The sequence below is a fragment of the Triticum urartu genome, chromosome 6 (assembly GCF_003073215.2).
Source record: "Triticum urartu cultivar G1812 chromosome 6, Tu2.1, whole genome shotgun sequence".
NCBI classification, from domain to species: domain Eukaryota; kingdom Viridiplantae; phylum Streptophyta; class Magnoliopsida; order Poales; family Poaceae; genus Triticum; species Triticum urartu.
Window position 1 is genome coordinate 516,043,123 of NC_053027.1, and position 66,319 is coordinate 516,109,441.

A 66,319-nucleotide genomic window follows, 5' to 3' on the forward strand; every position below is an offset into this window, starting at 1 on the left:
AAGGAACGCAAAATTCGGGAACATAACACCGATATGACGGAAACTAGGGTGGCAAGAGTGGAACAAAACACTAGGCAAAAGGTCGAGCCTCCCACCCTTTACCAAGTATATAGGTGCATTAAGATAAACAAGATAATATTGTGATATCCCAACAATAAACATGTTCCAACAAGGAACAATCTCCATGTTCCAACAAGGAACAAACTTCATCTTCACCTGCAACTAACAACGCTATAAGAAGGGCTGAGCAAAGCGGTAACATAGCCAAACAACGATTTGCTAGGACAAGGTGGGTTAGAGGCTGAACATGGCAATAAGGGAGGCATGATAAGTAGGTGCTAGGTATCGTAGCATAGGCATAGCAAAAGAGCGAGCATCTAGCAAGCAAAGATAGAAGTGATTTCGAGGGTATGGTCATCTTGCCTGAGATCCCGCAAGGAAGAAGAACGAGTCCATGAAGAAGATAAACGGACGTAGCCGAACGGATCCTCACAAACGTGAGGTTATCGAAACCAACCCGAAGAAGCAACACCGGAAAGAAGCACACAACATAGTAAACAACCAACACAAGAACAAGGCATGATATGCGGGATGTGATATGCAATGCATATGCATGACTTGGAAAGGAAAGATTGAACCTGGCTCTGATACCTTGAATGTAATGACTTATTCATGTATTTGTGTGACATGGCGAGTGTAAGCCAACTATATACCTTTCCCCTTTATTTATTTACATGGGTTGTTGCGAAGATTACCTCACTTGCGACATTGCTTTCAATGCAGTTATGCCTCTAAGTCGTGCTTCGACACGTAGGAGATATAGCCGCATCGAGGGTGTTACAAGTTGGTATCAGAGCCGACCCTCGCGGTTACAAGGATGGTTGCGGACAGGTGCGTGGTCATGTTGTTCATGACGTTTGTGACCCGTCGTGGCACACGACATGGCACATGTACTGGACTGGAAGCACAGACGTATGTGCCAAGAGGGAACGTTCCTGTGGCCCGACGAGGACGTCGGTTCCTCTGAGTGGGGGTGTATGTGATGGCCTGGCTTATTAGGGATGATATACTACTCATATCAATAAGGAATTCCTTCTTTTCCGGTAGCCCATTCGGACAGAACTCCAAAGTTAAGCGTGCTCAGCTTGGAGTAGTGTCAGGATGGGTGACCGATCGGGAAGTTGCTCCCGAGTGCGCATGAGTGAGGACAAAGTGCACAGAAAAGACTAGTATTGATCTGTGGGGCCAGTCTAGATCCCGCCAGGAGTAACGACCACCGGCGGGTGTGTCCGGGGCGTTACAGCTCTGTGTTTCCATTGACTATGATGACCCCCCGAGGTCCTGGCATCTTGAGCTTGAGTTATGCATAATGCGGTACCGCATTGAATCTCGCAAATGCGGTTCACCCGAGCAGTGCGTGATAGCCACTGCGGAACGGGACTATATCGAAGATTAACTCCTTGCTTCGGAAATTATCTGGGGATCCGAAGACCACTTCCAGTGTGACTGAGCCTATGCAATGGGCCTCTACACCTGGTATGACGCCTTTGAAGGTTGTTTTTGTGGGTTTGATCCTTGAGGGGTCTATACCCATTTTGCGCACTGTGTCTTGATAAAGCAGGTTCAGGCTGCTATCGCCGTCCATAAGGACTCGAGTGAGGTGAAATCCGTCGATGATTGGGTCTAGGACCAGTGCGGCGAATCCGCCATGACGGATACTAGTGGGGTGGTCCTTGCGATCGAAGGTGATCGGACAGGAGGACCATGGGTTGAACTTTGGGGCGACTGGCTCCAACGCATATACGCCCCTTAGCGCACGCTTTCGCTCCCTCTTGGGGATGTGGGTTGCGTATATCATGTTCACCGTCCGCACTTGTGGGGGGAACCTTTTCTGTCCTTCGGTGTTCGGCGTCCGGGGCTCCTCCTCGTCATCGCTATGTAACCCTTTATCTTTGTTTTCGGCATTTAACTTGCCGGCCTGCTTGAACACCCAACATTCCCTGTTGGTGTGGTTGGCTGGCTTGTCGGGGGTGCCATGTATTTGACACGAGCAATCGAGTATACGATCCAAACTGGACGGGCCCGGAGTGCTTCTTTTGAATGGCTTTTTCCGCTGACCGGGTTTAGAGCCTCTGAATCCGGCATTGACTGCCGTATCCTCGGTATTGTCGCTGTTGATGCGGTGCTTGTGTTTGTTGCGACGTGACCTGCCACTGCTATCCTTGGTATCCGAAGTACCATGGTTCTTTGATATGTTATTGCTTTGAGCCAGCCAGATGTCCTCTCCCGTGCAAAAGCGGGTCATGAGTGTCGTCAGGGCTGCCATAGATTTCGGCTTTTCCTGGCCAAGGTGCCGGGCGAGCCACTCGTCGCGGATGTTGTGCTTAAAAGCTGCTAGGGCCTTTGCATCCGGATAGTCGGCGATTTGATTTTTCTTTGTCAGGAACCGTGTCCAGAATTGCCTGGCCGATTCCTCTGGCTTCTGAATTATGTGGCTCAAGTCATCGGCATCTGGTGGTCGCACATAAGTGCCCTGGAAGTTGTCGAGGAATGCGGCTTCCAGATCTTCCCAACAGCCAATGGATTATGTTGGCAGGCTGTTGAGCCAATGTCGAGCTGGTCCTTTGAGTTTGAGTGGGAGGTATTTGATGGCGTGTAGATCATCACCGCGGGCCATGTGGATGTGCAGGAGGAAGTCCTCGATCCATACCGCGGGATCTGTTGTACCGTCGTATGATTCGATATTTACGGGTTTGAAACCCTCTGGGATTTGGTGATCCATTACTTCGTCTGTGAAGCATAGGGGGTGTGCGGCGCCTCTGTACTGGGCTATATCACGACGCAGCTCAAATGAGTCTTGTCCGCTGTGTTCAGCCTGGTCAGATTTATTTTTACTATATCCGGCGTGACGGTTATCGTCTCGCACAGTGGCGCGTCCTCGTGATCCGTAGATCGATCTTGCGTGTTTTGCTTTGTCCTCCAATACGTCTCGCGGGTCTAGCGTGTTTCCCCGTACCTTGACATTTTTATTTGAGTGGCATCGGGGTGCGGGCTGAGCTTTTGGCTGAAATGCCTCTCTATCGCGGCCACGAGGTGGCCGATCAGCCGCGTCATACGCTGGAGATGTAGGTTTTGATGCTTCCTCCTCCAGTTGAGGTAGCAACCTGCACCTTGGGTAACTCTTGGGGGGGCGTTCAAGTTCATATTCCTCGGCCGCAAGGACTTCAGTCCGTCTGTCAGCTAGCAAATCTTGATCAGCTCAAAGCTGTTGTTGCTTTTTCTTAAGGCTATTTTCCGTGGCTATAAGCCGGCGCTTGAAGCGCTCTTGCTCAACGGGATGCTCAGGCATGACAAATTCGTCATCGTCGAGGCTTGCCTCGTCTTCGGAGGGAGGCATGTAATTATCATCCTTCGCCTCTCCATCTGCCGCTCTCTCGGGAGGGCTGGCTTCTCCATCCTCCTGCTCTAAATCTTGCTGGAGGGGATTGTCGTCATCTTCGGCACTGTCCGGAGTGCTATTATCTCTTGTGCCGGTATCACCGCTTTTGCCTTGGCGAGACTTAGAGCGGCGCCGCTGACGTCGGCGCTTGGGTTGCTTCTTGGAGGGGTCATCCTCCGATGTCCCGTCGCCATTGCCTTCTTTGGGTGTGTCCACCATATATATATCATATGATGAGGTGGCTATCCAGTGCCCTGTGGGCAGTGGTTCTTGTTCGTCTCCTGCATCGTCGTCCATACCGTTGATGTCTTCGGAGTCGAAGTTGAGCATGTTGGTCAAATTGTCGACAGTGGCTACTAAGTGGGTGGTGGGTGGGCGGCGAATTTCTTCGTCATCCGCATCCCAATCCTGCCGGAGATAGTTCAGCCAGGACTCTCCTGACAAGGAGAGAGATCTTAATGAGTTCAGTATGTCGCCGAAGGGCGAGTGCTGAAAGATATCCGCGGAGGTGAACTCCATGATCGGCTCCCAGTCGGATTCGATAGGCACGGGCGCATGCGGTTCGGAGTCCGTGGCCGGGGAAGAATCCGGTAGTTTGGCGTCACGGCTCTCGTGAAGGGTAAGGTCGATACTCGGCTCGATCGCCGCTGAGAATGCGGCCTTCGTGGCGGGGTCTATCCACCCGTCCATGGATGGCGCAATTGGCTCCGAATTGAGGGTCGGAGCAGTTGCCGGTGCGGTCTCCTGAACACTGTCCGATGGTAGAGCTAAATCATGCTCATCGTGACCGTGCGACGCACTTGGCAGGGGCTCGAATCCGTCGAAGATCAAGTCTCCGCGGATGTCGACCGTGTAGTTTAAGCTTCCAAACCTAACCTGGTGGCCAGGGGCGTAACTCTCGATCTGCTCCAGATGGCCAAGCGAGTTGGCCCGTAGTGCGAAGCCGCCGAATACAAAGATCTGTCTGGGGGGAAAAGTCTCACCCTGGAATGCATCGCTATCGATGATTGAAGGATCCATCAAGCCTAACGATGACGACACAGAGGAACTCTCAATGAAAGCACCAATGTCAGTGTCAAAACCGGCGGATCTCGGGTAGGGGGTCCCGAACTGTGTGTCTAGGCGGATGGTAACAGGAGACGGGGGACACGATGTTTTTACCCAGGTTCGGGCCTCTCGATGGAGGTAAAACCCTACTCCTGCTTGATTGATCTTGATGATATGAGTATTACAAGAGTTGATCTACCACGAGATCGAAGAGGCTAAACCCTAGAAGCTAGCCTATGGTATGATTGTTGTTCTTGGTCCTACGGGCTAAACCCTCCGGTTTATATAGACACCGAGGGGGCTAGGGTTACACAGAGTCGGTTACAAGGAAAGAGATCTACATATCTGTATTGCCAAGCTTGCCTTCCACGCCAAGGAGAGTCCCATCCGGACACGGGACGAATTCTTAAATCTTGTATCTTCATAGTCCAACAGTCCGGCCAAAGGATATAATCCGGCTGTCCGGATACCCCCTAATCCAGGACTCCCTCAATGATCATATCATATAACAATTTATATCCCATCACGTCTAAACCATATCACATCACAACATGCCCTGAAAAAACAAGTTAGACGTCCTCTACTTTGTTGTTACAAGTTTTACGTGGCTGCTATGGGCTTAGCAAGAACAATTCTTACCTGCGCATCAAAACCACAATGATTTTTCGTCAAGTGTGATGTTTTAACCTTCAACAAGGACCGTGCGTGGTCACACTCAATTCAACTAAAGTTGGAGAAACAGACACCCACTAGCCACCTGTGTGCGAAGCATGACGGTAGAACCAGTCTCATGAATGCAGTCATGTAATGTTGCTCTGGGCGGCTTCATCCAACAATACCACCGAATCAAAGTATGACATGCTGGTAAGTAGTATGACTATTATCGCCCACAACTCTTTGTGTTCTACTCGTGCATATAACATCTACGCATAGACCTGGCTCGGATGCCACTGTTGGGGAACATAGTATTTCAAATATTTCCTATGATCACGCAAGATCTATCTAGGAGAAGCATAGCAACAAGCTGGGAGAGTGTGTCCACGTACCCTCGTAGACCGAAAGCGGAAGCGTTTAAGTAACGTGGTTGATGTAGTCGAATGTCTTCGCGATCCAACCAATCAAGTACCGTACGCACGACACCTCCGTGATCTGCACACGTTCAGCTCGGTGATGTCCCACGAACTCTAGATCCAGCTGAGGTGGAGGGAGAGTTCCGTGAGCACGACGGCATGGTGACGATGGTGATGAAGTTAACGGCGAGGGCTTCGCCTAAGCACTATGATGATATGACCGAGGTGTAAAACTGTGGAGGGGGGCACCGCACACGGCTAAAGATCAACTTGTGTGGTTTTGGGGCGCAAGCATAGGCAACACAAGACTGATGACGGGGTGGGGCGCGCAGTGAACTGGTTTTCTAAAAAGATTGGAAGATCCGGCCAAAGAAGGTGATAGCCCTGTTCATTTGTTCCCATGGTTCGATCCTTCCCAGTAAAACGCGGCGTGACCGAGTTCACCGACTGAGACTACTTGAAAAGAATTTTCGACCAACCGATCTGAAAAGCTAGTATGCTCGCGGAAATCGTCTAAAGGAAACTACTCGCTAACTCGCTAACAAGACGGACTTCTTCCTCTGGCTCTGCCAGGCTATGCTGCTCGCCTAAATCGGTATCAATAACAGGTATCCATCTTAGCAAATAGAGATACCGAGGCCCACCAACCTACTACTTGTTGGTTTGGTGGGGAAAGAGGAGTGCGTATGAGGGCTCAAGCTCCTTGATGAGATTATTATCGATCCGAACGATCCATAGAATGCCTCTTCCTCGGCCATTCAAGAAAGGGATTTGCTTCTTCTTATAGGTCCTTAAGAAAAAGAAGAAAGATAGGAAAGGAATTAGGGACTCGAATCCACTGACTTCATGCACGGGGACTCGACCATCAATCCTTTCTTGTGACGAGCTGTGACTGGGTGCTCTGAGGGGATTTCAACTAATCCTTTCCGGAGAATTAGACGGCCTACCTGAACAGGCTTTTTATTTGGTGGGTAACATCGATGAAGCTAGCACGAAAGCCCTCATAGCCTTTTTTATTCGCGTCCTCCCCCTGGATCTATTCCTGCCGCGTCACAGTCTTTCATGCAAGAGTTTCATTTTTGGCCGCTACTACGTTCGTCGAAAACTTCTTGATGGCACCATCATCTCATTACCTTATTTTTTCCCTTCGACTTCGGCTATGACCAATGCCCCACCTAGCTAAATAGCCGTAACAAAGCTACCTGAAAAGGCAAGGTAAAACGAAAGAAGAAAGAGAGTGGGATGGGATGAAAGTAAACGCAAAGAGCTGATTCGATCAAAGAACCTCGCAGCTGCAGGAGTCCAAAGTGCATCTTCCAACTCCCTAACTGCGTCTTCCATGAAGTTCGGGAGACCCCTCATGTGCCGCTGCCCATGAGACTCGCCTTTGTACACTTTGCGCACCGCCCGCAACTGTACTTACGGCTGTACTTGTGAAAAGAGATAGAGCCGTCTCGCTATGACTCAAAGATGGTCAAAAAGCTAATAGATGGGCCACAAAAGGTAGAGATCCGCAGGCAAAAATCTTGAAGGAAGGACTGACTGAAGGAAGGAACAGACCGTAGCAAAAGCCGAAGAAGAGGGGCGCTCCCGCTTAGGCATTAGGCATTAGGCACGAGAAAGGACATCGTTCTCGGCCGTCCCTTCCTTCCCGGAAAAAGGCTCTCTTGCATCTTTTGCTTCCCCACGTACGTTTCGGCGCTCTCTGATTTCGCAGAGCGAAATCGAATTCAAGCTCAAAAAGCGGGCTATGTGGCTATGCACGATTTGTCATTCTCGTGGTTGAGGGGGGTCAGAATGACCGTAATCACTGTACGTAAAAGACTTACAGGTAAAAGGGGGGGTCTGATTTTCAGACAGATGTTTGGGCTCAGTACCTTCGGGGGTATATAGTGATCATGGATTCTTTTTTTGTAAGGACTTAGGTTCTTGAAACACCTACTCTTAAGAGGTGCCCCCCTCCCCGTATATAAAGGAGGGGAGGAGGAGGCCGGCCAGCCACAAGGGGCGCACCAAGGGCGGAGGAATCCTACTCCTAGTAGGAGTAGGTTTCCTCCTTCCCTAGTCCAAGTAGGAGATGGGGGGAAGGAGGAGATAAGGAAGGAGGGGGGCGCCGCCCCCTCCCCTTGTCCAATTCGGATTGGGGCAAGGGGGCACGCGCCACCTCCTGGCCAGCCCTCTCTCTTCTCCACTAAGGCCCATGAGGCCCAATAGCTTCCCGGGGGTTCGGGTAACCCCCGGTACTCTGAAACTTATCCGAAATGACCCGAACAATTCCAGTGTCCGAATGCAGCCTTCCAATATATGAATCTTTATGTCTCGACCATTTCGAGACTCCTAGTCATGTATGTGATCTCATCCGGGACTCCAAACAACCTTTGGTACATCAAATCACATAAACTCAAAATACCAATCGTCATCGAACGTTAAGCGTGCGGACCCTACGGGTTCGAGAACTATGTAGACATGACCGGGACACCTCTCCGGTCAATAACCAATAGCGGAACCTGGATGCTCATATTGGTTCCTACACATTCTATGAAGATCTTTATCGACCAAACCGCATAACAACATACGTTGTTCCCTTTGTCTGGTATGTTACTTGCCCGAGATTCCATCGTCGGTATCACTATACCTAGTTCAATCTCATTACTGGCAAGTCTCTTTACTCGTTCTGTAATGCATAATCCCACAACTGACTCATTAGTCACATTTCTTGCAAGGCTTATAGTGATGTGCATTACCGAGAGGGCCCAGAGATACCTCTCTGACAATCAGAGTGACAAATCTGAATCTCGATATATGCCAACTCAACAAACACCATCGGAGACACCTGTAGAGCATCTTTATAATCACCCAGTTACGTTGTGACATTTGATAGCACACTAAGTGTTCCTTCGGTATTCGGGAGTTGCATAATCTCATAGTCAGAGGAACATGTATAAGTCATGATGAAAGCAATAGCAACAAACTACACGATCATAGTGCGAAGCTAACGGATGGGTCTTGTCCATCACATCATTCTCTAATGATGTCATCCCATTTATCAAATGACAACACATGTCTATGGCTAGGAAACATAACCATCTTTGATAAACAAGCTAGTCAAGTAGAGGCATGCTAGGGACACTCTATTTGTCTATCTATTCACACATGTACTAAGTTTCCGGTTAATACAATTCTAGCATGAATAATAAACATTTATCATGATATAAGGAAATATAAATAACAACTTTATTATTGCCTCTAGGGCATATTTCCTTCAGAGAAGTCACATGTCTTTAAGAGCGGAAAGACATGTTAGTTTGTGTTATGTTTGTGCTCTGATTTTCTTTTCCCTATATTCTCCCACTATCCAATATAAGATTCAGGGGGAGAAAGACATCCTAGGGAAGGAAATCTTTGAATTCATTGCATATATTTTACCTTTGGGGACATGTATATATCCAATAGAGTACCTAGTACTCACTCTCTACATTTCATCCCAATCTTGGTACTCTTGTGGTTTCCTCTCTTGCTCTATTTGGTAGTTGTTTCTATGTTATCTAACCTTGTTTACTCAGGTTCATCTCTTCCAAAGCTAGCTCAAGACCACAAGGTAAGTATATGCATCACATTCATGTGCATGATGAACTCTTGCTGATGTACATATTATTTGCAAGAAGGACTCATGAACATGAAGGTACAATTCCTATATTCATATCATTTTCTCTGATGCATATAGCCAACATACATGTAACTCATTGCTTGCTCTGTCATGCTTATGTAGTCACATACTCTTACATTCCACACTTACATGATTGTATACGTGTAGGGGAGCCTATGCATGTTACATGTCTTTCCAAAGCTTTGATGTATGTTGTCATCAATTACCAAAAAGGGTGAGACTGAAAGCACAAGTGCTCCCTCGGTGATTTTGGTAATTAATGTCAATATATCTCTTGTTGGACTAATACTTTTATCTAGTATATTTCAGATGAGTTCAATAGTGGAGTGGCATGGACGAGAGGATGTGGAACCCCTTCAAGATGCTAAGGACAGAAGATTAGCAAAAGCTCAAGACTCTACATTTTCATTTTAGTGATCCAAGATCACATTGAGTCCATAGGAAAGCCAATACTATTAAAAGGGGATGAGGTGTTGCTTAATGGCTTGCTTGCTCAAAGTGCTTAGTGATATGCTCTGAAGCCCTCAACCACTTTATCATATCCACATATGTCCCAAACCAAAAGTCAAACTCAGCCTTACCGATTTGATCTATCCGGCGCCACCGAGTTCATTTGACATAGCCACTGCCAGAAACCCTAGTCACTTCGGTCTCATCGAGATGGGCTTGCAAACTCTCTGTTGACTGCTGCAATTATTTGGGTTCCACCGAGATAGGCATGATGTCTACTGCACAACCTTCTTCTTGTAGACGTTGTTGGACCTCCAAGTGCAGAGGTTTGTAGGATAGTAACAAATTTCCCTCAAGTGGATGACCTAAGATTTATCAATCCGTGGGAGGCATAGGATGAAGATGGTCTCTCTCAAACAACCCTGCAACCAAATAACAAAGAGTCTCTTGTGTCCCCAACACACCCAATACAATGGTAAATTGAATAGGTGCACTAGTTTGGCGAAGAGATGGTGATAAGTGCAATATGGATGGTAGATATAGGTTTTTGTAATCTGAAAATATAAAAACATCAAGGTAACTAATGATAAAAGTGAGTGAAAACGGTATTGCAATGTGTTGAAACAAGGCCTAGGGTTCATACTTTCACTAGTGCAAGTTCTCTCAACAATAATGACATAATTGGATCATATAACTATCCTTCAACATGCAACAAAGAGTCACTCCAAAGTAACTAATAGCAGAGAACAAACGAAGAGATTATGGTAGGGTACGAAACCACCTCAAAGTTATTCTTTCTGATCAATCTATTCAAGAGTTCGTACTAGAATAACACCTTAAGACACAAATAAACCAAAACCCTAATGTCACCTAGATACTCCAATGTCACCTCAAGTATCAGTGGGTATGATTATACGATATGTATCACACAATCTCAGATTCATCTATTCAATCAACATAAAGAACTTCAAAGAGTGCCCCAAAGTTTCTACCGGAGAGTCAAGACGAAAACGTGTGCCAACCCCTATGCATAAGTTCACAAGGTCACGGAACTCGCAAATTGATCACCAAAACATACATCAAGTGGATCACGTGATATCCCATTATCACCATAGATAAGTACATGCAAGACATACATCAAGTGTTCTCAAATCCTTAAAGACTCAATCCGATAAGATAACTTCAAAGGGAAAACTCAAACCATTACAAGAGAGTAGAGGGGGAGAAACATCATAAGATCCAACTATAATAGCAAAGCTCGCTATACATCAAGATCGTGCCAAATCAAGAACACGAGAGAGAGAGAGAGAGATCAAACACATAGCTACTGGTACATACCCTCAACCCTGAGGGTGGACTACTCCCTCCTCGTCATGGAGAGCACCGGGATGATGAAGATGGCCACCGGAGAGGGATTCCCCCCTCCAGCAGGGTGCCGGAACGGGTCTAGATTGATTTTCCGTGGCTACGGAGGCTTCTGGCGGCGGAACTCCCGATCTATTCTGCTCCTCGATGTTTTTAGGGTATATGGACATATATAGGCGAAAGAAGTCGGCCAGGGGAGCCACGAGGGGCCCACGAGAGTGGGGGCGCGCCTCCCTGCCTCGTGGCTTCCTCGAAGCTTCCCTGATGTCTACTCCAAGTCTCCTGGGTTTCTTCCGTTCCAAAAATAACTCTCCTGAAGGTTTCATTCCGTTTGGACTCCATTTGATATTCCTTTTCTTCGAAACACTGAAATAGGCAATAAAACAACATTTTGGGTTGGGCCTCCGGTTAATAGGTTAGTCCCAGAAATAATATAAAAGTGTATAATAAAGCCCATAAACATCCAAAACGGGTAATATAATAGCATGGAACAATAAAAAAATTATAGATACGTTGGAGATGTATCAAGGCAATCGGTCCCATCGAGTTTGCTTGACCAACTCTCTGGTTAGCTTATTACCAAAATCAGTCTCACTGAGTTTGTGTAATCAGTCAAACCGAGATGAGGTTTTACCCTAACCCTAGTACATAGGTCCCACCGAGTTGATCATATCGGTCCCACTGAAAATCCTAACGTTCACATTTTGAACTAAATCGGTCTGACCGAGTTTCATGATTCGGTCCCACCGAGTTTGGTAAATTGTGTGTAATGGTTAGATTTTGTGTGGAGGCTATATATACCCCTCCAGCCACTGTTCATTCGTGGAGAGAGCCATCAGAACGTGCCTACACTTCCAGCATACATTTTCTGAGAGAGAACCACCTACTCATGTGTTGAGACCAAGATATTCCATTCCAACCACAAGAATCTTGATCTCTAGCCTTCCCCAAGTTGCTTTCCACTCAAATCATCTTTCCACCAAATCCAAATCTGTCACTTGGTGTGACCCGAGGAAACGAGGGAGGGGGAGAGGGAGACGAGGGAGGGGGAGAGGGAGACGAGGGAGGGGGAGAGGAAACTAGGGTTCGTCGCGTACGGGTTCGACCCGACCCAGCTACTTGGTGCGACCGAGCCGGGCTGGATCGAGTGACCGAGCGGGTGCGCGCGGGTAGGTGATACGTCCATTTTGCATCATGCTTTTATATTGATATTTATTGCATTATGGGTTGTTATTACACATTATGTCACAATACTTATGCCTATTCTCTCTTATTTTACAAGGTTTACATAAAGAGGGAGAATGCCGGCAGCTGGGATTCTAGGCTGGAAAAGGAGCAAATATTAGAGACCTATTCTGCATAGCTCCAAAAGTCCTGAAACTTCACGGAAGTCAATTTCAGAATATATAAAAAATACTGAGCGCAAGAAGTTCACCAGGGGGGCCACACCCTGCCCATGAGGGTGGGGGCGCGCCCCCCTACCTTGTGGGCCCCCTGGTGGCCCTCCGATGGCCATCTTCTGCTATATGAAGTCTTTCGATGAGAAAAATATCATAAGCCATCTTCTCAGACGAAACTCCGCCGCCACGAGGCGGAACCTTGGCGGAACCAATCTAGGGCTCTGGCGGAGCTGTTCTATCGGGAAAACTTCCCTCCGGGAGGGGGAAATCATCACCATCGTCATCACCAACGCTCCTCTCATCAGGAGAGGGCAATCTCCATCAACATCTTCACCAGCACCATCTCCTCTCAAAACCCTAGTTCATCTCTTGTATCCAATTCTTGTCTCCAAGTCCGGGATTGGTACCTGTGGGTTGCTAGTAGTGTTAATTACTCCTTGTAGTTGATGCTAGTTGGTTTATTTGGTGGAAGATCATATGTTCAGATCCTATATGCATATTAATACCCTTATGATTATGAACATGAATATGCTTTGTGAGTAGTTACGTTTGTTCCTGAGGACATGGGAGAAGTCTTGCTATTAGTAGTCATGTGAATTTGGTATTCGTTCGATATTTTGATGAGATGTATGTTGTCTCTCCTCTAGTGGTGTTATGTGAACGTCAACTACATAACACTTCACCATTATTTGGGCCTAGAGGAAGGCATTGGGAAGTAATAAGTAGATGACGGGTTGCTAGAGTGACAGAAGCTTAAACCCTAGTTTATGTGTTGCTTCGTAAGGGGCTGATTTGGATCCATATGTTTCATGCTATGGTTAGGTTTACCTTAATACTTTTGTTGTAGTTGCGGATTCTTGCAATAGAGGTTAATCATAAGTGGGATGCTTGTCCAAGTAAGGACAGCACCCAAGCACCGGTCCACCCACATATCAGATTATCAAAGTACCGAACACGAATCATATGAACGTGATGAAAACTAGCTTGACGATATTCCCATGTGTCCTCGGGAGTGCTTTTCTCTATATAAGAGTTTGTCCAGGCTTGTCCTTTGCTACAAAAAGGATTGGGCCACCTTGCCGCACTTTATTTACTTTTGTTACTTGTTGCTCGTTACAAATTATCCTATCACAAAACTATCTATTACCACTTATTTCAGTACTTGCAGAGAATACCTTGCTGGAAACCGCTTATCATTTCCTTCTGCTCCTCGTTGGGTTCGACACTCTTACTTATCGAAAGGACTACAATAGATCCCCTATACTTGTGGGTCATCAAGACTCTTTTCTGGCGCCGTTGCCGGGGAGTGAAGTGCCTTTGGTAGGTGGAATTTTCTGTCACTTGTTACTATGGAAAGTAATCCTCTGAGGGGCTTGTTTGGGGTATCTTCACCCCGACCAGTAGAGCAAAGAGTTGCTCCTCAACCTACTGAACCTACTGAAAATGAAAATGAAAATGTCTACTTTGAGATTCCTTCGGGTATGATAGAAAAACTGCTAGCTAATTCTTTTGTAGGAGATGGAACAATGCATCCTGATGAGCACCTAATATATATTGATGAAGTTTGTGGATTATTTAAGCTTGCAGGTGTACCCGGAGATGTTTTTAAGAAGGTCTTCCCTTTATATTTGAAGGGAGATGCATCGACATGGTATAGGCTATGTGATGGTACGGGGTCATGGAACTACAAATGATTGAAATTGGAATTTCATCAGAAGTTTTATCCTATGCATCTTGTTCATCGTGATCGCAATTATATATATAATTTTTGGCCTCGCGAAGGAGAAAGCATCGCTCAAGCTTGGGGGAGGCTTAAATCAATGTTATATTCATGCCCCAATCATGAGCTCTCAAGAGAAATGATTATTCAAAATTCATATGCTCAGCTTTCTGATAACAATCGTACCATGCTCGATACTTCTTGTGTTGGCTCTTTTATGATGAAGACTATTGAATTCAAATGGGATTTATTGGAAAGAATTAAATGAAACTCTGAAGATTGGGACCTCGACGAAGGTAAGGAGTCAGGTATGACACCTAAGTTTGATTGTGTTAAATCTTCTATGGATACTAATATTTTCCGTAAATTTAGCACTAAATATGGACTTGACTCTAAGATAGTAGCTTCTTTCTGTGAATCTTTTGCTACTTATGTTGATCTCCCCAAGGAGAAGTGGTTTAAATATCATCCTCCCATAGAAGTAAAAGTAGTTGCACCTATTAAATTTGAAGAAAAGATTATCACTTATAATGATCTTGTTGTTCCTACTTCTTATGTTGAGAAACCACCTTTCCCTGTTAGGATAAAGGATCGTGCTAAAGCTTCAAATGTGGTTCGTAAAAGCAATATTAGAACATATACACCTCCTGAGCAAGTTAAAGTTGAACCTAATATTGCTATTGTTAAAGATCTCTTGTCTGATAATATTGATGGGCATGTTATTTATTTCTATGATGAAACTGCTAGAATTGCTAAACCTTGTGCTAAAGATAAACCTAGACATGTGGTAGGCATGCCTATTATTTCTGTTAAAATAGGAGATCATTATTATCATGGCTTATGTGATATGGGTGCCAGTGCTAGTGCAATACCTATTAGCCTATATAGAGAAATTATGCATGATATTGCACCTGTTGAGTTAAAAGATATTGATGCCACAATTAAACTTGCCAATAGAGATACTATTTCACCAATGGGAATTGTTAGAGATGTTGAAGTCTTGTGTGGGAAAACTAAATATCCTACTGATTTTCTTGTTCTTGGTTCCCCACAAGATAGCTTTTGTCCCATTATATTTGGTAGACCCTTCTTAAACACTGTTAATGCTAAGATAGATTGCAAAAAGGATGTTGTTACTATCGGTTTAGAATTAGATGATATGTCTCATGAATTTAATTTCTCTAAATTTAATAGACAACACCGTGAAGAAGAATTGCCTAGTAAGGATGAAATTATTGGTCTTGCTTCTATTACCGTACCTCCTAGTGATCCTTTAGAACAATATTTGCTAGACCATGAAAATGATATGTTTATGAATGAAAGAAGGGAAATAGATGAAGTATTCTTTAAATAGGAACCTATTCTGAAACACAATTTGCCTGTTGAAATCCTAGGGGATCCTCCTCCACCCAAGGGTGATCCCGTGTTTGAGCTTAAACCGTTGCCTGATACTCTTAAATATGCTTATCTTGATGAGAAAAAGATATATCCTGTTATTATTAGTGCTAACCTTTCAGAGCATGAGGAACAGAGATTATTGAAAACTCTGAAGAAGCACTGTGCTGCTATTGGGTATACTCTTGATGATCTTATGGGCATTAGTCCCACTCTATGTCAACAGAAAATAAATTTGGAAGAAGATGCTAAACCAGTTTGTGATCATTAACGACGGCTGAATCCTAAAATGAAAGAAGTGGTAAGAAAAGAAATACTAAAGCTCCTTGAGGCAGGTATAATCTATCCCGTTGCTGATAGTCAGTGGGTAAGTCCTGTCCATTGTGTCCCTAAGAAGGGAGGTATTACTATCGTTCCTAATGATAAAGATGAATTGATTCCTCAAAGAATTATTACAGGTTATAGGATGGTAATTGATTTCCGCAAATTAACTAAGGCCAATAAAAAGGATCATCGCCCCTTACCTTTTATCGATCAAATGCTAGAAAGATTATCCAAACATACACATTTTTGCTCTCTAGATGGTTATTCTGGTTTCTCTCAAATACCTGTGTCAGCCAAGGATCAATCAAAGACTACTTTTACTTGCCCTTTTGGTACTTTTGCTTATAGACATATGCCTTTTGGTTTATGTAATGCACCTGCTACCTTTCAAAGATGCTTGATGGCTATATTCTCAGACTTTTGTGAAAAGATTTGTGAGGTTTTCATGGACGATTTCTCCGTCTATGGATCTTCTTTTGATGATTGCTTGAGCAACCTTGATCGAGTTTTGCAGAGATGTGAAGAAACTAATCTTGTCTTGAATTGGGAAAAGTGCCACTTTATGGTTAATGAAGGTATTGTCTTGGGGCATAAAGTTTTTGAAAGAGGTATTGAGGTTGATAAAGCCAAGGTTGATGCTATTGAAAAGATGCCATGTCCCAAGGACATCAAAGGTACAAGAAGTTTCCTTGGTCACGCCGGATTTTATAGGAGGTTCATTAAGGACTTCTCAAAAATTTCTCGGCCTCTGGCTAATTTATTACAAAAAGATATACCATTTGTCTTTGATGATGATTGTGTAGAAGCATTTGAAATACTCAAGAAAGCATTGATCTCTGCACCTATTATTCAGCCACCTGATTGGAATTTACCCTTTGAAATTATGTGTGATGCTAGTGATTATGCTGTAGGTGTTGTTCTAGGGCAAAGAGTTGATAAGAAATTAAATGTTATTCAATATGCTAGTAAAACCCTAGACAATGCTCAAAGAAATTATGCTACTACTGAAAAAGAATTCTTAGCAGTTGTATTTGCTTGTGATAAGTTTAGACCTTATATTGTTGATTCTAAAGTAAATATTCACACTGATCATGCTGCTATTAAATATCTTATGGAAAATAAAGATGCTAAACCTAGACTTATTAGATGCATTCTCTTGCTACAAGAATTTGACTTACATATTGTTGATAGAAAGGGAGCTGAGAACCCCGTTGCAGACAACTTGTCTAGGTTAGAAAATGTGCTTGATGACCCACTACCTATTGATGATAGCTTTCCTGATGAGCAATTAAATTTCATAAATGCTTCTCATACTGCTCCATGGTATGCTGATTATGCTAATTACATTGTTGCTAAATTCATACCACCTAGTTTCACATACCAGAAAAAGAAAAAGTTCTTCTATGATTTGAGGCATTACTTTTGGGATGACCCACATCTTTATAAAGAAGGAGTAGATGGTGTTATTAGATGTTTTGTACCTGAGCATGAACAGGAACAGATCCTACGCAAGTGTCACTCTGAAGCTTATGGAGGACACCATGCTGGAGATAGAACTGCACATAAGGTATTGCAATCTGGTTTTCATTGGCCTACTCTCTTCAAAGATGCCCGATAGTTTGTCTTATCTTGTGATGAATGTCAAAGAATTGGTAATATTAGTAGACGTCAAGAAATGCCTATGAACTATTCACTCGTTATTGAACCATTTGATGTTTGGGGCTTTGACTATATGGGACCTTTTCCTGCCTCTAATGGATATACACATATTTTAGTTGTTGTTGATTACGTTACTAAGTGGGTAGAAGCTATTCCAACTAGTAGTGTTGATCATAACACTTCTATTAAAATGCTTAAAGAAGTTATTTTTCCAAGATTTGGAGTCCCTAGATATTTAATGACTGATGGTGGTTCACATTTTATTCATGGTGCTTTTCGTAAAATGCTTGCTAAATATGATGTTAATCATAGAATTGCATCTCCTTATCACCCTCAGTCTAGTGGTCAATCTGAATTGAGTAATAGAGAGCTCAAATTAATTTTACAAAAGACTGTCAATAGGTCTAGAAAGAATTGGTCCAAGAAACTTGATGATGCATTATGGGCCTATAGAACTGCATATAAAAATCCTATGGGTATGTCTCCGTATAAAATGGTTTATGGAAAAGCATGTCACTTACCTCGAAAACTAGAACACAAGGCATATTGGGCTATTAAAGAGCTCAATTATGATTTTAAACTGGCCGGTGAGAAGAGGTTATTTGATATTAGCTCACTCGGTGAATGGAGAACCCTAGCCTACAAAAATGCCAAGCTGTTTAAAGAAAAATTTAAAAGATGGCATAACAAAAGGATACAAAAGCGTGAGTTCAATGTAGGTGATTATGTATTGCTATACAACTCTCGTTTATGATTTTTTGCAGGAAAACTTCTCTCTAAATGGGAAGGTCCTTACGCTATCGAGGAGGTCTATCGTTTCGGTGCCATAGAAATCAACAATTTCGAAGGCACAAATTCGAAGGTGGTGAACGGTCAAAGAATTAAACATTATATCTCAGGTAATCCTATAAATGTTGAAACCGATGTTATTGAAACCGTAACCCCAGAGGAAGACATAAGGGACACTTTCCGGAACGTTTCAGACTCCGAAAAGGAATAGGTATGTGGTAAGGTAAGTAAACCGACTCCAAAGCAGTTTTTAAGGGAATATTTCTCCGTTTTGGAATATTTAGAAAAATAGAAACATAAGTAGCAGTCCGGGAAGGACACGAGGCCTCCACGAGGGTGGAGGGCGCGCCCTACCCCCTGGGCGCGCCCCCCTACCTCGTGGGCACCTCGTGCGCTTTCCAGACTCCGTTTTCTTACACGACACGTATTTTGGTCGGTAAAAATTCATTATATAATCTCCCGGAGGTTTTGACTCCCGTATCACGCAAATATCTCCTGTCTTTGTTTCGAGTTGTCCTGCTGCAGATTTGAGCAACATGTCATCCCAGGATTCGGAAAGAGAGAGCTATGTGGAGCAGGAGATCGAGGACCTAAGGGGCCAAAATTCTGTCCTCAAGCGCAAATTAAGGAAGAAGCCTACGCCATCAACAAAACCATCACCTTCTCCACCAACAAAGAAGAATTGAGTATCTGGTATGGGCACTCCCCTTGGCAACTGCCAAGCTTGGGGGAGTGCCCCGGTATCGTATCACCATCACTTTTATCTTTACCGTTTTTCTTAGGTCGATCCTTTTGGTAATATCTTGATCTAGTATAATAAAAGTTCTTAGTATGATCTAGTTGTGAGTTTTGCTTTATGATCCCTCTATGTAATCGAGTCCGTGAGCTATATATAATAAAGATTAGTGTTGAGTCAAGGGCTTGATTCTTTTGCCATGATCCTAAGTGAATAAAAGAAAAGAGAAAGAAATAAAAAGAAACAAAGAGATCATAAGGATCCTATGGAGAGTAATGAGCTCACATAGAAAGAGTATGATGAGTAAAAGTTGTTGAGAGTTGACAAACATAGTTTTGGTCATCGTTGCAATTAATAGGAAGTAATAAAGAAAGAGAGGTCTTCACATATAAATATACTATCTTGGACATCTTTTATGATTGTGAGCACTCATTAAACAATGACATGCTGAAGAGTTGATGTTGGACAAGGAAGACAACGTAATGGGTTATTTTTTCTTACATCTGAGATAAATTATATTGTCATGGATCATCCAACATGGTTGAGCTTGCCTTTCCCTCTCATGCTAGCCAAATTCATCGCACCAAGTAGAGATACTACTTGTGCTTCCCAATACCCTTAAACCAGTTTTGCCATGAGAGTCCACCATACCTACCTATGGATTGAGTAAGATCCTCCAAGTAAGTTGTCATCGGTGCAAAGCAATAAAAATTGCTCTTTAAATATGTATGACTTATTAGTGTGGGAGAAAATAAACTTTATACGATCGTGTGATATGGAAGAAATAAAAGCGATAGACTGCATAATAAAGGTCCATATCACAAGTGGCAATATAAAGTGACGTTCTTTCGCATTAAGATTTTGTGCATCCAACCATAAAAGCGCATGACAACATCTGCTTCCCTCTGCGAAGGGCCTATCTTTTACTTTTATCTCCTACCTTGCATAAGAGCCATGGTGATCTTCACCCTTCCTTTTTACATTTTATCCTTTGACAAGCACAGTATGTTGGAAAGATCCTGGTATATATGGCTAATTGGATGTGAGTTTTCATGAACTATTATTGTTGACATTACCCTTGAGGTAAAACATTGGGAGGCAAAACTATGAGCCCTTATCTTTCTCTATGTCCGATTAAAACTCCATACCCATAAGTATTGCGTGAGTGTCAGCAATTGTGAAAGACTATATGATAGTTGAGTATGTGGATTTGCTGAAAAGCTCTTATATTGACTCTTTCCTATGTTATGATAAATTGCAATTGCTCCAATGACTGAGATTATAATTTGTTAGTTTTCAATGAAGTTTATGATTCATACTTGAAATTGTGATTGAATTGTTACTCTAGCAAGAGATCATATGACAAGAATTATATAAGTTGTTGTTCTAAGAATGATCATGATGCCCTCATGTTCGTATTTTACTTTTATCGACACCTCTATCTCTAAACATGTGGACATATTTTTTGATTTCGGCTTTCGCTTGAGGACAAGCGAGGTCTAAGCTTAGGGGAGTTGATACATCCATTTTGCATCATGCTTTTATATCGATATTTATTGCATTATGGGCTGTTATTACACATTATGTCACAATACTTATGCCTATTCTCTCTTATTTTACAAGGTTTACATAAAGAGGAAGAATGCCGGCAGCTGGGATTCTGGGCTGGAAAAGGAGCAAATATTAGAGACCTATTCTGCACAGCTCCAAAAGTCCTGAAACTTCACGGAAGTCAATTTCAGAATATATAAAAAATACTGAGCGCAAGAAGTTCACCAGGGGGCCACACCCTGCCCACGAGGGTGGGGGGCGCACCCCCTACCTCATGGGCCCCCTGGTGGCCCTTCGATGGCCATCTTATGCTATATGAAGTCTTTCCATGAGAAAAAAATCATAAGCCATCTTCTCGGACGAAACTCCGCCTCCACAAGGCGGAACCAATCTAGGGCTCTGGCGGAGCTGTTCTATCGGGGAAACTTCCCTCCTGGAGGGGGAAATCATCGCCATCGTCATCACCAATTGTAACATCCCAAAATTCTAAATTTTGGAATGTTATAATAAATAGATAGATTTGACTGATTGTTTGATTGATTGTCTGAAAGTGAGTGAATTCGAAACTTTTGGAAGTTAAATGAGAGGGAATAAAAGGACTTTCCCAAACTTTCATATTTGCTTTTTGATCTCCGTGAATTCAAATTCTTTTCAAATACAAAACCCTTGAGTGAAGATGATATGACTTCTTCCATTTAAAAATGAAAAAGGTGTTTGAAAAATATTTCAATTCCATTGGGAAATAATTTCAATTCAGAAACTTTAAGCAACTCAATGATTTTCACGAGAGGAGATAAAATGACTTCTTCAAATTATGAAATATGAGTTGGGAGTTTCAAAGAATTTAATTCAAAGTCCTTTTGGAATTAATTTTCAATTTGGATTTATTTGAGTTTTATTCAAATTATTTTTCTCCAAAAATTAAATAAATGGAAATTAGGGTAACATGATTCCCTACATTAGAAAATTGGAGAAAAATTAATTTGAAATCATTTTGGTATTTTTAAAATGATTTTTGTTGGATTTTAATAGACCAGTAGCACTCTTTGATTTATCTGAATTTGTGTGGATTTTATTTGAAGTTATAAAAATGTTCATGTCGTAGAAAATCTTTTTCTGAAAATTTTGATATATTATATGCCTATATAATATTTTTTCGTTATTTTTGCTTTTATTCTTTTGGAACAAAAATGTTTTAAAAAAAACTCTTCGAACAGTGCCAGGCCGAAGCCCAGCACTGCTCTCTCTCTCTCTCTCTCCGCGCCAGGCCAGCCGGCCCAACAGGCCGTGGCCCAGCCCGCGTTGCCCGTCCCCGAGCTCCCGCAGGAGTTCGTCTCCCGCACGCCGCCGCGCCGCCATGGGAGGCCGTGCCGCCTCCGGCCTCCTCCTCTGCCCCTCCTCCAAGCCACCTCCTCGCCCTCCTCAAAAGCCGCCGCCCCGGGGCCCCTGGACCCCAGTCCGCCGCCACCGGATCCGCAGCCCGCCGCCACACCTTGCGTCGCCGCCGCACCTGCTGCCGGCGCCGTCGCCCGAACCGCGCCGCTGGCGCTCGCCGCCGCTGCCTCTCCTCCGTCTGCGCCGCGCCCCTCCGCCGCCTCGCCGCGCCCTGCTCTCCTGCGCCGCTGCCGCCGCTGCGCCGGAGCGTGCTGCACTCGCCCGAGCCGCGACACCCTCGCCTAAGTCCGTCGCTAACTGCCGCCGGCGGTTTTCGATGGAAAACCGCCCCGAACCGGTAATCACCTTGGTTTATTCTCGGTTTAGTCCGGTTCTTAAAAAAACCTAGATCGTTTTTTTAATAAAACCGATTTCCTTTCAAAGGGATCTATGTAGAGAACGTTCACTGGTTAGGTATAGAAAACGAACGTTCGCCTTTTAGCCTTTTTCTTTTTCTGTTATTTTCGGCCAGGGACCTAGATGTGAATACTTTATTTACAGAATAGTCCCTGTACTTCAAATGACTAACTTTTTGCTCGTTAGTCCAAATTCAACGAAACCAACGCTCACGTCTTCGTTATGATCTCCTCTATCCGGATAAGAAACTCAAACATGTTTTTGAAAAGTTTAAAATTTGAATTAGATCAGATTTGAATTCAAACTTCGTTTGATCATAACTTGAGTTTCGTAACTCCGTTTGAGTTGATTCTTTTTGCAAATCGAAGCTCTTGACCTAAACTTTCTGATAAGGCCAAATTCACATAATTTTGGTACTGTTAGAAATAGTTTTATGTTGCAAGAGTTATTTGCTTGGTTTGGATGTTTTCCGAATTGTTTTCTTTGTTCTTTCTGATCTTTTGAGTGATTGCTTATGTGTGGTTACTATTGCTTGCTTACGATAGATTTACCGGAGTGTGACGAGTAGATCTATCAAGAGTTTTGAGTGCGAATCATCTTCATCAACATTGCAGGCAAGTTCACACTTTGATCATACCTTTTCTACAACCCAGTTTTATTGCATTAGATCAATCCTCAAACATTGCATGATTAGGATCTAATTAAATTGTGGGATGGGAAGTAGATGAGGTAGTACCTATCACCTGTATTATTATGAAACCTTTGGGAGTTACTTCTACGTTTGCTTATTATGCCATGCTATGCCAGTAGACGTGGATTGGGTGAGTGATATCCATGACAGATGTGAGATTGATAATTTAATGGTTTACTTAAGGTGGCAACTTAAACACACATCTGGGTGGATTGAGGCACCTGATGTCTATCAGGACTTGCCTGTTTTTATTTCGGACCGCCACTCAGGCTCAAAGGGATCATGAGATTATTCATACTAGAAACTTCCGTGTGCAGCCACAAGCCATTATGGGCTCTGGCATAGTTGACTAAGTCGTGCGAACTCTTACGGGTAGACTAGCAGATGTAGGGGAAATTAGGTGTACCGGTCTACCCACATGTAAGGTGCTAGCGCTTCTGAAAGACTATGTCTCGGTCATCCGTCTTCTCAAACACCATGTAGTGCGAGAAACCAAACGGAGGCGATCGAGTCTTGTGGGGAAAAGTGCGCAAACCTCTGCAGAGTGTACAAACTAATCATGGTTAGCCGTGTCCCCGGTTATGGACATCTTGAGTATCTAGTACCTGGATTATCCTGTTGATCTCATCACGTTACTTTAAATGAATATTGTTGGGTTTAATGATGTTATTTAATTGGAATTGGGAATGCTGTCAACCATTCTCAATGTTCAACAACCACCATGATAGTTAAATAAATTTATTCCTTTGTGGTAGGAAAAAATTGGCTTTACGCAAAAACCTTATAACCATAGAGCTTTTCCACCAGCCAAATATGCATGTAGTGATAGCCATTGTTCATCATTCTCTATGGTGTGAATTTGCCAGTACATTCAATGTACTGACCCGTTTCAGGCTGCAACGTCTCATGTTGCAGGTTTCTTACGACGAGTAAGTGATACGTTAGGGTTATGGTTTCTACACTCAACTTTGCCATTTGTGTTGATGGGAATCCACAACCTTGTTGCTTCCGCTATATGGATTGAGGTAATAGTATTTACGTTACTTTATACATGTGATTTACCTCTGTTATAAATCCTTCGAGTACTGTGTGTGTCAGCATACCGATCCAGGGATGACACTTAAGCACAGAGACTTGATCCATTCGGGTCAGGTCGCTACAAGATGGTATCAGAGCACATGTTGACTGTAGGACGTGACCCTAGAAACTGGCAAGCCCATAGCAAAGATTTTTCTCTACAACTTTCCCTTTCAAAAATACCTTTTACCTCTCTTCTCTTCTGAGCTTATTCAAAATTCCCTTTAGTGAGACCATACCCCTTTCCCCTTTTGACCACACGAAGATTCGACTGATGAGACCACTCCAAGAAGTACATGATATTAGACCAGTAAGACCATTCGGAATGAAGAGGATTTTACCATACATTATGATAATGGAAACTACAGCTGTTGAAGACTCTGAAGACTAGGAGAATTGGAGGCTCTGAAGAATCCCCAGATTTGTATGACCTAGGAAGGCTACCCTTATGGAACTTGGCAGACTATGGAAGTTGTCAATACCCGAGATCAAGGTGTATCGGAGGAAGACTGAAACAAGGAGTATGAGAACTCGAAGTTTTGTCAAAGAAGACCCTAAGGCAGGAGATATCAACTATGGAATGATAGCTCACGGGAGTGACAAGAGCAGAAACACGGCTATCCGTGATGTCATCGCCCGCTGATGCTATTGTCACCGTGCTGAGTTAAGGATGCATTTCTTCAGAATGGATTTGATGGAACAAGGCTGATGGAGCACCTATTAGTAAGATGAAGTTTTAGCCCTAGCCGGTGTATCACCAGGATCTGGAGTAGTACATCAAGAATTTTAAAATGGAGCTACAAGAAGCCGTATTTTGACAAGGAGCATTTTGTGAAGAACTTAGGTCCAAGAAGCGAAAGTAGCCAAGCTGGAGGAGCTACAACCTCGAGATACCGGAGAATTGTCAAGAACTAAAGGACAGTATGACCATGGTTCATGTGAAGGATGTTGAAACCAGAAGTTTGAAATGCAACTCCGGAATATTAAAGGATGTCACGAGAGATTTCACGTCAACAGAGATTGATCTGGCAAAAGAACTTGAGAAAGACAAGCATGATCGGAAGAAGCCATTGGAGGCATGAACAAGGCTTGAAGAGTTTGGGGACGTTGAAGATTTATTGACCTTAGAAGACCAAACCCCTATGATATACCTACGTTAGATGCGACGTTTGTGAGCTGTCATTTGTTTGATGTTTTTCGACAGCCACAACAAAAATCTGTCTTTTCAAAACTTTTGTTCATATTGTGTGCATCCCTCTTGATCTCTCTTATCTCACCCCAAACCCATGGACCCAATAGAGGATGAATGGAGATGAGCTTGCATTTTCGGGACCGATGAGTCAATTGGAGACGGACCGATGGGTTCAGAACATGGAGGATCACATGGAGAATAACCCTATAGTTGGACATGATATGACCCAGCATGCTCTTCAGTGCTTTGAAAGAGGTGCTGCTACTTGGTGGAGGATGTACCAAACCATCAATGGATGGCAAGGAGTAACCACTTGGAAAGAATTTAAGTTGACTCTGCCAAAGTCTCGGCTTGTGTCCGAGAATTTGAAGCCTTATGGAAATGATATGAAGAAAGCTTGCGTCTGCAAGACTTGTGGAGAAATAGGACACACCCATAAAGAACACAAGGATGAATGCCCTAATTGTGAAGGAAGTCACCCAGCTGAAGAATGCCCAACTAGGCAGATCACTTGTTTCTTGTGTGAAGGGACTACCCACTACCCTGCTCAGTGTCACATTTACCCCTTGGTACAAAGAACCATCCAGCAGAAGGAAGAAGCAATGAAAGGAGCACTTATGGAAAGTTTAGAAGAACCTGTGATGAAGGAAGAGGTGGAGGACACACCCAAAGAGGAACCAATTAAACCCTACACCAAGTCTTGCTATTCATGTGGAGAAGGACACATCTCCCAGAATTGTATGAATGGGAATCTAGTAGAATTCCCGACGGAGGAAGTAGAATATGACCCACAGGAAATAGAAGCTCTGATTGGAATGGAAAAGTCCAGAAAGAGAAGTAGATTGGATTCCAGGAAGGATCTGAGTCATGTCACCTGTTACAAGTGCAAGGAGTTAGGACACTACCCCAACAGTTGCCCAAAAAGGAAACCTCGATACTTGTCAGAAGTAATATGCTTCCGTTGTAATGAAGCAGGGCACTTTGCCAGAGTTTGTCCGAAGGAGAAGGAGACTTGTGAAAAATAGTTGAGTTTGTAACAGAAGAAATATAGTAGTAGTAGTGAGAACATTTTCCTTTATATTGAGGTGTTGAGTTGAGGCATGTAATGGAAAAACAGGAGATTGTAATAATTGGAGAATAAAATAAAGTAGCATCGTTGGTACTGATATGGATTTTATGAGTTGTTACTCTATGAAGAAGGATTTTGACCATTTCTGAGGATATGAGAAATATGGTCTATGGAAGGTTTGTGCATTTTAAGGGTGGTAGTACCCTGTAATGGATTTTGGACAAAATGGATATGAGTTTTGTCTCGATATGTGTGATGCCCCAAGAGTATGTGGGATGAAGTTGGAGACCGACAGTTGTTTGGACCAAATGTGATCAAGGAGTCAGAAGAGAATGTTAAGTTGATTCGAGATGGACTGAAGGTAGCTCAGTCCAGACAGAAGAGTTATGCAGACTTAAGAACGCAAGGAGGTAGTCTATGAAATTGGAGATAGAGCATGTCTTCGTGTGACCCCTCTGCGAGGAGTTAAACGATTTGGAGTTAAGGGACAGTTAGCCCCGAGATTTGTAGGACCATACCAAGTTTTGGAGCGTATGAGAGAAGTGGCCTACAAGTTGGAGTTACCCGAAGGACTGTCAGGAGTTCATGATGTGTTTCACATTTCCCAGTTGAAGAAGTGCCATGCAGAGATGGCCAATATTCCCCTGTAAGGACGCTTGACCCTGGAAAGGATAATGATGTTCCACGAAGTGGAATATGGACTTCATAAGTATAAGTTTTTATCTCGGTATGAGGGATACCCCACGCGGATGAAGAGATGAGTTACCATTGGATATAAAGGAGGTATGATGTTGGAAATATGGATCAATGGAAATTCCATGATGAGTCTGAGTAATCATGTCCTAGTTTGGTGCCAATAGAAGGAAGGAAGACAGTACAATTGGATGGATTTAAGAATACTAGGAAGTTGGAAGTTGGAATAATGATCAGTTGCCCGATGATAAGTTCAAGGACTACAAGTGATGAGATGTGCCATAACCCACAGGCCCAGGACCTGCCAAGAAGCAAGCACATTCTTGTTGAAGGAAAAACCCTGAAAGAAGTTACGATTTTATCGATAGACGATCTTAGAGGAGTAACGCAAAACCTGAGAGTTCTGAAGGAACGATAGATGTTTGTTTGGCTTGCAGAATCAATGGATTTATCCGAACCCAGTTCGTCGACGAGAGAAATTCCGCAATGCTTGTGAGGATGACCGAGTGTTAGAATGCGAGATTCGCTAAACTGTATACAAGGTAATGATTTGGGTGCGGGATGGATTGATCACCATACCGACTTACTCTTATTATTCGCCTTGCTATATGGGATGGTAAATCTGAGTGACTTGCCTATAGTAGAGAGACGACGATATTAAACCTTGTTTAAGCCTTAAGAATGGTATAAGTATTTTTCCCTTGTACACGGCAGCTTTTTGCCAACCGTAGGTTATACGGTGAGGATCAACCCAGACCCATTTCTTGCAGGGGAAACCACAAATTGTTGACCACCATGAGATATCGATAGTTGTTTAGTCTTGGCGCCAGACCCGTCAGCTAAGAAGACCCAATCTCGGAAGAACCTTACCAAGATGAAAGGATAGAAAAATTGTGGTAAGGTTATGCCACTACCGGAAGAGCTCAGAGAAGGAATTTTCTCGAGGATCTGAGAAGACCGACACTGTCAAGAATAAGGATGGAGTATATGAGTTTTGATGGAACAGTAACCATGCTTCTAAGGGTGGTAGCACCCCAGACCCCTATGAAGATCGATGGATTTTGAGGAGACCCCGAACCTAACCTATTTCTCTCTAGCCTCTCCGAATCTCGAGGATGAGATTCCTTTTAAGGGTGGTAGGTTTGTAACATCCCAAAATTCTAAATTTTGGAATGTTATAATAAATAGATATATTTGACTGATTGTTTGATTGATTGTCTGAAAGTGAGTGAATTCGAAACTTTTGAAAGTTAAATGAGAGGGAATAAAAGGACTTTCCCAAACTTTCATATTTGCTTTTTGATCTCCGTGAATTCAAATTCTTTTCAAATACAAAACCCTTGAGTGAAGATGATATGACTTCTTCCATTTAAAAATGAAAAAGGTGTTTGAAAAATATTTGAATTCCATTGGGAAATAATTTCAATTCAGAAACTTTAAGCAACTCAATGATTTTCACGAGAGGAGATAAAATGACTTCTTCAAATTATGAAATATGAGTTGGGAGTTTCAAAGAATTTAATTCAAAGTCCTTTTGGAATTAATTTTCAATTTGGATTTATTTGAGTTTTATTCAAATTATTTTTTCTCCAAAAATTAAATAAATGGAAATTAGGGTAACATGATTCCCTACATTAGAAAATTGGAGAAAAATTAATTTGAAATCATTTTGGTATTTTTAAAATGATTTTTGTTGGATTTTAATAGACCAGTAGCACTCTTTGATTTATCTGAATTTGTGTGGATTTTATTTGAAGTTATAAAAATGTTCATGTCGTAGAAAATCTTTTTCTGAAAATTTTGATATATTATATGCCTATATAATATTTTTTCGTTATTTTTGCTTTTATTCTTTTGGAACAAAAATGTTTTAAAAAAAACTCTTCGAACAGTGCCAGGCCGAAGCCCAGCACTGCTCTCTCTCTCTCTCTCTCCGCGCCAGGCCAGCCGGCCCAACAGGCCGTGGCCCAGCCCGCGTTGCCCGTCCCCGAGCTCCCGCAGGAGTTCGTCTCCCGCACGCCGCCGCGCCGCCATAGGAGGCCGTGCCGCCTCCGGCCTCCTCCTCTGCCCCTCCTCCAAGCCACCTCCTCGCCCTCCTCAAAAGCCGCCGCCCCGGGGCCCCTGGACCCCAGTCCGCCGCCACCGGATCCGCAGCCCGCCGCCACACCTTGCGTCGCCGCCGCACCTGCTGCCGGCGCCGTCGCCCGAACCGCGCCGCTGGCGCTCGCCGCCGCTGCCTCTCCTCCGTCTGCGCCGCGCCCCTCCGCCGCCTCGCCGCGCCCTGCTCTCCTGCGCCGCTGCCGCCGCTGCACCGGAGCGCGCCGCACTCGCCAGAGCCGCGACACCCTCGCCTGAGTCCGTCGCTAACTGCCGCCGGCGGTTTTTGATGGAAAACCGCCCCGAACCGGTAATCACCTCGGTTTATTCTCGGTTTAGTCCGGTTCTTAAAAAAACCTAGATCGTTTTTTTTTAATAAAACCGATTTCCTTTCAAAGGGATCTATGTAGAGAACACGTTCGCTGGTTAGGTATAGAAACAAACGTTCGCCCTTTTTAGTCTTTTTCTTTTTCTGTATTTTTGGCCAGGGACTAGATGTGGAATTACTTTATTTACAGAATAGTCCTGTACCTTCAATGACTATAACTTTTATCGTTAGTCCAAATTCAACGAAACCAACGCTCACGTCTTCGTTATGATCTCCTCTATCCGGATAAACAACTCAAACATGTTTTTGAAAAGTTTAAAATTTGAATTAGATCAGATTTGAATTCAAACTTCGTTTGATCATAACTTGAGTTTCGTACTCCGTTTGAGTTGATTCTTTTTGCAAATCGAAGCTCTTGACCTAAACTTTCTGATAAGGCCAAATTCACATAATTTTGGTACTGTTAGAAATAGTTTTATGTTGCAAGAGTTATTTGCTTGGTTTGATGTTTTCCGAATTGTTTTCTTTGATCTTTCTGATCTTTTGAGTGATTGCTTATGTGTGGTTACTATTGCTTGCTTACGATAGATTGACCGGAGTGTGACGAGTAGATCTATCAAGAGTTTTGAGTGCGAATCATCTTCATCAACATTGCAGGCAAGTTCACACTTTGATCATACCTTTTCTACAACCCAGTTTTATTGCATTAGATCAATCCTCACACATTGCATGATTAGGATCTAATTAAATTGTGGGATGGGAAGTAGATGTGGTAGTACCTATCACCTGTATTATTATGAAACCTTTGGGAGTTACTTCTACGTTTGCTTATTATGCCATGCTATGCTAGTAGACGTGGATTGGGTGAGTGATATCCATGACAGATGTGAGATTGATAATTTAATGGTTTACCTAAGGTGGCAACTTAAACACACATCTGCGTGGATTGAGGCACCTGATGTCTATCAGGACTTGCCTGTTTTTATTTCGGACCGCCACCTAGGCTCAAAGAGATCATGAGATTTTTCATACTATAAACTTCCGTGTGCAGCCACAAGCCATTATGGGCTCTGGCATAGTTGAGTAAGTTGTGCGAACTCTTACGGGTAGACTAGCAGATGTAGGGGAAAGTAGGTGTACCGGTCTACCCACATGTAAGGTGCTAGCGCTTCTGAAAGACTATGTCTCGGTCATCCGTCTTCTCAAACACCATGTAGTGCGAGAAACCAAACGGAGGCGATCGAGTCTTGTGGGGAAAAGTGCGCAAACCTCTGCAGAGTGTACAAACTAATCATGGTTAGCCGTGTCCCCGGTTATGGACATCTTGAGTATCTAGTACCTGGATTATCCTGTTGATCTCATCACGTTACTTTAAATGAATATTGTTGGGTTTAATGATGTTATTTAATTGGGATTGAGAATGATGTCAACCATTCTCAATGTTCAACAACCACCATGATAGTTAAATAAATTTATTCCTTTGTGGTAGGGAAAAATTGGCTTTACGCAAAAACCTTATAACCATAGAGCTTTTCCACCAGCCAAATATGCATGTAGTGATAGCCATTGTTCATCATTCTCTATGGTGTGAATTTGCCAGTACATTCAATGTACTGACCCGTTTCGGGCTGCAACGTCTCATGTTGCAGGTTTCTTACGACGAGTAAGTGATACGTTAGGGTTACGGTTTCTACACTCAACTTTGCCGTTGGTGTTGATGGGAATCCACAACCTTGTTGCTTCCGCTATATGGATTGAGGTAATAGTATTTACGTTACTTTATACATGTGATTTACCTCTGTTATAAATCCTTCGAGTACAGTGTGTATCAGCATACCGATCCAGGGATGACACTTAAGCACAGAGACTTGATCCATTCGGGTCAGGTCGCTACACCAATGCTCCTCTCATCGGGAGAGGGCAATCTCCATCAACATCTTCACCAATACCATCTCCTCTCAAAACCCTAGTTCATCTCTTGTATCCAATTCTTGTCTCCAAGTTCGGGATTGGTACCTGTGGGTTGCTAGTAGTGTTAATTACTCCTCGTAGTTGATGCTAGTTGGTTTATTTGGTGGAAGATCATATGTTCAGATCCTATATGCATATTAATACCCCTCTGATTATGAACATGAATATGCTTTGTGAGTAGTTACGTTTGTTCCTGAGGACATGGGAGAAGTCTTGCTATTAGTAGCCATGTGAATTTGGTATTCGTTTGATATTTTGATGAGATGTATGTTGTCTCTCCTCTAGTGGTGTTATGTGAACATCGACTACATAACACTTCACCATTATTTGGGCCTAGAGTAAGGCATTGGGAAGTAATAAGTAGATGATGGGTTGCTAGAGTGACAGAAGCTTAAACCCTAGTTTATGCGTTGCTTCGTAAGGGGCTGATTTGGATCCATATGTTTCATGGTATGGTTAGGTTTACCTTAATACTTTTGTTGTAGTTGCGGATGCTTGCAATAGAGGTTAATCATAAGTGGGATGCTTGTCCAAGTAAGGACAGCACCCAAGCACCGGTCCACCCACATATCAGATTATCAAAGTACCGAGCGCGAATCATATGAACGTGATGAAAACTAGCTTGACAATATTCCCATGTGTCCTCGGGAGCGCTTTTCTCTATATAAGAGTTTGTCCAGGCTTGTCCTTTGCTACAAAAAGGATTGGGCCACCTTGCTGCACTTTATTTAGTTTTGTTACTTGTTGCTCGTTACAAATTATCCTAGCACAAAACTATCTGTTACCACTTATTTCAGTACTTGCAGAGAATACCTTGCTGGAAACCGCTTATCATTTCCTTCTGCTCCTCGTTGGGTTCGACACTCTTACTTATCGAAAGGACTACGATAGATCCCCTATACTTGTGGGTCATCAGTAGGCCATCGTGGCACCTAACAAATGGGCCCGGTCGGTCAGATACGTGGTCAATACAAGCTTATACAGTTGTCAGACCGTTTTGCAACACTTAGGCTTAGAGTTGGCACTGCATGGCAAAAAAATTGACTAGTGATACTGATTCGTCACGACATACCGAAGTGTGGTAGTTCCTTGCAATTAACTCCGATGTTGGAGAGCGTGTGCGCGGGCGTGCCGATGGCCTGCTAGCCCTTCTTCGCCGAGCAGCCGACCAACTGCCGGTATGCGTGCGCCTGGTGGGGCATCGGGATGGAGATCGACGGTGACGTGGTCTGGGAGGAGGTGGCGCGGCTGGTGCGGGAGGCGATGGACAGCGAGAGGGGCAAGGCAATGAGAGCGAGCGCGACGGCGTGGAAGGAGAGCGCTGATAACCCACAAGTATGGGGATCGCAACAGTTTTCGATAAGTAAGAGTGTCGAACCCAACGAGGAGCTAAAGGCAGAACAAATATTCCCTCAAGTTCTATCGACCACCGATACAACTCTACGTACGCTTGACGTTCACTTTACCTACAACAAGTATGAAACTAGAAGTACTTTTATAGGTGTTGTTGGATAGGTTTGCAAGATAATAAAGAGCAAGTAAATAAAAGGTAGGGGTTGTTGTAAGTAAAGAAGCAATAAAGTAAATATAGCGAGTGTGGAAAAGTGATGGTAGGAGTTGTGAAATCGTCCCTAAGCAATTGACTACTTTACTAGACTGATAGCAAGTATTATGTGGGAGAGGCCACTGCTAGCATGTCATCCCTGACTTGGAATTCTATGCACTTATGATTGGAACTATTAGCAAGTGTCCGCAACTACTATCGTTCATTAAGGTAAAACCCAACCATAGCATTAAGATATATTGGTCCCCCTTCAATCATGTATGCATCAATTTCTATGCTAGGTTGAAGCTTCTGTCACTCTTGCCCTCCAATACATAGTCCTATCAACATACAACTAACCCTATGGTGTGATCCACGCGCGCGCTCATATGATGAGCACCAAAGGACAGCAACATAACCACAAGAAAATTAAATCAATCATAGCAATTCATCAACCACTGATAGGACAACGAAAATCTACTCAGACATCATAGGATGGCAACACATCATTGGATAATAATATGCAGCATAAAGCACCATGTTCAAGTAGAGGGTATAGCGGGTTGCGGGAGAGTGTACCGCTGTAGATAGAGGGGGGAAGGTGATGGAGATGTTGGTGAAGATGGCGGAGGTGTTGGAGTAGATCGCGGTGATGATGATGATGGCCACGGCAGCGTTCCGGCGCCACCGGAAGAGAAGGGGAGAGGGGGCCTCTTCATCTTCTTCTTCCTTGACCTCCTCCCTAGATGGGAGAAGGGTTTACCCTTTGATCCTTGGCCTCCATGGCATGGGAGGGGCGAGAGCCCCTCCAAGATTGGATCTGTCTCTCTATTTCTGCGTTCTGTTCTGCTGCCCTTTCACCGTTTCGTATATATATATATGGCGATCCGTAACTCCGATTGGACCGAAACCTTCGCCGTGATTTTTTACCAAAAAATAGCTTTCTTGCGGCCGAAAAAGGGCATCGACCGCCTTACGGGTGGCCCACGAGGGTCAGGGGTGCGCCCCCCTGCCTCGTGGCCACCTCGGGCACCGTCTCGCGTGGATTTTTCTTCCGGAATTCTCCATGTATTCCAAAAATAAGCTCCGTCCGTTTTTATCCCGTTTGGGTTCTGATTGATATGGATATTCTGCGAAACATAAAACATGCAACAGATAAGAGCTGGCATTGGGCACTGGATCAATATGTTAGTCCCAAAAATAATATAAAAAGTTGCCAAAAGTATATGAAAGTTGTAGAATATTGGCATGGAACAATCAAAAATTATAGATACGACGGAGACGTATCAGCATCCCCAAGCTTAATTCCTGCTCGTCCTTGAGTAGGTAAATGATAAAAAGATAATTTTTGATGTGGAATGCTACCTAGCATAATCTTGATCACATATCTAATCATGGCATGAATATTAAGATACGAGTGATTCAAAGCAATAGTCTATCATTTGACATAAAAACAATAATACTTCAAGCCCACTAATAAAGCAATCATGTCTTTTCAAAATAACAAGGCCAAAGAAAGCTATCCCTACAAAATCATATAGTCTGGCTATGCTCCATCTTCACCACACAAAATATTCACATCATGCACAACCCCGATGACAAGCCGAGCAATTGGTTCATAATTTTAACGCGCTTCAACATTTTCAACCCTCACGTGATACATGAGCGTGATCCATGGATATAGCACTATAGGTGGAATAGAATGGTGATTGTGGAGAAGACAAAAAAGGAGAAGATAGTCTCACATCAACTAGGCGTATCAACGGGCTATGGAGATGCCCATCAATAGATATCAATGTGAGTGAGTAGGGATTGCCATGCAACGGATGCACCAAAGCTATAAGTATATGAAAGCTCAAACTGAAACTAAGTGGGTGTGCATCCAACTTGCTTGCTCATGAAGACCTAGGGCATTTGAGGAAACCCATCGTTGGAATATACAAGCCAAGTTTTATAATGAAAATTCCCACTAGTATATGAAAGTGATAACTCAAGAGACTCTCTATATGAAGAACATGGTGCTACTTTGAAGCACAAGTGTGGTAAAAGGATAGTAACATTGCCCCCTTTTCTCTCCTTTTTTTGAATGTGCTTCTTTGCCCCCCCCCTTTGGGGGGGCAATGCTCTAATAATGATGATCATCACACTTTTATTTACTTACAACTCAATATTACAACTCGATATCTAGAACAAAGATATGACTCTATATGAATGCCTCCGGCAGTGTACCGGGATGTGCAATGATCTAGCGTAGCAATGACATCAAAAAACGGAAAAGCCATGAAAACATCATGCTAGCTATCTTACGATCATGCAAAGCAATATGACAATGAATGCTCAAGTCATGTATATGATGATGATGGAAGTTGCATGGCAATATATCTCAGAATGGCTATGGAAGTGCCATAATAGGTAGGTATGGTGGCTGTTTTGAGGAAGGTATATGGTGGGTTTATGGTACCGGCGAAAGTTGCGCGATACTAGAAAGGCTAGCAATGATGGAAGGGTGAGAGTGTGTATAATCCATGGACTCAATATTAGTCATAAAGAACTCACATACTTATTGCAAAAGTTTATTATCCCTCGAAACAAAGTACTACTATGCATGCCCCAAGGGGGATAGATTGGTAGGAAAAGACCATCGCTCGTCCCCGACCGCCACTCATAAGGAAGGCAATCAATAAATACCTCATGCTCCGACTTCGTTACATAACGGTTCACCATACGTGCATGCTACGGGAATCACAAACCTCAACACAAGTATTTCTACTAATCCACAACTACCCACTAGCATGACTCTAATATCACCATCTTTATATCGCAAAACTATTGCAAGGAATCAAACATATCATATTCAGTGATCTACAAGTTTTATGTAGGATTTTATGACTAACCATGTGAATGACAAATTCCTGTCATCTCTCTAAATAGATATAAGTGAAGCAAGAGAGTTTAATTCTTTCTACAAAATATGTGCCCACGCTCTAACAAATATAAGTGAAGCAAAAGAGCATTCTACAAATGGCGGTTGTCTATGTAAAGGGAAACAGGCAATCCAAACTTCAAATGATATAAGTGAAGCACATGAAGCATTCTATAAATCCATACTCAAAAGATATAAGTGAAGTGCATAGAGCATTCTATAAATAAACCAAGGACTATCTCATACCAGCATGGTGCATAAAAGAAAGATGAAAACTAAATGCAAAAGACGCTCCAAGATTGCACATATCGCATGAACGAAACGAATCCGAAAACATACCGATACTTGTTGAAGAAAGAGGGGATGCCTTTCGGGGCATCCCCAAGATTAGACGCTTGAGTCTCCTTGAATGTTTACTTGGGGTGCCTAGGGCATCCCCAAGCTTGAGCTCTTGCCTCTCTTCCTTCTTCTCACATCGAGACCTTCTCGATCATCGAACACTTCATCCACACAAAACTTCAACAGAAAACTCGATAAGATCCGTTAGTATAATAAAGCAAATCACTACTCTAAGTACTGTTACAAACCAATTCATATTTTGTTTTTGCATTGTGTCTACTGTAATATAACTTTTTCATGGCTTAATCCACAAATATGAATTGATAGTTTCATCAAAACGAGCAAACTATGCATCAAAAACAGAATCTGCCTAAAACAGAACAGTCTGTAATAATCTGAACATTCACCATACTTCTGATACTTGAAAAATTCTACCAAAATTAGTAAAAATAAAAAATTTGTATAGGAAGACAGTGCAAAAATAATCAGAACCATTTGACGTTCCAGCTAAAAATGTGAAATCGCGCACTACAGCCAAAGTTTCTGTCCTGCACCGTACAAACCATCAAGCAAATGTAAACATCCTAAAGGCAAACCTTGGCACATTATTTTTATAATACAGTGGAATTGTAAAAGGGGGTAATTATTTTTGTTGAAAAGTTTCTGTAATCAAGATTCACAAAGTTGTCGTGAGCATGAACAAAGTTCAAGGAGCTCTCCCACTTCAACAATGCTTGTCTCTCTCACTTTCACTTTCCTTTTTGAAAAAGTTTTGGGTTCCCCTCCTTATTTTTGTTGTTTTTAAACTATATAAAAGCACTCAACAGAAATAAATGACTCTCTAAAACTTCCGGGTTGTCTCCCTGGCAGCGCTTTCTTTAAAGCCATTAAGCTAGGCATATAGTGCTCAAGTAGTGAATCCACCCGGATCCCAAGGTATATCAAAGCCAATTTTAATTAACAATGATTTGTAATTTAGTAGTGAGCACAAAGAAACATATATCATGTAATGACGAAGTTTAACTCTCTTCCTATGCATCGGCATGTCATAAAAGAACAATTCATGCACACATAGAAAAGGCCAACGCATAGTGTAAACAGTTTCTTGCAATTTTATCATGTGGGGAACATAGAGAGGTGGAGATATAGTTCCTCCCTCATAATAATTGCAAGTAGGATCAGCAAGCACATGATTTTATATTCATCAAAATCATCATGTGTAATAGTAAAACGCAACCCATCAATATAATCCTTAATAAGGGTAAACTTCTCCGATATAGTGTAGTTGGAAGAATTCAAAAAGATAATAGGACTATCATGTGTGGGTGCAATAGCAACAATTTCATGTTTAAGATAAGGAACTATAGCAAGCTAATCTCCATAAGCATAATTAATATTGGCATCTTGGCCACAAGCATAGCAAGCATCATCAAAAAGGGATATTTCAAAAGAATCAACGGGATCATAGCAATTGTCATAGGATTCATCATCCTTCGGTAAGCATGAAGGGGAATTAAACAATGTATGAGTTGAAGAGTTACTCTCATTAGAAGGTGGGAACGGGTGATCAATCCGCTCTTCCTCATTTTGTTCTTCGCTCTCCTCCTCATCTTTTTCATCCAATGAGCTCACAGTTTCATCAACTTCTTCTTCCATAGATTTCTGTAAAATATTAGTCTCTTCTTGGACAGCGGAGACTTTCTCAATAAGTGCATTAATATTGGAATTTTATTCATAATTCTCATAGCAATATTTAAGGATAGCTAAATTTTCAGGTCTATAAACCGAATCATCAAAATCTTCAAACTCTTTAAACATAGATTCAATTTCATAAGCACCCATAAAAGCAACACATTCTTCTATTTGTTCCACATCATAGTAATCATATATACCATTAGCATAAGAAGCTAAGGATTTATTATCATTAAATTCGCATAAAAAGGGAAGGTGTGGAGCCTTCATGCTAGAGCAACAAGTATAATCATATCTCAAGCATAGTTGCCTAGCATTCCACTTCAATATATGAATTTGATCCCATAATAGTTTCCCTTTTTGTGTCAAGCGGTAATCCCTAAAGTATTCACGTTGATCCAACATTACTCCCATTACATAATTGAATGGGGTCTTCTCAGGATTATCAAAGTAGTACATAATATCTTTCACATAACCAGCATCGAGGGTTTTAGGAGGTTCCTCATCTCCCTGAGTAGCAAGTACACCTAATTTTTTTGGTATTTCGTGTTCCATATCCATAACTAAAGATAAAGAACAAATAAGAACAGCAAATAAAATTACTTAGTGACAAAGCAAACAAGCACACACGAGAATATTCACCCCACGCTATTGCTCCCCGGCAACGGCGCCAGAAAAAGGTCTTGATAACCCACAAGTATAGGGGATCGCAATAGTTTTCTATAAGTAAGAGTGTCAAACCCAACGAGGAGCTAAAGGCAGAACAAATATTCCCTCAAGTTCTATCGACCACTTATACAACTCTACGTACGCTTGACGTTTGCTTTACCTAGAACAAGTATGAAACTAGAAGTACTTTGTAGGTGTTGTTGGATAGGTTTGCAAGATAATAAAGAGCAAGTAAATAAAAGGTAGGGGCTGTTGTATGTAAAGAAGCAATAAAGTAAATATAGCGAGTGTGGAAAAGTGGTGGTAGGAGTTGTGAAATCGTCCCTAAGCAATTGACTACTTTACTAGACCGATAGCAAGTATTATGTGGGAGAGGCCACTGCTAGCATGTCATGCCTGACTTGGAATTCTATGCACTTATGATTGGAACTATTATCAAGCGTCCGCAACTACTATCGTTCATTAAGGTAAAACCCAACCATAGCATTAAGATATATTGGTCCCCCTTCAATCCCGTATGCATCAATTTCTATGCTAGGTTGAAGCTTCTCTCACTCTTGCCCTCCAATACATAGTCCTGTCAACATACAACTAACCCTATGGTGTGATCCGCGTGCGCGCTCATATGATGGGCACCAAAGGACAGCAACATAACCACAAGCAAATTAAATCAATCATAGCAATTCATCAACCATCGATAGGACAACGAAAATCTACTCAGACATCATAGGATGGCAATACATCATTGGATAATAATATGCAGCATAAAGCACCATGTTCAAGTAGAGGGTACAACGGGTTGCAGGAGAGTGGACCGCTATAGATAGAGGGGGGGAGGTGATGGAGATGTTGGTGAAGATGGCGGAGGTGTTGGAGTAGATCACGGTGATGATGATGATGGCCACGGCAACGTTCCGGCGCCACCGGAAGAGAAGGGGAGAGGGGGCCCCTTCGTCTTCTTCTTCCTTGACCTCCTCCCTAGATGGGAGAAGGGTTTACCCTCTGGTTCTTGGCCTCCATGGCATGGGAGGGGCGAGAGCCCCTCCGAGATTGGATCTGTCTCTCTCTGTTTATGCGTTCTGTTCTGCTGCCCTTTCACCGTTTCATATATATGGCGATCCGTAACTCCTATTGGACCGAAACCTTCGCCGTGATTTTTTTTACCAAAAATTAGCTTTATTGCGGCCGAAGAAGGGCATCAGCCGCCTTACGGGTGGCCCACGAGGGTCAGGGGCGCGCCCCCCTGCCTCGTGGCCACCTTGGGCACCGTCTCGCGTGGATTTTTCTTCCGGAATTCTCCATATATTCCAAAAATAAGCTTCGTCCATTTTTGTCCCGTTTGGATTCTGTTTGATATGGATATTCTGCGAAACATAAAACATGCAACAGACAGGAGCTGGCACTGGGCACTGGATCAATATGTTAGTCCCAAAAATAATATAAAAAGTTGCCAAAAGTATATGAAAGTTGTAGAATATTGGCATGGAACAATCAAAAATTAGAGATACGACGGAGACGTATCAAGCGCCAGGGTGGCGACGGAGGGAGGCGGCTCGTCGAGCGAGAACATGGATCGGATGGTCGAGTTCTTGCGTGTCGGGTGTGATGGTGCTAGTTGAGTGAGTTGTAGTACGTGTTTGTTCTCTTGTGCTGATGTCCCCGGTCCTCAGATGTTTTCTGTCTTGTTTTGCTTTGCCAAGTTTCCTTCGCTCGTCACAACGATGGAAGAAACAAGACAGAATGAGGAGATGAAGTTCTGCAGTGTGATTTGTTGTGCTGCAAGTAATGACGCGTGCCAAGATGCTTGGGAACTGGGAGGAGTAGTTTTGCTCGAGATGTAAATTACTATGGTCTTTTCAGAGACTCCAATACAAACTACATAAAGACCATAAAATGAGTGAATCTATATACTCTAAAATGTGTCTATATACATTCTGTATTGAAACCTCTAAATGGTCTTATATTTAAAAACGGATGGAGTAGTTGGGATGGTCAGTGGGGTTAATTTAAGGCGGATTGATACGTCTCCAACGTATCTGAAAGGATCGATATGGTTGACTAGAGGGGGGTGAATAGGCAACTAACAATTTTTAGCTTTTCTTTAACAATTTAAACTTTGCATCAAAGTAGGTTGTCTAGATATGCAACTAGGTGAGCAACCTATATGATGCAACAAGGATAGGAATGCAAGCAAGCAAGATATATGAAACAAATACTCTTGCACAAGTAAAGGCACGAGATAACCAAGAGTGGAGACGGTGGAGACGAGGATGTGTTGCCGAAGTTCCTTCCCTTTGAGAGGAAGTACGTCTCCGTTGGAGCTGTGTGGAGGCACAATGCTCCCCAAGAAGCCACTAGGGCCACCGTATTCTCCTCACGCCCTCACACAATGCGAGATGTCGTGATTCCACTATTGGTGCCCTTGGAGGCGGCGACCGAGCCTTTACAAACTAGGTTGGGGCAATCTCCACAACTCAATTGGAGGCTCCCGACGACACCACGAAGAATCACCACAATGGACTATGGCTTCGCGGTGACCTCAACCGTCTAGGATGCTCAAACACCCAAGAGTAACAAGATCCGCAAGGGATTAGTGGGGGAATCAAATATCTCTTTGTGGAAGTGTAGAGATCGAGTTGATACACATGATCAGGAAAGTAGGGATCCTCGAACCCGGGGGGTTGCTTGACATAAACCAATTCATTAATGGGGCCATTAAGAAAAGCACTCTTCACATCCATTCGTTGTAACTTAAAGTTATGATGAGAAGCATATGCATCAACATGCGAATAGATTCAAGACGAGCAACGGGAGCAAAGGTTTCACCGTAGTCGATACCCTCGACTTGGGAGTAGCCTTGTGCTACCAAACGAGCCTTGTTGCGAATGATAATCCCATGGGAATCTTGCTTGTTCTTAAATATCCACTTGGTTCCGATGACATTGTGGTTCCCCGTCGGTCTTGGCACCAATCTCCACACTTTGTTGCGCTCGAAGTTGTTGAGTTATTCATGCATGGAATTGAGCCAATCTGGATCTTCTAGCGCCTCATAGACCTTGTGGGGTTCCACACAAGAGACAAACGCGTGATGCTCACAATAATTTGCTAATTGTCTACGAGTGCTTACCCCCTTTCGTAAGCTTCCAAGCACATTCGTCATGAGATGATCCTTGGTGGAGAGCTTGGAAGCAACCTTGGTGGCACGACGCTCTAATTCCTCCTCGGGGATGAGACGAGGAGTGGTCACTTGATCATCTTGAGCGTCTTCTTGAGCTTGTTCTTGTTCTTGAACTCGCTCGGAGGAGAGAACTTGACCTTGGGCATCACTTGATGTGTCAACACCGTCTTGAGCGTGATCTTGCCCTTGGTCATGTTCTTGAGGATAAGGGCCTTCATGTTGTTCTTCGGAAGCGTGTGGGCCTTGGGTTGGTGATGGCTCCGCTTGAGTGGAGCTTTGTCCTTCTCCTTCGGCCACAAGGGGTTCCTCAATAGGTAGGATAAAGCCAAAAAATGTGCCCTCATAAGCTCTAGCCTCAAATTTAGACAACCGAACACCTTTCTTGAGAATGAAACACTTACACCCGAACACCCGGAAGTACTTGAGATTGGGCTTGTTACCGGTGAGTATCTCATATGGAGTCTTGTTCAAGCCCTTGGGAAGGTAGAGCCGATTGGATGCATGACACGTGGTGTTGATGGCTTCGGCCCAAAAGTTGTACGGAGACTTGAACTCCGTCATCATGGTCCTTGCCGCATCCATCAACGTCCGGTTCTTCCTCTCCGCAACACCGTTTTGTTGAGGGTGCGGAATATTGATGCTTGATCCCCTCATCACTAAGAAACTCATCCAAGGTGTAGTTCTTGAACTCGGTGTCGTTGTCACTTCTTATTGTCAAGATCTTTGCATTGTATTGACGTTGTGCTTCATTTGCAAAGTCAATGACGGTTGTTGGGTCTCGCTCTTCCTCTTGAATAAATACACCCACGTGTACCTTGAGTAGTCATCCACAATCACCAAGCAATACTTCCTACCTCCAAGACTATCGAAGGATGGAGGCCCAAAGAGATCCATGTGAAGGAGCTCCAAAGGCCTCTTTGAATAAATGATAGTCGTGGGAGGGTGAGCCTTCTCATGTAGCTTTCTTTCGATACACGCACTGCAAGCACGATCTTTAGCAAAACTAACATTCGTTAGTCCACGGACATGGTCCCCCTTGAGGAGACTTTGCAAAGATCTCATATTGACGTGGGCTAAACGGCGATGCCAAAGCCATCCCACATCAACTTTAGCCATTAGGCACGTCGCGGTCTTAGTGGGTCGCTCCGAAAAGTCAATCACATATAGACCATTCTCGACATGCCCAACAAAGGCTACTTTAAGAGTCTTGCTCCACAAGAGGGCCAAGGTATCGATATCAAAGAAAGTGGCAAAGCCCATGATTGCAAGTTGACGAACGGAAAGTAAATTGTATGCAAGGGACTCAACAAGCATGACCTTCTCGATCGTGAGATCATGAGAGATGACCACCTTGCCAAGTCCCAATACCTTAGAAGATGAGGCGTCACCCCACTCGACATTGGTGGGCATAGATGGAACCTTGTGCACGTCCACCACCAAGTCCTTTCTTCCGGTCATATGATTTGTAGCTCCGCTATCGAGCAACCATGATCCCCCACCGGAAGCAAACACCTACAAGAGATCAATGCTTGGTTTTAGGTACCCATTTTGTAATGGGTCCTTTGATGTTAGTAACAAGGGTCTTTGGAACCCAAATAGACCATTCAATGTATTCATGAAGAGAACCAACAAATTTGGCATAAACATGCCCATCACTAGCACGGCATAACACATAAGAAGGATTAAAATCGCCGGCTTTGATGGGAGGGGTGGCATTTCCCTTCTTGACATTGCCGCCCTTTGCAATGTTCTTCTTCTTCTCATCGGAGGCACTCTCTCCCTCCTTCACAAAGGTTTGCATGAGAGGAGGAGGTCGTTTGGTCTTGTCATTCTTCTTCTTGTTCTTGGAGTCGGGCACGTACCCAACCCCTTCCTTGGCCACAACTCCCTTTTGGTTGATCAAGAGATCGTTGAGGTTCTTCTTGCCTTGTATGCAAGTCGCAAGACCTCTCTCAAGTTGCCCCTTTAGCTTAGCGTTCTCCTCAACGAGATGCACATGCTCACAACACGGGTTAGTAGCATTTGCATTATCAATTAACATCATACGAGGGAAAGTGGCTTTTTCCTTGGTTAGCTTTACTTGAAGTTGATCATGCGACTCTTTGAGGCTAGCATGAGCACCCTTCAAGACCTTGTGAGCCTTGTCAAGTAGATCAAACTCCTCTTTGAGTCTAGCAAAATCAACCTCAAGTTCGGCCTTCTCGGAGTTTAGCACATGAGAAACAATGAGGACATGATCATAATCTTTCTTTAACTTAGCATGATCAACGTTGTGTGACTGCTCAAGAGCCAAACGAAGACCACGCTCTTCCTCAAGAGCATTGGAAAGATCCGAAATCTCATCGGCATAGTCACGACTATGACCTTCCATCTTAGTGATGGTGTTTTCGTGAGCCTCGATCATGTCATTGGCTTCACCAAGTTGTTCCAAGAGAGCAACAAAGTGCTTCTTGGATTTTCCCTTGAGTTTTCCCATAAAGGCCTCAAACTCATTATCCTTCACATTAGCTTCCTCAAGTTCATTAATCCTATCCGTCGGAGAAGGATGATTAATGATTGTAGTTTTGATGTTGGAGGTTACCTTGTTGGTGGCTTTAGCCATGAGGCACTTGGCGGTGATGCTCTCATTGGGTGAGTCGAAGAGAGACACCCGTGGAGTCGTCGGAATGGCAACGGAGGCCATGGCAACCGACTCATCACTTTCATCATCGTCATCATCCTCATTGTACTCTTCTTGTACCACCAATGCCTTGGGAGGAGTCTTCTTGGTGAAGTTGCTCTTGTTGGGGAACGACTTGGCCTTGTCCATTCGGATGAGCTTGCCACCATTGTCTTCCCTCTTCTCATACGGGCACTCCGCAACAAAATGACTCACGTTGCCACAATTGTAGCAAGTCCTTACACGTTGCTTGCTCTTCGTGCCACTTGAGTTGTTTTTGCTAAAGTTTGGCCTCGAGTTTTTCTTGCTCCAAAATTGCCTTGAAGCAAGTGCCATGTGTTCATGATACGCATACTTCGTATCTTCGGGGTTGCTCTCCTCTTCTTCCTCTTCTTCTTCTTCAACGGTGAGCTTGGCCTTCAATGCAAGGTTAGGCTTCTTTGCCCTTTGAGAACGAAGCACCGCATTGTCGGCGGTCTTGTCCAAAATGTTCATGGCCACAAACTCATCCAACACTTCGCTTGAGGTCAAAGTGTGGAAGTCCGGTCTTTGACGAAGGACGGAGGACATGGCCTTGTGATAGGGCATCATTGCCTTAAGGAATTTGCGCTTGATCCAATTGTCATCCGTGTCCTTGCTCCCGTGATCTCGTAGTGAGACCGCGAGTTTGGTTACTCTCCGATAAAGCTCACGAGGTTCTTCATCTTCTTTCATTGCAAACTCATCGGCCTCATCTTGCACCACTTCATAGTTGGAGCGTTGAATGCTTGCGCCTCCCCGGTAGAGAGAGACAACACAATGCCATGCATCTTTGGCCAAGGCGAAGGGACGAAGATGAGGTAGGTCTTCAGGTGGAATTGCATCTTGAATGATGAAGAGAGCATTCTCATTGAATTGATTGTCCGCGGCTTCTCGAGGAGTGAAGTTGCTTGGATCATGGGGATAGAAACCTTCTTCAATGATTCTCCAAAGGTTAGTGTTCACATGATTTAAATGACGTTTAAAGCGGTAAACCCAAGAATCAAAGTCCTCATTTTTCACAATCTTAGGGGGAGGACCGGCATGATTCAAATGAGTGGAAGGAACCGGTCCGCCATAAACAAGTGGTGGTTCCACATGGGCAAAGATGTCGGTGCCATTCTTACCACTAGAAGAAGGAGCCTTTTCACTACTAGCTTCCCCCTTGTCGGGGATAGCATCCGTCACCTTGTCGGCGGGGTCACCCACTTTCAACGGTGCGGTGGATAGTTTAAGCCCCTCAAGAAATTTAGTAAACATGCTTTCAACTTCGGTCGTCATGGAGGTTTTCAATGTCTCCAAGGCCACATTGAACTCCTCACGAGAGACCGAGGTTCCCCCATCGCCCGTAGACGAGGTCGGATTCACACCGGAGTATTCCTCCACACCGTCTATGGTATCAACCATACTCTTTGGACGGTAAGGTCCTTAATAAAGAGACGAGGCTCTGATACCAATTGAAAGGATCGATATGGTTGACTAGAGGGGGTGAATAGGCAACTAACATTTTTTAGCTATTCTTTAACAATTTAAACTTTGCATCAAAGTAGGTTGTCTAGATATGCAACTAGGTGAGCAACCTATATGATGCAACAAGGATAGGAATGCAAGCAAGGAAGATATATGAAACAAATACGCTTGCACAAGTAAAGGCACGAGATAACCAAGAGTGGAGACGGTGGAGACGAGGATGTGTTGCCGAAGTTCCTTCCCTTTGAGAGGAAGTACGTCTCCGTTGGAGCGGTGTGGAGGCACAATGCTCCCCAAGAAGCCACTAGGGCCACCGTATTCTCCTCACGCCCTCACACAATGCGAGATGCCGTGATTCCACTATTGGTGCCCTTGGAGGCGGCGACCGAGCCTTTACAAACTAGGTTGGGGCAATCTCCACAACTCAATTGGAGGCTCCCAACGACACCACGAAGCTTCACCACAATGGACTATGGCTTCGCGGTGACCTCAACCGTCTAGGATGCTCAAACACCCAAGAGTAACAAGATCCGCAAGGGATTAGTGGGGGGAATCAAATATCTCTTGGTGGAAGTGTAGACCGAGGCCTTCTCAACCACTGCCGAGCAAATCAACAAGTTTGGTCGGCTAGGGAGGGAGATCGGGCGAAAATGGAGCTTAGAGCTAATAATGGAGCTTAGGGTGGAAGAGATTAGTCAACGGGGAAGAAGGGGACCCCTTATATAGTGTGGGAAAAGGATCCAACCGTTACCCACCAACCAGCCCGCGGCCAGCGGTACTACCGCGCTTGGCCAGCGGTACTACCGCAAGGGCGCGCGGTACTACTGCTTGCAACCAAGCGGAACTACCGCACGGCTGTGCGGTACTACCGTACCGACCCACGGTACTACCGTAACCCCAGCAACAGAAAAGATAAACAGACGCGCAGGAGCTGGGGGTGGTACTTCCACACGCGCGGTACTACCGCGCCCCCCATGCGGTACTATCGCAAGGCAAACACCCCAGCCAGGGGGAAGGGAACTTCCGTGCCTACTTCCGCAAACAAATGGAAGTAGCAAAAACCCGATACAGTAGTACTGCCGAGGGGCGATACTACTGCCTGACTGCATAGCGCGGTACTACCGCTCGGCGAAAGCGGTACTACTGCGGTAGGTGCGGATGTAAAAAATTACATCCGCCCCTACTACCGCAAAGGGGCGGCACTAGCCTGGTGGGCAGCGGCAGTGCGGCTCCAGGGGAGCGGTACTGCCGTGGGCACCTGCGGTACTACCACGCCACCGCGCGGTACTACCGCGGATGCCTACGGTACTACCGTTTTCCTGGGAGCAGTACTACCGCGACCAACCACAGCAGCCAGACAAGGGAGGCAAGAAAACGGAGGAAGCTCCAAGGAAAAAGGAGGGGACAAGAAGGAGACGTGTACGTGATGATTCCACCCAAACCTTTCCAACGCGGAGCCCCTCTTAATAGTACGGCTTTCCTACGACTCAAATCCACCAAAAAGAAACGTAGAAAAGACGCCGTCTTCATCAGTCTTCGAGGGGCACCCAATCGTCTTGTGCCTAGCAATGAAGTGTTTGAAATACTCAAGGCACACGATTAGTCCACAAATGCGTTGTCATCAATCACCAAAACACTTAGGGATAAATATGCCCTTACAGTATCTATAATTTTTTATTGCTCCATGCTATATTATCTACTGTTTTGGACATTATTGGGCTTTATTATATACTTTTATATTATTTTTGGGACTAAACTATTAACCGAAGGCCCAACCCAGAATTGTTGTTTTTTTTGCCTATTTTAGGGTTTCGAAGAAAAGGAATATCAAACGGAGTCCAAACGGAATGAAACCTTCGGGAACGTGATTTTTGGAACGAACAAGATCCAGGAGACTTGGACCCTACGTCAAGCAACCAACAGGGAAGCCACGAGGTAGGGGGGCACGCCTACCCCCCCCCCCCAGGCGCGCCCTCCACCCTCGTGGGCCCCCTGTTGCTCCACCGACGTACTCCTTCCTCCTATATATACCTACGTACCCTCAAACGATCAGATACGGAGCCAAAACCCTAATTCCACCGCCGTAACTTTCTGTATCCACGAGATCCCATCTTGGGGCCTGTTCCGGAGCTCCGCCGGAGGGGGCATCGATCACGGAGGGCTTCTACATCAACACCATAGCCTCTCCGATGAAGTGTGAGTAGTTTACCTCAGACCTTCGGGTCCATAGTTATTAGCTAGATGGCTTGTTCTCTCTCTTTGGATCTCAATACAAAGTTCTCTCCCTCTCTTGTGGAGATCTATTCGATGTAATCTTCTTTTGCGGTGTGTTTTTGAGACCGATGAATTGTGGGTTTATGATCAGGTTTATCTATGAACAATATTTGAATATTCTCTGAATTCTTTTATGTATGATTGGTTATCTTTGCAAGTCTCTTCGAATTATCAGTTTGGTTTGGCCTACTAGATTGATCTTTCTTGCAATGGAAGAAGTGCTTAGCTTTGGGTTCAATCTTGCGGTGTCCTTTCCCAGTGATAGTAGGGGCAGCAAGGCACGTTGTATTGTTGCCATCGAGGATAACAAGATGGGGTTTTTATCATATTGCATGAATTTATCCCTCTACATCATGTCATCTTGCTTAAGGCGTTACTCTGTTCTTATGAACTTAATACTCTAGATGCATGCTGGATAGCGGTCGATGTGTGGAGTAATAGTAGTAGATGCAGGCAGGAGTCGGTCTACTTGTCTTGGACGTGATGCCTATATACATGATCATACCTAGATATTCTCATAACTATGCTCAAGTCTGTCAATTGCTCAACAGTAATTCGTTCACCCAACGTAAAATACTTAAGCTCTTGAGAGAAGCCACTAGTGAAACCTATGGCCCCCGGGTCATCTTTATCATATTAATCTTCCAACACTTAGTTATTTTCATTGCCTTTTATTTTACTTTGCATCTTTATCATAAAAATACCAAAAATATTATCTTATCATATCTATCAGATCTCACTCTCGTAAGTGACCGCGTAGGGATTGACAACCCCTTATCGCGTTGGTTGCGAGGATTTATTTGTTTGTGTAGGTGCGAGGGACTGGCGCGTAGCCTCCTACTGGATTGATACCTTGGTTCTCAAAAACTGAGGGAAATACTTACGCTACTTTGCTGCACCACCCTTTCCTCTTTAAGGGAAAACCAACACAGTGCTCAAGAGTTAGCACAGATGCTAAGGGGTCAATCAGCTGATCCATGCCGACCATTAGCCAGGTCGTCGGTCGTCCGACCAACCTCCTTGTAACCATTGGATTGAGTCAACACAACTTCCTCCGAGGGGGATGCAAGGAGACACGCAATAAGGTGCATGATGAAGATGCCGAGGCACACGGGGAAACACACCGCATCGGCAGCGCTGCTTTTAGCTTAGGCGGTGACTCCCGTCGCAGCATCGGTCGGTTGCATCACTGGCAGCGTCCTGCGGTGCCGATAGAGACCCCCTTGGAGCACCTCCGACACCCCTTTGCAACATGCTGGTTGACATGTTTCAACAACATTTGGCGTGTTTGACGCATGCAGTACCGAAGGTGACAACCCTTGTCCAATGATGCTTTTGTAGCACGGCTCGACAACCTCGCAATACCATGCCGGTCTCGTCGACTCACAATGATGATTGCTTGTGCTTGTAGCATCGAGCGGCGATCATTGAAGCACCTTTGTAGCACCGTGCGATCGGCCCGAAACAACGAGTGATGTGTGGTGGCCAGCTTGTAACACTCGACCAACACACAATGCAAGCTTTGAGAATGCAGAGAGGAATAATGATTGTTGCAACCTTTGGCGGATAGAGTGGAGAGAGAGAGACGAGACGAGTGAGAGAGGGGGGAGAGAGGGAGAGAGACATGAGACGAGTGGGAGAGAGGAGAATGGGTGAAAAAGATGTCCAAGAAGGTTAAAATATAAGAAAAAATAGTTATAGGGAGCCGGGGAAAGCGGTGTGCAAGACCACACGATGTCACACGAGTGAGGGGAGTGATTTCTCCTTGAAATCAGTGGGTTGCGTATAATATTTTTCCTTAAATGATAGCACCTATTCCCTCCGTTCGGAAATACTTGTCCTCGAAATAGTTGTATCTAGACTCATTTCAAGGACAAGTATTTTCGGACGGAGGGAGTACAAGTCAATTGTCTAGAAATGTTTCACCTTCCGGTAGATTTGACATGAGCCTTTGGATTGCTATTTCTTCTTCCTTATGTGCACACGTGACTTCTCCCCCCCCCCCCAAACTCATTCTTGCGTCTTCTCCCACGGTGATGTCGTGGCGTGCCACACCATCTTCGCCTTCAGCAGCATTCTAGTGTCCCCAGCTCGAGCTCGCCTAGATATCCAATCTGAGCGGTGGCTAAAACGGAGAAGCCCCCACCCGGACTAGTCAACTCTTGTCCTCGTCTTTGCCAACCAACCATTTCGTCCCTTTCTTCGGCAAAGTCCTGGCTTGTCCTCGTCGGGATGCCATGGCGGTGTCACCGCTGTATCGGCCTTGACGCTACTTACATATCTGCTCCCAAATCGACTAAGCACTTGGGACCTCCTATTTGATGCACTGCATGCTGAATAAGAGTGTGATGCACACGGTAGACAAAACTAGGTCGGCCCATTGGGTGGCACAACAACGAGAGGATGCACATATTGCCAAAAAAATGTGCGTGCTTTTTCCCAAAAAATCAGAATTTCAAAAAAAATCCCATCTTTAGAAAATGTCAGGATTTGAAAAAATGTTTACCTTTTTCAAATTTTGTTCAGAAGATTTTTGAAATTCCCCACAAAATAGAAAAGGGGACCACATTTTGAAATTATAGGCAAAATTTGAAAGGATGATTTTCTTAAAAAAATCCCAACATTTTTTGAATTTGTGAGAAATTTTCTTAAAAACAGAATATGTTTTGAAATTCTGAACAATTTTTTAAAACACAAAAGTTTCTAGACGGTAATTCTTTTTAAATTTTATGAATTTTATAAAAAATGTGAGTTTTTCAAAATTATAAACATTTTTGGAAAAATAATATCAAACATTAAAAATAAAAAAAATAACGAAGAAAAAGAGTAATAAAACTGGTTCAGGTTTCCCAAAACCGGTAAAAACCTGGGTTGGAAACTTCCAAAGTTTCCCAAAACCTATTGCAATGACTTGTTCACTGTCTAAAACGGGCTGGCCCATGTCGGTCGCTGCTGTGCGAACCAACGACAACTTGAGGTAAGGCGCGTCAAGTAGGGAATTGTAACTTTTTGTGAGATTGGCAAATAAACATGGTAGCCAACCAAGCATTAACCAATATTTCGCATTTGCCAAATGTTGCCATGCCAATTTTTGGCATGAAACCAATTATGCTCTTAAGTACTTTTCAATTTTGACAGGTGATTGAGAAATTGTAAACAGCTTAATGGGGCGATTTACAGGTGACCGAGAACCATCTTTGTTCAGAATAGGCCGAGGACATTTATGTTCGGCCATCTTTATACTGGGCCGATTCATTTATTTATTTAGACTCAAAAAATATTTATTTGTTTTGACTTGTTGGCTGATTCATTTCTTGCAAACGGTTGTTGTACGCTTGTCTTTCTTCAACAATGTCCTGTCAATCTGCTGATGTTTTGCGTGCCGTAAACACGTCGGAAAAGCTTCAGCAGATAATTGTTACACCTCGATCGGTTTGGAATAGATCCCGATAAAGATGCGCCACGAGGGCACGAGGCAGTAGTCTTCACAAGATACGTGCGCGTATAAACTCCGGCAACGCTGAACCAGTACGAGGAGTGACCACTCCAACGATCCTCCAATCCACATGCTACCAGGAAATAAGACAAGCATGCATGATCGATCGATCCTCCAATCCACATGCTACCGAAAAAAAAACCGATGCAATTGCTGTAAGCAGCAACGACCGCTTCGTTGCGGCCGGCGGCTCTATCTCCGCGAGGGCGACGTCACGGAAGGAACTATAGAGAAATCAGCACGGATTGAGGAGAATCACATAATAGGCCGCTACATCACGGATATCTATTTCTGAGTTCAGACTCATCTGCATCCGATCAAAAATCAATTTTAAAAAAAATCTATTTTTTTGCATGGTAGATAATTTGGTGCATGCGGTACGCTCCAAATTAAAAGTCATTTCGACATATGAGTAGCTCTATGCAAAAAAACAAATTGGGTTAGAATAGTAGATGAACAGTAAAAAAATTACAGACCTCAAATTTGTTTTTTTTTTGTCGATAGCTACTCAGATGTCTAAATGACATAAAATTTGGAGCGGACCTCACACACCAAATTATCTAACGTATAATTTTTTAAAAAACATTTCCCTTTTCTTGATATACCAGTTCTTGGTGGCAATTGCATTATGCTGAATTAACCACAACCATATCTTTATCTTCCGAGGGGATTATGCTTTTCAAAATGTGTTTGACCAAGTGGTCAGCTTAGTAAGCTATCAACAAAAAAATTCAATCAATGATAAAATGTGTTTGAAGGGCGTATCAGGTTCGCATTTAAAAATGCCAGCATACGGATGCTCCTCACGGAATATATTTTACATTTGGTCCAAGTTATTACTTATATGTTGACGTATACAATCAAGAACGGCTCTATATATCACCCTCTTTGTCCCGGCCGTTTGGTGCACGACACATAAACATTGCAGCCGCCGGCGTCACCAGCCGAAGAAAAGAAAACAGCCATGAGCCGCCCGCACGCGGTGCTTATCCCGTACCCGGCGCAGGGCCACGTGACGCCGCTGCTGAACCTCGCCAAGGTGCTGCACTCGAGGGGCTTCTACGTCACCTTCGTCAACTCGGAGTACAACCACCGGCGCCTGCTCCGGTCGCGCGGCGAGGACTCGCTGGCCGGCCTCGACGACTTCCGGTTCGAGACCATCCCGGACGGCCTGCCGCCGATGGAGAACGAGGACGTCACGCAGGACGTCCCCGCGCTCTGCACGTCCTTCGCCACGCACGGCGCCGCGCTCTTCAGGGAGCTCCTGGCGAGGATCGACGGCGACGGGAGGCCGCCGGTGAGCTGCGTGGTAACGGACGGGGTGATGAGCTTCGCGCTGGAGGTGGCCGGCGAGAGGGGCGTCCCGGCGTTGGTGTTCTGGACCACCAGCGCGTGTGGGTTCATGGGGTACCTCCACTTCTTCGAGCTCGTCGAGAGAGGCTTCGTGCCACTCAAAGGTATACTACCACCCCCTACGCGCTCCATGCATGGAACTGGCATTACGTGATTGACTGCAAATTAGTACTATAACTGTGCTGAATGTGTCGTAGATGAGAGCTACCTGACCAACGGATACCTCGACACGGCGCTCGACTGGGTGGCCGGGATGCCGGGCATAAGGCTGCGAGACTTCCCCAGCTTCGTCCGCACGACCGAGCGGGACGACGTCATGCTCAACTTCGACGGCGGCGAGGCGCAGAACGCGCACCGCGCGCAGGGCGTCATCCTCAACACGTTCGACGCGGTGGAGCAGGACGTGGTGGACGCGCTCCGCGGCATCTTCCCGCGCGTGTACACGGTCGGCCCGCTCCCGGCGTTCGCGGTGACCGCGGCGCGGGCGCGGCCGGAGCTGGGCGCGATCGGCGGCAACCTCTGGAAGGAGGACGCGAGCTGCCTCCGGTGGCTGGACGCCCAGAAGCAGCCAGGCTCGGTCGTGTACGTCAACTTCGGCAGCATCACCGTCATGTCGCCGGCCCACCTGGCGGAGTTCGCGTGGGGCCTGGCGCGCTGCGGGCGGCCGTTCCTGTGGGTCATCAGGCCGGACCTCGTGGCCGGCGACAAGGCCGTGCTGCCGGAGGATTTTCTCGCCGAGACGAAGGGCCGAGGGATCTTCCTGAGCTGGTGCCCGCAGGAAGAGGTGCTGGGGCATCCGGCGACCGGGCTGTTCCTGACGCACTCCGGGTGGAACTCGACGCTGGAGAGCATCTGCGCGGGCGTGCCGATGGTCTGCTGGCCCTTCTTCGCGGAGCAGACGACCAACTGCCGGTACGCCTGCGCCGAGTGGGGCATCGGGCTGGAGATCGATAGCGATGTCAAGCGGGAGGAGGTGGCAAGGCTCGTGCTGGAGGCCACGGACGGCGAGAGAGGCAAGGACATGAGAGCGAAGGCGACGATGTGGAAGGAGAAGGCCGCGGCGGCGGCAGAGGACGGCGGGACTTCGACCCTTGGCATCGACCGCCTCGTCGCATTCTTGCTTGGAGGGACCGATGGTCCTCAAAGCTGAAAACGTTGTTGTCTTGTTGAATCAGCCCCCTGATCACTGTGATGGGTATATGGGGTTGGAAACAACAGTATGATGTAACCATTTCCCACTGTTTAAAACCGTTGTGCGTCCATATCGACAGTATGCAAGACAAACTATGCATCTACGATGTCGTTTTCTCGGTGATGTAAGTAGTTTCACCAGTCCTACGAAGAACATTTATCTATCCTGTAACAATCGAGTGTCGTACGAACAAACCCAAAAAATTCATAGACGTGGACATAGAGAAGACGACTACTAGCAGCATATGCGTCCGGGACTTATTCTGGCGAATTCCATTTTCTGGCGTGAGGTTCAGTTTCGCAGTACAATGGGTTCACCAAAGAAATGCAGTGCAGAAATAGGAAAAGAATCAGAAACAATGAAAGAACAAATATTTGGATGCTATTTTTTTCCAGTCAAGAAACGAGTATTCTGGTACTCCTTTGCGAACCACTAATAGTCCAGTCCAGATCGGCATCAAATCATTTTGGTGGAGTTTTCACTTCAGCGAGTCAGTTCGAGGTGTTTTCCTCTGAATTTGATCTTTCAACAGGCGCTGACGCTTCTTGGTTATCTGTGTTTGTAGCCTCAGCCTCAGATACTGTCTGAGTTGGTTGTGAACCTGCAGCATATGTCAGCAGAAAGGCATGAGTTTGGTGCAAAGTTTGATCAAAGAATATGGCAACATAGTTGTTGATTCAACACATGAATGACATGAGAATGAAAACAGCAAAATGTTTATTTATTTTGGTGGTCTGAAAACTGAGAGTGACATACCGGATACATCATCAGACTGCCTTGAGATTGCACGAGGGGGCAACTGGAGTCTGAAATTAGGAGGGAGCGAAGGCGCTGCCTGGAAAGAACCCTCGGTCGGCTGCTGGAAGAACGGCGGCCGAGCGGCTTGCTGCTGCAATGGCGAGAAGCCGGCCCTTGGATTCTGGCCACCTGTCATGTACCCCATGTATGGGTATGGTGATGTTGAAGGGGATGTTTGGCCATACTGCTGAGAGTAGTATTGCTGCATTTGATTGTAAAAGGCCTGCATATAAGTTTTCAGACATTGTTTCAGTCAGCTCCTCGAATGGAAAGCTAGTGGGTCTGTATTGTGCTAGTGTCTGATTTTGGTAGACATTCTGTGTAACTTGTGATAAACTAATCCGAAACAGAATCCATGAACCGATCCAAGATCCAATGCTGAACATTGCTAGTTTTTAAAAATCCTAATTATAGACCACGAACACTAGAATGTGCTACTTGCTCCTTTTATGTTGGGTACTGCTGGTGTTCATTAGAGCTGATGTACAAAGTTGCAGTCGCATGTGGTGGAAGTAAAACAAGAGGAATGACAAACTTGAAAGAGATGAATATAGTGCTTACCTGCTGGTATTGATAATCAGGTGGGTACCAGTACCTGCAAAAGTTTACATAATTTCATCAGTGCCTTGTTAAGAAGATGGATAGGGATCAAGCCGAGCACGAGCCCACCATTGTCTCTCAGAGACATATGTACCGACAACCATGGCTGTAAAGCTCAAACTTCTTATCTCAGGCACTAAAGTATGTCCAGTTAAAACCAGGACCATATCAAATGAACACTCCTTCCTCTGCTTCCATTTTTTGCAGAACTGTACTGGCATTTAGTACTCCTGTTTTCATAACGGAAGCGCTTGCTTGCAAGAGTCTAAACACAGCTGGTTGCCTCCACAAAATTGCACTAAAGAGAAACGAGATGGCTATGCATATATGAGTAGAAATGCAGAAACCTGGTGCAGTTTGCAATTTTTTTTCCTGCAGAAACAACTCAAGTGGTAGTACATGTTCCTGGACGGACCGGTCAAGGAATCCTGCGCCAACGGTCTGTACTAGGCGCTGCCCATTCCAATAAATTTCACATATGGGGTACGTCAACCGCAACCCAGCAGCAGCGCTGCACCAAAAATATAGCCAAGTGGCACCAGAGATCTGGACGCAGGCACGCATTAAACTCTCCCAGCAAAGCAAAGCAAAGCCAACGGTGCGCAGCGAGCGTTCGCAGGCAAGGCCACACCCCATGCCCATGGTGGTCTAGACTAGAGAAGTCAGCAGACGGTGACGACGGCGGGGCCCACCGGGGTTGAATGGCCGTCGTCGCCGAGGCCGAATTAATGGACGGGCCTCCCACGAGGGCCCAACGCGCGGGGGAAACGGGCACGCGCGGGCCCGGCCGTGCTTCCTTGGTATCCGGAAGGAAACCCATCGGTCCAGTCAAGGAAGCGGCAGCGGAAACCGAAAGCTCTGCGGCGCGAAAGCAACCCGACCTGAGTGCTGACCTGACCTCGCTCGCTCCGAGCAGCGGCAGCGTCTAGTCAGTCGGGTTCGGTAACTGCCCCATCAGCTACACTAAAGAGCAACTACCACCGGTCGTAGTCCAGGAGTATAGGTGTGTCTACTTACGCCATCGGATCAAACTGTTCACCTCAGGATGGGCATCTCCCTGAACCACAAAGATGCAGCCCACAACGTCTATGTTGGTTCCTCACTTCAGCTAACGGATCAGTCCTAGTCTAGCTGTCTAGGAGTAGTTGTCTATTGTATCACACCACCGTGTCAAACACAAACTAATTTACCTCAGGATCAGCATTTTTGCTGGATCACGAGAAATGCAACCACCTTGACATGGGGCCGGTCACAGGTCACTACCAAACCATGCTTTGTCTGAATTTTTTTCAACTAGTGCTACCTTATTACTACGAAACTGGGACATTACCAACAGGCATTGCACCTGCCCAAGTGAGGGTTCAGAACTTGCAGCGCACCCAGATCCCACCATGTGTAGTGTACGATGGTGCAATGCGATTTTAAAGCGGGACTGACAATGATACATACAGTAGACAGTAGGCAGTGGTACATGGGGATATGGCACTCACCCGTACGGCGAAGGGTTGTAGAACATGGCGTGAGGCGGGGTGGGCATCTGCTGCTGCATCCTGCCGCCCATGTATGGCTGCGGGCCCGAGTGCTGCTGATCCGGCCCGCGCGGGGCCCTCCCTGCAGAGACACGAGCAAAATAATTTAGACATGTCACACTATTTTGTTGGGCTGCAGAGGAAGCAACTCGCACCCAAACAAACCAACAAATAAATGTGCTGTGAAGAGGTAGCAGATCACGCATGTATTGCAGGCAGGACGGGACGGCAAGGGGGGGCCACGCGGCCAGGTGTTGCAAAACAGTTGGATGGACTATGCACCGGGAGGGAAAATGCCATGTGCCCTACTACACAACTCCATGTTGCACCGGGACACACATGCATGGATGGATGGACGGACGGACGGATGATTTCCTACGCTCTTGTATATATCTTTCCAAAGGTTAGTTGATTGCCTAGCAGAAACCTTTCAGTCTTCATGAAAGGAAAAAAGGACACCAGATGTGTTCCTCTGTCTGCATTTTTACCAATATTCTTATTCTCAAATACAAGAATCTTCTCAAAGGAAGAATAATATACCAGAGGAACTGTGGGGGTTTCTTTATATGCGCATTGCGCGGATTAGAGCAGTGCCAAATAATGCAAGACTTTTCTTAGCTAGCTTGCACTACAACCTACGCCAGTCTGGTACTCGTGTGCTGTACTGCACTCCAACCATACATTTTTGAAAATACTAAAAAAATACAAATAATATGCAAACCCAATTATTCTATCATGAAAGAAAAGAAAGAGAAAGCTCCAATGAACACCGCCGTTCACCCAATCATTTGGAAAAGCACCACGCAAAATCCCGAATCAATAAAGTAACACCAGATGAAATATCACGAGAGACCAATTCAAGCAAACGCAGCGAGGTGAAGCAATCCAAGCAACATGCAGCATCTATCTATATATATTCCCCTGGGCTCGTTGACATGACACCCACCAGACTAAAACCCTGTCAAAGGCCAAGTACGAGAGTTGTATATGCAATGGAACTCTTTTCCGATGCCGTCTTGACCGGAAAGGCAAAGCGGCCGGGTTCCTGATTCTCCCTCCAGCGATAGCTAACATGCACCGCCCCGCTTTACACCGCATTCCCGCTGGAAGCCGCTTCAAATCGAAGCCAATTCTTTCCCAGTTTATGCAGCAACAGCAAAATGCTAGCTCAGACCCGTCCGTCATAACCACCGTTGATGCTCCCCAAAAAAGATCAAATCTGTAACGGGTTTCTATATCAATGTTTCCATGCTTTAACCATGAAATTGGCATATGTTTGACTCGAGAACTCTAGTTATATCTTCAGGCACAAGACTGAAAACTGAAAATCAATCATAGTCAAATCTTCAACTGAAGAAGAAGAGCTATATATACTTGTGGAGGCCGGAGTGGTAACTGATACGTAGTGGTCAAAATCAGTACTGTATAGCAGTAACTGAATGCAGAGGCCAGGCTGGCGAGGCACGACCCGACCCAACCCAGCCCAGCAGAGCACAGCCATGAGGCATGAGTGTGCATGTCTGACAGCCGGAGCATGCCGCCCCTCCCAATGCAGGCCAAAGTGCTCCAAGTCGTCGTCCTGCTCCGTCTCGGCTGGCGCCCCAGTCTTTTAAAGCTTTGAGCAGCTGGAGCCGGGCCCCGCCCGCCCGTCCGGCCATTAACGATCCTCTTATCCTAACCCGCTGGCTAACACGCAAGTAGGAGGAGAAGGAGAAGGAGAGACGCGAGCCCTAATCAAGCTTATCCTGCTAATTGCGTACGGCCGATCCCCGCTGATCATGTCCCGGTTATTTACTGCCATGCACATGCGCGAGCAAACGATGGGAGAGGGGGAAAAAAGGAGGGCATTGATTCGGTGTTTTTTTTGTTATACTGTTGCTCACCTCTCTGCGGCGACGGTCGCGGCGGGCCCATGGACGCAATGTTGCAGTTGGCGCGCCGGCCGGCGATCATCGGGTTCGGGTTCTGCACCGCCTGCTGCGCCGCCTCCGGGTCCCGGAACGTCACCTGCGGAGAGAAGAGAAGATGGGAACGCGCCCGATGAGAATGACGCACGGATCGCCGGCGATGGCGTATGTATCGGCGAGAGGGAGGGAGAGAGGGGGGAGGGAGGAGGACGTACGAATCCGTAGCCCTTGGATCGGCCGGTTTCGCGATCGGTGATGACGACCGCCTCGAGTATCTCGCCGTACTCCCGGAAGTGGTCGTGCAGCCCCGCGGACGGCGTCTCCCACGCCAGCCCGCCGACAAACACCTTGGTCAGCGTCGTATCGCCGAACCGCGACCGGTGGTACGGCACCCCGCCGCCGCCGCCTCCTCCTCCTCCGCCTCCGCCCGGCGCCTGCGCCGGTGACGAGGCGCCGCCAGCGGGGGACGACGACGATGCCGCCGCCGTCGCCGCCATCTCTTCTTCTAGCTCTAGGACGCAACCACGCGGCACCGCGCACGCGAAGTCCTCCTCCTCCTCCCGGCCTTGCTGTTTGGGTCTCGAGGGGAGTCGCCAAGTAAAACCGGGATGAAACGAACTATCGATAGCTGAGCTACCCTGGACTCTTAAGGAGACTTTACCCGATTGGTACGCGGTCAGCAGTGCTTTTGGCCGGGACGGCTTGGTCCGATCCGGCTCCGGCTCGCGCCCTTGCACGGACACCTCCCGCCGCCTGTCGCCGCTAATTGATCTCTCCTCTCGCTCGGGGTGGAAAGATGCGCTTCCATAACACGCCTCGCCCTCCTCTCTCTGCCTGGGAAGAGACGAGACGGGGGAGGAAAGGATATCTGTATGTCTACAACTAGGAGAGGGGGAGGGGGCGGCCGTGCGCTGGACGAGAGGGCTCCGGGGTGGGATGACAGCTGCATGACCTTTTCTAGCCCTCGTTTCCAATGGGTAGCTATAATAAGATCCCTCGACGCCTCCCTCCTGTTTGTATTCCATTGTGTGCGTTCAAATCCAATTCTTTTTCTCGATAGAGAGAGAGATAGAGGCGCTGGAGTCGTATCATCATCGTAGCAAGCCAGCCAGCCACCTTCCCCCACTTGGGCGGGCGATTCGCGCTGCCCCGACCTGTCCCTCTCGCGCGCCTCTCGGCCGGTCGATCGATCCATCGATCCAGGCACGTCTGCTGCTGCTGCTACGCGCGCGCGTGTGGTGCGCGGGCTAGCGAGCGAGCTAGGTGCACCACCTCTCCGGTTGCGGTTGCTTGCGGGCTTGCTTCTCCTCTGGCTTGCCCGCGTCGGACACGCCACTTTGGTTTTCGCCTCGTGCGGAAAGCCCCACACGCTAGCGCCGTCGGACGGTACCGCGGCGAGATTAGCCCGAGGAGGAACCAACGCCGACCTCGCTAGCGCTAATGGGGGTCTAGCTGATTAAACACTAGTAATGAAAGCGCGGTGATGTATACGGAATATGTACCCGGGGTTACGTATACGCGTACGTGTACCGGTCGTCATTTCTTGGCTGTGTGTATATGATAATTTATTGGGGAGGGAATTTGTGTGGAAAGAGCAACCGGGAGCGAGCTGTCGTGGATATCACTAGGGGGAGTTGTCCATGCATCGTGGGCGACTCTTCCAGGCGTTGACCGTGGAGGTGGTCGTTTCTCTCTGGCAGGGCAGGGCAGGGAGGAAGGTACGTCGTTAGTTAGTCGTTATTATCCACGAGACGAGATTAGCAGCGAGTCATCGGCGCGACGTCAGTGGCGCGTCCGTCCGCTGTGCTAGCTGGTGCATTGCTGCCGTGGACGCCATTACCAGATTATCAAGGGGCGTTCGCCTTGGCCTCTCGGCCAACCTTTGATGATGACCCACGGTGGCTGTTCTAAGACTAATGTAAAATTCCTGCTCCTGTACTAGCTTGTATGTTGGTTTGCGGGTAAAATATCCGATTAATAGGATCGGTGAAGTTCCACCTGAGAGCTTATGCATAGGTTCTTGGTTCGGTATATGTAATCTCGCTATCTCTTCTCGCTTATTCTATGCCACATCACTAAAAAAAAATCCTATGCAGCAATTATTACTGCAACTGTTGAAGATGCTCTAGACGGCCAAAGTACCTCCTAAGGGTCGTTCTACAAAAAAATAAAGTTGCATGGAAATATTGTATTCAACATTAGGTGTTACACATTTCTAACACTTCGCCGCATAATTTTAAAACAAGTATCTAGAGTCCATATGAAAATCCAAGCCCAAGAAGAATTTTTAGCGGCAAACCACCTTTAACAAACTTGTCGCCAAGAATCTTGGAGTCGGGAGTAGCCCTTTGAGGCTACACCATCTCGTTCTTCTTTATGAGTGTTCTCAACATTCCTTCTGGTATGTGTGAATGACAAAATGCATGTCGTTTCCATGAATTAAAAAAGATCTGGTAAGCGAGCATTCGGTCCATAGTCTTTTAGCAACCTAATGCTCCGTTATCGTCATATGGGACTAGGTGATTGGCAGCAGGAGAAAGAAGAGGGAGGAACATGGAAATAGCAAAGAATAAGGAGAAATGAATAATAAGAGGGAGGGAAAGAATTGATTGGCGAGGACAACAACGAAAACAATGACTATGGATGAGTTCCCCACCGAGATTAAGATGCATGGCGGGGCGTTAGCAAGTTCACTTGACGTCGTCACATGCAACTATAGTTGATGGTGGCATCTAGTCCATAACAAAATCTGTTCGGGGGAGGAAGCTTGTCGAATGGGAGATACAAACCAGAGAACTAATAAATGAAGGGGGTGTGGCGAGGAGGGGAGGAGCCTGGCGATGCAGAGAAAAAAATGAGAGGATGCGGAGTCACAAGATGATAGGAAAGAAGGGATTAGTTGTGTCACGGTTGGGAGAAGGTTCACTCATGTATGGCTAAAGCATGGATCCATGTTACCATCGTCCATTTTAAACACACTAGTAATAATGTACGTGCAATGCACGTTTATATTAGGTAGGATATTAGTTGCACGTTATATTAGGTAAGATATATCTGTTGCATGTTGGTATTTGGTAAGATATCAATTACTTTTTCACGGGAATGGTAGGATATTAATTACATGGTAGATTTCAAAGGATAGCGTTGACTCAAAACGTATTTATAACCAATAGCAGTGGTGGGTAATTAAAGCGTTAAACGTGTTTGGTGCTCAACATTGATGCGATTGAACCGCTAGATAACATGATTTGACGGTCGAAATGGTTTGGAGCTGCCCATTTGAGTCCTTTTATATTGGTATAGATGTAACCCGTGCCGGAGCCAGAAAATGTGTATCAGCGGCCAAGTGTTGTTAAAATTGGTTGGGGGGGGGGGGGTGGGCGGTTGGAAAATATGTTTTTATCAGCAAATAACCACCAATTTTGCCATTGTTCATAGCAAATTGTGAGCAAATTCTTAACGTTAGGGGGGCTATGGCCCCTGCTGGCCCCCTGTCTCCGCCAATGCATATAACTACCCAATTTTTGTCTCATATAAAGAACCAATGGTCGAGATTGCCTATGAAATACAATATTATCTTATTGCGTCCATTCACTAACAGGCAAGGTTGAGTATAGACTATAGACATTATACCACTCACTCCTCATGGGGAAACCTTCAACATGATGCAACCACAAGGGGCAATACATTGAATGTATTGGCAAATTTCACTAGTAAGTATAAGATACTTAAATCATGCTTCTAGGATAAGTGTAGAGTGGTTTTCTTTTTGCAGAAAGCAATGTATGTTGTATTCTATGTTGGTAATACGTGGTTCTACTCTAACATAATGGATAAATTGTAGAAACAAAAATCCTAGACATGCTGGCACAATCTCAATGGAGGTCCTCCCCATTGTCATACCAATAGAGGCAATATTCTCGTGTTCAACCCAACCAGTCGTAGTTAAGGAAATTATGGTGACAATACATTTCTTCCATTTCATGGCCAAGTTAGTCAAAGTTGTCCATAAACAAGGACATGTCTAATCATGATCAGTATTTACACTCTTGATAGGTTTGTCTACTTTATCCGCAAGACCTTGTCGAACCTTTTTGCCACTAAACTCAAGTGTAGAGTAGCCATGCATACAAAGACAAGACCTTTCAGAAGTAGTATCCCCGATATCATGTTGGCAGACCCATACAACCTACCATCTAACTACATCTCCTAGTCCGTCGAGTCAGATTTCCTACAACTTACTTAGTCAAGCCAGAGCCCATAATGACTCGTGGTTGCACATGGAACCTACTTAACTTGGAACCCGATCGACCTCTTTGAACCTACTCCTAAGTCGGTTGCCACCCTTCTTTTGCCACAAGAAAGATAATATCGGGGAAAATCATGTCAAAATTTCAGCTAGATCGGAGTTACGAATCTCCCGGAATTTAAGAATCGGTTTCGTCTAGAAAATAGGAACCCGAAACATAAGAGAACGAAGAGAGAGAGAGAGAGAGAGAGAGAGAGAGGTCCAATCTCGGAGGGGTTCCTGCCCCTCCACCGCCATGGAGGCCATGGAACAGAGGGGAAACTCTCCTCCCATCTAGGGGGAGACCAAGGAAGAAGAAGAAGGAGGGGGGTTCTCTCCGCTCTCTCCCGGTAGCTCCGGAATGCTGTCGGAGCAATCATCGTGATGGCGATATACACTAACAACTTCGCCGCCGTCAACACCAACTCTCTCCCTCTATGCAGCGGTGTAACACCTCTTCTCCCCGTTGTAATCTCTACTTTAACATGGTGCTTAATGCTACATATTATTATCCAATGATGTGTTGCCTTCCTCTGATGTTTGAGTAGATTCTTTTTGTCCTATGGGTTGATTGATGATCGTGATTGGTTTGAGTTGTATCTTTTATTTTGGTGTTGTCCTATGGTGCCCTCCGTGTCGCACAAGCATGTGGAATTACCGATGTAGGGTGTTACAATACGTTCATAATTCTCTTATAGTGGGTAGCGAGAGTGATAGAAGGTTATACCTAAGTAAGGGGGGTGTTGCGTATGGGAGTAAAGAGGACTTGTTACTTAATGCTATGGTTGGGGTTTACCTTAATGATCTTTGATAGTTGCGGATGCTTGCTAGAGTTCCAATCATAAGTGCATATGATCCAAGTACGGAAAGTATGTTAGCTCATGCATCTCCCTCGTATAAAATTGCAATAATGATTACCGGTCTAGTTATTGATTGCCTAGGGACAAATCTTTCTCTTGTGCTATAGAAAGCTCTTTACTAAAACTAACTTAATTATTTATTTATCTAAACAATCCCTAAATTTTATTTACATGCTTTTTATTATCTGGCAAACCTATCCCTTTGCACCTACAAAGTACTTATAGTTTTATATGTTGGGAAACCTAGCATGCAATTTCAAAAAAAATCCTACGCTCACGCAAGATCTATCTAGGAGATGAATAGCAACGAGAGGGGGAGAGTGTGTCTACGTACCCTCATTGACTGAAAGCAGAAGCGTTTGACAACGCGGTTGATGTAGTCGAACTTCTTCTAGCTCCGACCAATCAAGCACTTCTACCTATTGAGCATGCGTTGGTTTTCCCTTGAAGAGGAAAGGGTGATGCAGCAAAGTAGCGTAAGTATTTTCCTCAACTTTTGATAACCAAGGTATCGATCCAATAGGAGACTACAAGCAAGTCGCCTAGTACATGCACAAAAAAATAAGAACCTTACAACCAACGCGATAAAGGGGTTGTCAATCCCTTCACGGCCACTTGCAAAAGTGAGATTTCATAGAGATAATAGGATAAACATTTTTGGTAATTTTTTGGTATAGATTGGAAAATTAAGATTGGAAAATAAATAGTAAACTAGAATTGTAGATTGCAAACTTATATGATGTAAAGTAGACCCGGGGGCCATAGGTTTCACTAGTGGCTTCTCTCAAGATAGCATGTATTACGATGGGTGAAAAAATTACTGCCGAGCAATTGATAGAAAAGCGCATAATTATGATGATATCTAAGGCAATGATCATGAATTTAGGCATCACGTCGGAGACAAGTAGACCGAAACGATTCTGCATCTACTACCATTACTCCACACATCGCCCGCTATCCAGCATGCATCTAGAGTATTACGTTCATAAGAATAGAGTAACACATTAGGCAAGATGACATGATGTAGAGGGATAAACTCAAGCAATATGATATAAACCCCATCTTTTTATCCTCGATGGCAACAATACAATACGTGTCGTTTCCCTTTCTGTCACTGGGATTGAGCACCGCAAGATTGAACCCAAAGCTAAGCACTTCTCCCATTGGAAGAAAGATCAATCTAGTATGCCAAACCAAACTGATAATTCGGAGAGACTTGCAAAGATATCAAATTATGCATATAAGAATTCAGAGAAGAATAAAATAATATTCATAGATAATCAAGTTCATAAACCCACAATTCATCGGATCTCGGCAAACACACCGCAAAAAGAGTTACATCGAGTAGATCTCCAAGAAGATCGAGGAGAACTTTGTATTGAGATCCAAAGAGAGAGAAGAAGCCATCTAGCTAATAACTATGGACCCAAAGGTCTGTGGTAAACTATTCACACATCATCGGAGAGGCTATGGTGTTGATGTAGAAGCCCTCCATGATCGAATCCCCCTCCGTCAGATCGCCGGAAAAGGCCCCAAGATGGGATCTCACGGGTACAGAAGGTTGCGGCGGTGGAAAAGGTGTTTCGTGGCTCTCCCCGAAGGTTTTAGGCTATAAGAGTATATATAGGCGAAAGAAGTAGGTCGGCGGAGCTGTGAGGGGCCCACAAGGGTGGGGGGCGCCCACCCCCCTGGGGCGCGCCCTCCCGCTTCGTGGCTTCCTCGCTGCTTTCTTGACGTCCACTCCAAGTCTGCTGGATCACGTTTGTTCCAAAAATGATCCCCGCGAAGGTTTCATTCTGTTTGGATTCCGTTTGATATTCCTTTTCTGCGAAACACTGAAATAGGCAAAAAAACAGCAATTTGCACTGGGCTTTCGGTTAATAGGTTAGTCCCAAAATAATATAAAAAGGTATAATAAAGCCCATTAAACATCCAAAACAGATAATATAATAGCATGGAACAATCAAAAATTATAGATACGTTGGAGACGTATCAAGCATCCCCAAGCTT

The 66,319-nt window shown here is 44.9% G+C and overlaps 2 protein-coding genes across 2 annotated transcripts; one reads left to right on the top strand and one right to left on the bottom strand.

Annotated features, from left to right (window-relative positions):
• The first annotated feature begins 52,590 nt into the window (after positions 1 to 52,590).
• LOC125514723 (7-deoxyloganetin glucosyltransferase-like) lies at positions 52,591 to 54,397 on the top strand. The gene is made up of 2 exons (XM_048680072.1): positions 52,591 to 53,239; positions 53,333 to 54,397. Exons 1-2 carry the CDS (start codon positions 52,747 to 52,749, stop codon positions 54,283 to 54,285), a joined length of 1,446 nt encoding a protein of 481 aa, XP_048536029.1. The 5' UTR covers positions 52,591 to 52,746; the 3' UTR covers positions 54,286 to 54,397.
• A 187-nt stretch (positions 54,398 to 54,584) lies between these two features.
• LOC125514724 (probable RNA-binding protein ARP1) lies at positions 54,585 to 59,988 on the bottom strand (the record flags this gene model as incomplete). The annotated part of the gene is given in 6 exon segments (XM_048680073.1): positions 54,585 to 54,928; positions 55,084 to 55,348; positions 55,687 to 55,720; positions 57,216 to 57,336; positions 59,138 to 59,261; positions 59,377 to 59,988. Coding segments are annotated over 6 exon segments (936 nt in total). The 3' UTR covers positions 54,585 to 54,818.
• Between the last annotated feature and the right edge of the window lie 6,331 nt (positions 59,989 to 66,319).

Excerpts from the sequence above, each read along its gene's own strand:
- LOC125514723 (XM_048680072.1), top strand. The coding sequence starts at position 52,747 with ATGAGCCGCCCGCACGCGGTGCTTATCCCGTACCCGGCGCAGGGCCAC. Across the intron at positions 53,240-53,332 it reads AGGCTTCGTGCCACTCAAAG|ATGAGAGCTACCTGACCAAC; the intron begins GTATACTACCAC and ends AATGTGTCGTAG.